The sequence below is a fragment of the Gopherus flavomarginatus genome, chromosome 1, assembly GCF_025201925.1.
Source record: "Gopherus flavomarginatus isolate rGopFla2 chromosome 1, rGopFla2.mat.asm, whole genome shotgun sequence".
NCBI classification, from domain to species: Eukaryota; Metazoa; Chordata; order Testudines; family Testudinidae; genus Gopherus; species Gopherus flavomarginatus.
Window position 1 is genome coordinate 93388381 of NC_066617.1, and position 52662 is coordinate 93441042.

Below are 52662 nucleotides of genomic sequence, written 5' to 3' on the forward strand. Positions count from 1 at the left end.
AAGAAAGTCCCTGCTTGCAGCTTCCTGAACAGGCCAGTGTTCCGAAAGATGCATGCGTCATGCAACTTTCCAGACCAGCCTGTGTTAATCTCCATGAAATGCATACGGTGATCCACAAACACCTGGAGAACCATTGAGAAACACCCCTTCCAATTAATGTACTCAGTGGCTAGATGGTCTGGTGCCAGAATTGGAATATGCGTCCCATCTATCGCCACTCCGCAGTTAGGGAAACCCATTTGTGCCAAGCAACCCACAATGCCACGCACGTTGCCCAGAATCTCAGTCTTTCGAAGCAGGATGCAATTAATGGCCCTGCACATTTCTGTCAATATGAGTCCAACGGTTGATTTCCCACTCCGCACTGGTTAGTGACCGACCGGTAGCAGTCTAGAGTAGCCGGCTTCCACAGTGCAATCACCATGTGCTTCTCCAATGACAAGGCAACTCTCATTCTTGTGTCCTTGCACCTCAGGGCTGGGGCGAGTTCATCACACAGTCCCATGAATATGGCTTTCTTCGTCTGAAAATTCTGCAGTCACTGCTCAAGATCCCAGATGTACATGACAATGTGATCCCACAATTCAGTGCCTGTTTCCCAAGCCCCAAAGCGGTGTTCCACTGTGGTCAGCACCTTTGTGAATGCCACAAGCAATCTCGGGTCATAGCTATTATGTGTGGTGAGATCAATGTTGAACTCCACTGCCACGCGTGACATGTTAGTCAGAGCGAGCAGCAGACTGGTCAACAGTGCGGGATCCATTCTTCCAAACTGAAGAGGCAGAGCATGCAGTACACAAAGGGTTGAAAGATGGTGCTAAATGCGGAAGGAAGTACAGGCATTGCTGGGATGTGAAGCAATGCATCACAGGGCATCAGGACTGGACCCAGGATGTCCAGCGACCCCCTTCTCCTTCCCACAACTCTTACTGGCAGAAGAGAAAGAGGTGCTCTGTGGGATAGCTGCCAAGATTGCACTCCTCTGAATACCACTGCAAGTGCCGCAAGTATGAAGACACTATTGCACAGGCAGCGGACAGCGTGAACACACAACAGCAGTTTCCCTTCAGTGCTCTCTGAGTGGCGCTGTAACTGCCAGTGCTGTGACTCTGCCAGTGTAGACATGCCCTGAGCAACAATAGAGAATAGGAGGTTTAGTAATCGCTAACCTTCTGTGTAACGCTGCTCACTTGCAAGTCTGTCCTCCCCTAAACTGAGCCTGTGGGGGTAGGAATGTAGTTGCCCAACCTAAAAATAGACCAGCCTTGTATGATGATTAAGTGTGACTGAGTACAGCCAGTGTTTAACCCAGAGGAAAATCACCAAACTCTTTTCCATTTCCAGCCTAATATAGATTTTAGATACTGTACTTGGAGGTTTTTCCATTTGCAAGGCAACAGAGACCTAATTTTAAACACACAAGTAATTGTTAGAGGTGGTTATTTCTTACTTGAAATCTTTGAAGTGTCAATTGAGAAGGATACTAAAGCGTGAGTATAACTTCAAGCCACATCTCCATGGGACTGCTCCCATGTTTAACATTACACACCTGCTTATGTACAGCTCCTAGATCTGGGCCTCAGTTTGCTTAAACACCTATGGCCAGAGTGATTCCCTTCCTCACACTAGTCCTCTACTCCGCTAGTAGCCCCACTAACTTCAAGGGAACTATTCATTGTGTAAGATTCTATTCAGTGCAACTGCATCACAGCCTGGCCCTAAATTATAGAGCTGTATTTACACACAACTGTCTGTGTCAGACATCACTTACCTTTGGACCTAATTGACGAATGTTTATGTTGGTAATGAGAAATGCCATGTCTAGTTGGCTGTTTTGCAAAGACAGTGTACTCCCCTGGTTCTGTGTATTGAACTTCTGCTTTTGTTCTTTCCTTTGGTTGTCTTTTAAGTAAAGTCAATCACAGCCACCTAAGGGACTGCGAATGTTCTTATTCAGAGACTGATGATTCACTCAGCTATGTACCGATACAATAAATGTTGTAATTGTAGAGCTAAACTTTGGCTCTAAGAGCCAGCAGTGCACTGAGGAAAAGGTGGGTTTAAGTATCTGTAGTGCCCAAGTGCTGATAGAGGGAGGTATTAGGGGATTGATTTACAGAGATGCTGAGCACCACAGCTCCCATTAACTTCAATTAATGTTGAAGGTGGTCAGCGCCTCTGAAAATCAAGCCCTATGGCCATAATACTTTAAAAAGCACTAAGGGAGGCATATTTGATCATTACACTTGACAGCCTGATACCAAAGCTTACAGATTGTCTTCTATACCAAACAGACCCTGCTCCCCAGCGGAAGCTCGAGGGCCGGATTAAAACAGTTGGAGGGCCAGAAGTGGAAGTAAGAAGTTGCCCCCAATACACTTCGAGAATTTATTGTATGGGCAGGTCATGAAACAGTGTTGCTCTAAATCTTTACAGACTTGGGCCTGGTCTACACTTGGGGATGGGGGTCCATGTAAGATATGCAACTTCAGCTACAGGAATAGCATAGCTGAAGTCAGTGTATCTTATTTCGACTTACCTCCCATCCTCACAGCATGGGATCGACGGCTGCAGCTCCCCCTGTTGACTCTGCTACCGCCGCTTGCCCTGGTGGAGTTCCGGAGTCGACGGGAGCACGTTCAGGGATTGATATATCACATCTAGATGAGATGTGATATATCAATCCCTGATAAATTGATCGCTACCCACTGATCCAGCGGGTAGTCTGGACCTACCTTGGCCACTGATTCTGCAATGTGTTATGTGTGGGCAGAGCCCCGCAGAGACGTGTTGAATTCAGTGGGACTCTGCATGGACATGGGACTCTACCATTGTGCAGTTTCCTGCTCATTATTGATCTTTCTTCCCACTTAATCAGTCACAGAGACCTTTAATTATTTGTTTTTCCAGATAAGAGCCAATGGTCACAAATGTTCCTCTTTTTAGAGCAATTCTGATTGGAGAATATTGGTGCTCAAGAGAATAGGGGAGTTGTCCATTTTTCAGACAGGGTATTTATATAGAAATTGAATATTTTGTTTGCAAATACAGTGAAAAGGTCACTATCCAACCATGTTACATACCCTCTCCCTGCTGCTTATCCTAGTCCTGAAGGGACTGTCTACAGATAAAGGTAAATGTTATTTAGAGATTATTCTTTTCTTTTATTTCCCCCCTCTCTGTTATCTAATTATTTTAGTGGGAAGCTCCTATAAGTGGACCAAGTCCACCACTGCCAGATGCAGCTACAGAACCAGTGGTGTTGTACCCTCTTACATGCCATCTGTTTTCTCTTGATCATTGACAGACTTGATCATGATCCTGTAAGACACTCTTAGCTCCCAAATGTAGACAATGGGATGCACTCCCCTACCTCAAGACCTTCTAGCTAAAATGTTTCCCTGAAAAGAGTGTTACAATATTGCCAGCTATTCTTTCAGGTTGTATCTGGGAAAGTGCTCCCATAAGAATTTCTCTGCCAGTGCAAACAGGGTTTGGCATTCAAAATTTTAAGCTCACCTGCAGTAAGACAGAGTATTCCTGATTATTTCCTGCAGTCCCTGAAGTGGCACTTGAAGGTGTAGCATCCCAGTCCAGCGTTTATGACAAATATGGAAACCCTGGCAATGCCATTGATGGGTCCCCGTCCAGTGATTACCTGAGAGGAAAATGTAGTCACATGGACTTAGATATTAATCCATGGTGGACACTGGATTTGAGAGCCATTGTTCAAGTGTTCAGAGTAAAGATCACCAATCGAGGAGACTGTTGTGATGAGCGGCTAAATGGACTGAAATCCGAATTAGGAGCTCGCCGGAGAGAGGCGGCAGAATGAATCTCAGGTAATATGCTCCGATGGTCTGAATGAAAATGCTTAAGTGCATAGAAGGAAATGTAGTGGAAGTGATCAGAACAGATCTCCAATGGTTTTGTTGTTCATAATGGTTTTAACTAAGCTATGCTCAGTTCCCATTGGCCAGCACAACTGCCTCTGCTCAAACCACTTGTGTGTTTGTGTGTGTGTGTGTGTGTGTTTAACATGTTTTAAAATGGTTTCTCTCAAGTATGATGTGAGTGTAGTTGGGGTTTTAGAAACTAAAAGCAATTTCCTCACCTCTCCTGCTAGTAATTGCATGATCAGCTTTTTGCTCTCTTAAGACCCTTGATGTGGCACTGAAAGTGAGCAGCACAAACTCCAGCATTCATGCCAAGTCCTGCATGGTACTATTGTGTGTGAGTGCACAGGTCCAAGCTAGTGGCTCCTGAACCAAGATTGGGGCTTTAATTAGACTTTCACAGTTTCTTTCTCAGAACCGCTTTCCCATGGGACATTGATTTAATGAATCTATAGCACTGATTTAAAGAAAGTTGTTGTTTAAAACGATTCAGCATCAGGTTCTGCCAGTCTTATGAGTGTTACCTGGAAACTTTCTGAGGAGTGAGATACTACACAATGTGATTAAAGGTGGCAGAATTTGGCCCTAAAGATCCTCATGCCAAACTTGTAGAATCAACCTTATCTATAGCACTACTACAGCTGACACTAGAGTAAAAAGTCTGCTTGTGTTGTTCTGCCTTAATAGTAACTCATTGCTTAACAAATAACTGAGGAAAAATAGGATGATGATTACATTTATTTGCTGAATTATGGGGCCAGTTTGTATTTTTCATCCTTTCCCCTCCTGTGATCTGAGCTCTTGTTGTTGTCAAAGTATAATAATAATGGCTATTAATCTGGTTCATTTCCAGATGTACCCAGATCGACTCCATGGGCTGTGGGGAAACACGCTCATTTGACTGTGAAGGAATGCAAGGGCAGTATGCAACTGTGACCATCCCAGGCACAGAAAAATACCTCACGTTGGTATTTTTGGTCTACCAGTAAATTCTTCTGGTAAGTAGAGCATTGCCCTGGTGGAATGCATTGGCTTGTGTTCAGCTGCATGGCTCCCTTGGCTGGAGAGAATCAGATCTACATAGAAGTGTGTACATGCACCACTGCTTTCTGATCAATGGAATTAAACATACTCAGGTGTGTGGTGTGCTGAAAAGGACACACCAGAAAATGTGAGAAAGCCTCTTCCGCTGCAGAGAGAGTTCTGATGAGGTTTGTGAGTGAAGTCTCCAATTTGACAGTGACCACTGAGATGGTAAACAAAGTGTGAGACGCCTGGGACTGTGTAAAGATTGGTATGAATGTTGTCTTACACTTTTAAAGAACAGTTTGTGTCTGTCTTTGGCTTTCTCTGGCTGTGCTCACACTAGCACTTTTGTCAGTAAAACTTATGTCACTCAGGGCTGTGAAAAAAACACACCCAGCTGGACATACGCTACACTGACAGAAGCATAGGCGCTCACTTCTGCTCGCACTGGTGGGTGCTTGACCCGCCTCTGCCTCAGGCCCTGCCCCGACTTGACCCCTACCCCGCCCCCATTCCAACCCCTTCCCCAAAGTCTCTGCCCCAACTCCACCCCCTTCCTGACCCTCTTCTGACTCCTTCCCCCCATCTCCACCCTGGCCCCGCCTCTTCACTGCCTCCTCCCGAGTGTGCCCCATTCCCACTCCTCCTCTCTTCCTCCCGGAGCTGACACCATGATGAGCGTGACAGTCCTTGCATATAGCTAAGGCCTGATTCTTGTCTATATTAAGGCCCCTTTATATTGCTCTGACAGTAATTTATGCTCACTTTCAGGGATTTTACACTGTCAACAGCATAAAGTGCCCTCGTGTACATGAGAATCAGTCCCCGTCTTGCTAGTTACCACAACTCCCCAAAGTTGTATTCTGACACAGTGTAATTTCCCAATGTAGACTAGTCCCTAGATGATGCTCCAACCCTTCCTGCTATTGCTTTCTTCTTGATCTCTCGAGGTTAGGAGCCACACAGAGTATCAAACAATTTCTTAATAGCTAGCTAAGGGACATGTTTTAATAGTGATGGAACAGACTGCTACGGCAAGTGTGGATTCTCCATCTCTTGAGGTCTTCAGATTAGGACTGGCTGCCTTTCTGGACGTTAGGCTTTAGCCAGACACAAGTTAGTGGGCTTACTACCGGGGTAACTGGGTGCAATGTAATGGTCTGTGATATACGGAAGTTCAAACTAGATGACCTAATGGTCCCTTCTGGCTTTAAACTCTATGAATAAGAAGTATTGCTGAAGAATGCTGCAGAACGCAGTGCAGTTTGGAGAAGGCAGCGCTTCAGCCTCTTCTGCCCCTCATGCTCTTACATTCCAGCCAGACACTGTGTCCTGCAGAGCTCCTAAAACAACAGCTGGACAGGATGAAGAGCTAGAGATTGGCAAGAAAATAGTCTTTTGTTGTTGTAGATCCTTAAAAAAAAAATGATACAATGCAGAGAATTATGCAGCATTGTGACTGAAAAATCAGCTTTTTGGTTTTCTGGGTGGCTACGAAGCACATGGGGTCCCTGTTTTTGTGGTAACCATGCTTATCTTGACTTTTACATTCTCAACCATACTATTGCATGAATGGTGTTCATGTTTCACTGACTTCATGTTAACAGCTACAGCATTTAAGAAAATCATTAACAGAAACACTTTTAAGTGATCAACTGATTCTCATGGCTGGAACATTTGAAAAGGTCTAAGGATATTAGGAACCTAGGACCTTTAAGCTCTTTTGAAAATCCCAGCTAACGTGCTTATTTCAGTGCGTGAGCATACAAGAGACAGGAGCTTCCATTCCACAGATACAGACTTCATGGTGCTAGTCCTCCAGGTTCAGAATCCAACCAGCTCTTACCACTCTCTGTGAATAAGATCCTGTTCATTACCAGGTGTGTTACAGTTGAGTCCATCGAGCTTGGGCAAACACTCTCATTTGACTGTCATGGAATGCAAGGGCGTTATGTAACTGTGACCATCCCAAGGCGAGCTGAGTACCTGAGTCTGTGTGAAGTGCAGGTGTTTGGTCTGCCACTGATTTTCCCTGGTGAGTACAATTACTGAATTCACACACAATAGATCTGTAGCTGTGTTTGGGGAAAATTAACCCCAAAATTCTACTGGAGCCCTGTGCAGAGGGAGTGACGAATGAGCATAAAACACTATCAATGGAGTAAGTGAGTAAAAAAATTCTGATTTAAGGCTTGTCTATATAGAGAATTCATGCCTAGTAAGATGGGGTGTAAAACTACAGCATGCTAGCTGTCATGCACTAAAACTTCCATAGTGCACTTTGATCTGCTCCCTTTGCACAGATGTAAATGACTACACAGGGTGCCAGGCAGCGGACAGTCAGAACCATTGTCTTTTCATAGAAAAGTAGGGTCAAGGCCAAAGCACTGAAAGGGGATGTCTACATCCAAAAGAGGTTCATTGGGAGATCTCTCATGGATACTGGAACTGATTGACCTTAGGGGGCCTGCTCTCCACCATATCTTTGATATGCTTCACTAGGTCTTTTGGTGCTGTTATTGTCCATCTTGGCCTTCTGCCTTCCTTTCCAGCCTATTCATCAAGCATCACTAGCAGCTGCGTTAACGGAGTCCTTATGCCCAACAGTGCCAGCCAGGGACAAATAATTTCAGCCAGATGGAAAACACCAGACTGAGATGAGGGAGGGGAGGATAACAGTGGGATGAAATGCAGCACCAGACTCTGGGCTCTGGGTCATTTGACTTTCACATACATGGCTATGGCTAAATGAGCGATGATACATTGCTGCAGAATTATTTAGTTCTAGGCAAAAGTTAGACAAGCACCATATACTTCAGAAGCAAGGTGTTTGGTGCAACATAACGAAAAACATACCAGTAATGTTAAGGCATGATGTGGCACAACAAAGCCCCATGCCAAGGGCACAATGTTCAATATCCAATAGAAAACATTTATCCTGGTGGTGGTGGAGATGATCACCAACAAAAATCTTCAAAGTGCTGTACAATCAACAAAGTCTACAGACAGATCCCCTCCTTTTGTGTTAGATGTCAATCACGAAATCAGCGTCTGGGTCCAGTGCCCTGGAACCTTCACAGGAAAGACTTGTATGTAATGCAGTGCTAGGGTGACCAGACGTCCTGATAAAATCAGGACTGTCCCAATTTTTAGGCGTTTGTCCCACGTCCCAATCGATGTTTGGTCGGGACGCAATTTGTCCCGATATTTCAGATTCCTGTTTTTGTTTTATTTTTTGTTTTGTTTTGTTCCACTGGTGGGACTCCACTTTTGTTTTGTTTTGGTTTGGTTTTTTCCCCTCTGCCGGCGGGACTCCAGGACTCCGTGCTTTTTTTTTTTGCTGTGCTGTGGGACTCCACTCCCCCCATTGCCCCCCCCCCAAGTGGGACTCCGAGACGCCGTTTTTTTTCTTTCTTTTTTTTTTCCCACTCAGACTCCAGGACTCTGTTGTTGTTTTTTTCTCTGTCGGCAGGACTCCAGGACGCCACGCTTTTTTTTTTTTTTTTTTTTTTTTGCTGTGCTGACGGGACTCTGCTTTTTTTTGCTCTGCCGGCGGGACTCCTCCGCCCACATGTGTCCCGATATTTTCTTCATCCCATCTGGTCACCCTATGCAGTGCTGAGCCAAAGGAAAGCTTGGATAAGGGAGTGGTTCTGAGAAACCAAATAGTAACTACATGTCCAGGGGCAAAATTTTGGATTCAGACATCTTTTTTCTTTTGAAAAGTGCCCCAGTACATAAGAACAAACACATTTTTGCTTCCCTTCTGCTACGTGACCAGCTCTGGTAATGATTTGGGGTTTTTAACTATGTTGCAGGTGAAACACTCCGAGCACCAAAGACAACAGGAGGTAAAATGCTACAATTTGATATGGTTGATGGAATATAGCTAGACAGACTGGAGTCTATGTTCATGTGGCACAGGCTTGCAGAGCGACTATTCAGCATGTGCTTTATAGAACCTAGAACAGTGGTTTTCAAACTGCGGGTCACGACTCAGTACTGGATCGCGGAATGTAAGGCACTGAGTCACAGCAGCTCTGGTCAGCACTGCCAACTGGGCCGTTAAAACTCCCACAGGTGGTGCTGCCCGGCTCAGGCAGGCTAGTCCCTACCTGTTCTGACACTACGTTGTGCTCCAGAAGTGGCCAGCAGCAGGTCCAGCTCCTAGGCGGGGAGGAGGGGAGGGGGCACAGGGCTCCACGCACGGCCCCTACCCTGAGCACTGGTTCCGCACTCGCTTTGGACTGTTCCTGGCCAATGGGAGCTGTGGGGGAGGCAGTGCCTGCAGGTGAGAGCTGCGAGGAGCCAGATCTGTTGCTGGCCGCTTCTGGGGCACAGAGCGGTCCATGGTGCCAGGACAGGCAAGAAGCCTGCCTTAGCATTCCCCCTACGCCGCTGACCGGCAGATGCCCAAGTTAAGCCCGTGCCCCAGCCTCACACCCCAGTTCCCTGCCCCAGACATGAGCCCCCCCCAAACCTGGAGCCCCTTCCTGCACTCCAAACCCCTCATCCCCGGCCCCACCCCAGAGCCTGCACCCTCAGCCCAGAGCCCCTCCCACACCCCGAACCCCACATTCCTGGCCCTCACCCCCATACTCCAACCCTCTGCCCCAGCCCTGAGCCTCTCCCATACCCCAAATCCCTCATCCCCAGCTCCATTGGGTTGCGGGCATCAACAATTTTCTTCAACTGGGTCGCCAGAAAAAAAGTTTGAAAACCACTGACTTAGAACACATGCTTTATAGTCCCAACCTGTAATACAGAAAGCACAAATATACCATGTGTTATTCTACACATATATGGAAAAATGCCTAGCCCAGTGGCCTATAAATAATGCTGCTAACCTATAGCAGGTAACAATAATATTTTGCATTCATACAGTGCATTTCATCCAAGGATTTCAAAGTATTTTGCCAAGGTGGGTGTTATATATATAGAAAGGAAACCTGAAGAACACAGAAATTAAACAATTTGACCAGACTATCCGAGCAAGTCAGTGGCAAGCCTCCAACTTTCCCGACTCTTAATCACTGTAAGCACTAAACAGTTTCTGCCTAGTTGTTCAGCTCCTGCCTATATGCAGAGCATGCCGAAACTGCAACTGCAAATCTCCATCACATTGCTAATAACACCTATAGTGAGCACTGATAAACCGTACCTGTGAAAGGGGAAGAAGCCTTTTGGGAACTGAGCAAATAAATCTTCTCAGAATATACAACAGGAGAAGTCTCTTCATTAGTTCACAAGGTGTTGGGGTGTATACAGGTTACCAGGACTGCACAGGTAGCATAGGCTGCTACTTGGGAGAAGTGCCTCCTCTTCACCCTGGCTGAAATCCTAGCCCTATTGAAGTCCATGTCAAACTTCCCATTCACTTCAGTAGAGTCAGAATTTCACCCTGTGTTCCTAGCCAGGTTGAAGAGTTTGCTTTCTAGCTTGTATGGCCAAAGAGAGACTGCCAAAATTCATTAGTAAGGCTTCGTTTTAGTCACGGGTATTATTAGTAAAAGTCATGGATAGGTCACAGGCAGTAAACAAAAAATCATGGCCCGTGAACTGTCCAGGACTTGTATCATATATCCCTGACTAAATCTTGGGGGAGGGGGAAGCGTGGGGGTGCTGCGGGTGCTCACAGGAGGGGGAGCCCAAGGGGCACCACAGGTGATGTGGGGGCAGCCGGTGGATGCCATGTGTACTTGGGGAGAGGGGCGGTCCGGGGGCACAACAGCTGCTCGGAGGGGGAGAAGTCTGGAACCACTGCTGGTGCTGGCGGGGTCCCCGCTGATGCTGGAGGGGGATTGGTGGGGCTGGCAGGCTCCCTACCCAGCTCCTTGCAGCTCCCCGGAAGCAGCAACGTGTCCCTCCCTCAGCTCCTAGCTCCGCGTGCTGCCACATCCCAAGCATCGGCTCCGCAGCTCCCATTGGCTGGAAACTGTCGCCAATGGGAGCTGCGGGGCAGACAGCCCATGGAGCTAGGAGCTGAGGGAGGGACATGTCATTGCATCCGGGGAACTCTCCAAGGTAAGCGCCACCCACAGCCGTCACTCCCTCCTGCGCCTGAACCCCCAGGCCTGAGCCCCCTCCTACACCAAAACTCCTACTGCTGCTGGGGAGGAGGGTGGCCCAAGACTGCCCCAGCAATAGTCAATGCAGCTGGCCCAGGCGGCCCCCTGGCCAGTCACATCACCCGGCTGCTGCAGAAGTCACAGAGGTCCCAGAAAGTCACGGAGCCATGACCTCCATGACAAACTCACAGCCTTACCCATTAGTAAACCAACCAGGCAGGGCAGATAGCATCGGATTATGCTGCCCAGCCCATCAGAGAGTGTTTACATGGTGATCCTGGCGCCAGGGATGGGGAGGAGGAGCGGACAGGTTGGCCACCCCCACCCAGATTTGCTGCTTGGCTTGTACTGAGCATGCTCACACAGACTGAGCATGCTCAGTAACACTGCTGAAGCTGGGTGCCCTCACTCCACCCCCGCACTATTGGCAGGCATGGGTCACCTCAAGAGTCTGTGACAGGAGCTAGGATAGTCTGGGACAATTCACAATGTTTGATAAGATTTTTCAGACCTCATTTAAGCTCAGCCATATGAAATACAATATAGGTGGTACTTGCAGACTGGAATGCAGCAGCACATCTTAGTCTCCAGCTTTCCCTTTACTAACACTTCATAGAGGTTTTGAGTTATCTTTTCATCTCTACCTGCCTGCAGCACACACGAATAGCATCTATCCACAGTACACCCTAATATCACGTCACAGGGAGAGTGCACACGTGTATAGTGCTGCCTATAGCAAGCATGCCAATAACATATTGTGACAGGCCCTGATTCAGGAAAGTGCTGAAGCACATGCTTAAGGCCATCCCTATTCAGGAGAGCACTTAAAAATGTGCTTTAAGTTAAGTCCTGTCCTGGAAAAGGGAGGCTTTCCTGAACTGAGGCCATAGCAAGCGAGTCAATATCCCCTATAGTGAGCAACTATAAAGTGAGTTGGGTGAAATCCTGGTCCCATTGCAGTCAATCTTAAAACTCCCATTGATTTCAATGGGGCAGGATGTCACTGCTTGAGAAGAGGCGAGGAAAAGAGTTGCCAGTCCTCCACAGTGTTCTACAGATCACTGATTCTATTAGCAGGGCAGCCAGCCAGCCAGTTTACAGTAAAAGATGTAGGTAAATTGAGCGAGATTAACCCGTGCTACGTAGAGCCTCGTGGAGGTATCTGACATCCCAGAAGCCAGGCATGTCCAGTCTGTGCTGAGAAGTGGCTTAGCTTGGCTTGAGAGTAACCATGTGGCATGGCATTTGCCCGCTGTCCCTCAGTATTAGAGACTGCATAAATAAGGATCAGGAGATAGCTGAAGCAGGCCTCTGCCTTATGACTGTGATAGGCTAGATCTTGACTGATTTAATCTACTTTATTTTGCAGCTGTGCATGTGGGGATATTTCTTTCAATAAAATGTGTAGATCTTTGGCTGTTTCCTTATTTTGCCATTAAAGAGTTGCATTTTGTATCTCTTGGCACTAACTCTTATGTGTTCTTGGGCTGATTACCTTGATGAAGCTACTAGTCTCCCTGGTACTCCACCTGTAGTAATTTCACAACCGTCTTTCTTTCCAGTCCCAAATGTAGCACCACATGGTATTGCCTCCCAGTTTCACATATATATGTACTCCTATAAGGCTCAGAATGCTAACAATGGCTCTTTATCTGCCAATGCTTTGATGGGACAGTGTACCCACACACGTAAAGACTGGTCACCCTGGTGGAGGCTGGATTTGAAATCAGAGCATAAAATCTTCTCTGTTGCACTAACAAACCGAGGTGACTGTTGCAAGAATCAGATAAACAGTGCTGAGATCTGGATTGGGAACTCTAATGAACGAGGTGGAATAAACAATCCAAGGTATCCCTCCTAATCTTGAGCTGTCCTTGCATGAACATACCAAAGTCAAACTCACGATGGGCCAAAGAAATATGGAATGAATTAGAAGCTGTTTCTTTTTCCCTTACTAAAGACTAGTTATGGCTAGAGCGACAGCTCTGGAGAACGACATTTTAGCCACAGAATGCATGCAGTGGCTATAAGTATATTGCCTATACCATTTGCTACCATCTTAATGTGGAGAGACCATTAAAGAAGTAAGAAGGAGTTTTGGTCTCCATGCCTCGTTCAGTTCTTGGTCTTTTCTAGGACTCTCAACCACTCTATCAATTAGTGCCAGTTGTTGTGATGGTTTTTATGATGAGGATGCCCATCCACTAGGAACTGGATTGAGGTCACTAACTCATTCTGGACTCATTCACAACTCCGGAGTGAAGGTTGCAAGATGTTTTTCATTCTATGGCCTGTCTTCCCACCCACTTTAACTTACAGAAAAAATGTAGTTTTCAGATTGTTTTCTGCTTAGTCCCAGCCCAAAGGGAAAAATTTGAAGCAAATAGAACTAGCAATTTCTTTTCGTGATGAGAATGAAAAAAGGAGCATATGTCTGTCTTTTGTGCAACTCTAACTCAAAATGTAACATCTTTTAAAAATTCAAATTGGTCATGGATTTAGTTATCCACGTATAGTGCAACAGCACATTATCTTTTAATCAGGGTGCTATTCTTTTCAGATGTGGGACACTTTTCCACATGGATTATGAGGAAACCCTCTCATTTGACTGTGAAGGAATGCAAGGGCGGTATGTGACAGTGACCATTCCCGGGACAGCTGTATACCTCAGTCTGTGTGAAGTGCAGGTCTTTGGTCTGTCCGTAAGTCCTTTAAGAGAGTACTCTGCTGAAAATTATAGTGTTGATGTAAGGATAGAGATGCAAAAACCAATAAGATTTATCAATCAGAAGTAAAGTCAACCAGATGTAAAGATTTATCGATCAGATGTAAAGCTTCCCTCAGGCTAATGTCTTCCCTACACTGAAGGTTTGCCTCCATCCCAGCCATCACTAGCCACCAACTAGGTAGCAGCACCAGTGCAAACCCATAGGCCTGGTCCACACTGGGGGGAAGAGGGGGAATCGATCTAAGATATGCAACTTCAGCTATGAGAATAGTGTAGCTGAAGTCGACATATCTTAGATCAACTTAGATTGACTTACTTCGCATCCTCATGGCAAGGATAGACGGCCGCAGCTCCCCCGTTGACTCCGCTTCCACCTCTCGCCCTGGTGGAGTTCCGGAGTGGACGGGAAGTGCATTTGGGGATCAATGTATCGTGTCTAGATGAGACATGATACATTGATCCCTGATAGATCGATCACTACCTGCCAATCCAGCAAGTAGTGTAGACATACCCACAGTGTAGACAAGCTCAACTGCAATTTGCATGAGTGCCACTTTTCTCTCCTTGCAAGCAGTTTGCCTTGCCTATGCTTGGCATTTGGACGGATGCAGTTATATTGTTGTCCACCCACCAGTGGCCGGAGTTGAGGAAGATTCTTTTTATTTGTAGGCAAGGCCTGCAGCCAATGTAATTCTCCCACAGCTGAGAGGCGAACTTCTTGAATGATTAGCCTTAGTTTCTGTTGTGTAATTTAAATCTTAATGAGGACTCACTGTTTAATTACCAAAATCCAGTCTTCTGGATTCTTTTCACGTCCGTTCACACACACGCTGATGCAATGATTTCTGACAAAGTCCCAAGGATGATTAAACTGAAAGAGTACAGAATACAGGGATGGAGAAGCAAATAATCAGACTTGTGTTATCCTACTTATTTCTGTGCCAGAAGGAAGATTAGAATGCAGTTTCCTTTAGAGACAAACTTAGCGTCATAGCACTATCTTAATATAAATAATAATCATCATAATCAGAACTGCTTATTTAACTCTATTCAGACAGTATTTGTCTTTTTTTAACCCAGTGGTAACTTGAAATTACATTTTTAAGACCGTGATTGATAGCCTTCTGTAGACCTTGTTCCAGCAAAGCACTTTGGCATGTATATAAATTTAAGTACTTGATTACTTCCTATCAAAATTGATAGAACTGCTCACATGCTTGATATTTTGCATGTTTTTAAGCGCTTTGCTGGGTCAGAGCTTTAATTAATGCCCCTGTGAAAGGATGATTTTGCAGGTGGTGGAGATTATAATTTTTATGGGATTGAAAACCTGCTTCTGAAGCTAAAGATGAAAAGGTAAACTGTTAGTTGCTTCAAAAATGGACTTTTGCAAGATGGTGATGCTTAACCTGCATTGGGAAGAAATGATTCTTAGGGTCTGAAATGACAAGAGAGTAATTAAATTTACCATTTACAAACAAAGGGATGAAAACACCTTTTGGACCACAGGAGTTACAAAAGAGAAAGTGATGTCTAATCTCAATAGACTGGAGCTGGCCCACATACAAGTAGGAAGGTAGTTGAAGGTAACTTGTGTACCTCCAAATAATAGAAGGTAACAACAATACTGTACCTCTCATATTTCTCAGGCTACCTGAGCACTGAGGCTGACTGGCTGATGTCACTTCCCAAAACTAGCCCTGAAAAGAAGCCAGTAAAACAGAAAGGTAGGTCTGGTTAATTCAAACACACACTCAAAACTTAGGCTATATGAAGATCAATTCCTAATTTAATGAAGAATATTAGAAGATGCTGCAATTCTGCATATGTAGGAAAAGGCGGGTAATAGTTGTGGATGGTGTTTACTGTAGGCCCAGGATGAGACAAAGAATTGTAACTCTAGAAATTCTAGTTCAGGGGTAGGCAACCTATGGCATGCATGCCAAAGGCAGCATGCAAGCTGATTTTCAGTGGCACTCACACTGCCCAGGTCCTGGCCACCAGTCCAGGGGGCACTGCATTTTAATTTAATTTTAAATGAAGCTTCTTTAAAATTTTAAAAACCTTATTTACTTTACATACAACAATAATTTAGTTATATATTATAGACTTATAGAAAGAGACCTTCTAAAAACTTTAAAATGTATTACTGGCGCACGAAACCTTAAATTAGAGTGAATGAATGCTCAGCACAGCATTTCTGAAAGATTGCCGACCCATTCTAGTTAAACACTTCATTGTGCAGAACTAGTTAGCAACAATGTGAAATAAATCCCTGTTTTATTACTTGAAATATACTTTGCAAATTTAAGTCTCTTTACTTAGCTGGTGGACGGTCCCTTAGACTGAAGATGCTCTTTGCAGTTTAATTAATAGCAGCCATATGAACTGGTTGGTCCTGGAAACTGGGACCTTTGAGAGGCTGGTGAGGCCAAAGATTTTAGCATATCTTCCCAGGAAATCGCTTTGCACCAGGGGATGGTTCCACTGGCTCTTGCCTGGAGCAGAGTACAAAGCAGATTTGTATTCGTGGATAAATGAAAAACATAACCTTAGTGGGTAATTTTCATGTTCTTATGCTGCCTCCAAACCACTGCTTCATCTGTATCATTACTTGGAGCATAGAATTCTCTCTCCTCAACATTAGTTATAACCTAGTGGCAGCAAGTTAGCACAGGTTGATCACTGTTCTCCACAGTTCTGATTCTTTATAATCTATAAAGTAATTAAGATAAAACTACATAGATTTACAGGTTTGTTCTAATTTCTAGTGGTTTAAATTATGCACTAAGGAAAAAACAGCAGATAGATCAAAATCAGGAGTAGGAAATACAGTATGTAAACACTTACTACAGGAGCATATATGTGATATACACACACTCTTTCTCTCTCCCTCTGTAGTATGAATAGATTATCAGTCTCCAAGATCACCCAAAGTCCTCTTTGTCCACTGTTTACACAGATGACTGGAGCCACCCTATTGATCACCCTTCCTTTCCCAAGCTTTGTCAGGAAGTTGTGCAGATCTGCATCTCCATTTCCCCTTTCCTATGGGTTTATAAGGCAGGCCAAATTATTTGCCCATATGTATTCTTCACCCATCCCCAGGGAAACACAGCATCTTCTCTGTCTAATGAGTAATGAATAAGATTCAGATCAAAGTTAGGCAGGATGACTCCGTGATGTCACCCAAGATTCCACACTACATATCTATTGTTTCAAATTCTCTGTAGTAATAGCAGATACCTGGGGACAAATTCTGATTTCAGTCACATTTGGCTCCAGGGATTAGGCTGGCTGGCTTCAGGTCACTTTCAGTGAGAACCTCACGTTTGTTATTACCCTAGTGTTCATGTGACAGACAAGATCACTGCAGATCCCCTAAGTTCACTTTAATACCATTCCTCCTATGAAGCTTATGCATCTTCTCCACATACACAGTGCTAAAGCACACAGAGAGGGAACGTTCTTCTACACTCCATGCGATCATGGTCGCTTTTATACAGGAAAGAGAATAATGAGAATGAACACACAGAAGAGAACAATGAAAGGTGTTAGAACTCTGGAGAAAAGAGAAGGTGGGAAAGCAGCAGATAGAGATTTTAAAAGGAGAGAGAAGAAAAACTGGGCGATGGAAAGGAAAAAAGTAACAAAAGACAGAAATGTGTGTTTTTATTAAACAAAGAAGGTGTTTGAAGTATTGCCGATGCTCTTGATTTATGCTGCTTTCAGTAGAGTCCAAAAGGAGTGTAAAGACAATGGCTCTGCCCTCCTGGGAATACCTCTAGCACAGGGGCTTCCCTGGGTGGTTCTAGCCACTTAACCTTCCCCCAAGGATCCTCCCTATCCCCCATAAATGCTCTGTGCCACCACCTCTCACAGTCCCTAGTGTAGAAGGCATCCTGTGGGAAGGGGACATGGCCGAAGCACAGATTCACTGTGGCTAGTCTCAGGTACAACAGTGGCCCCTAAGGACTGTGGTGGGCAGCCACGCATAAATTATTAGGGCATCTCTGAGGTTATTTTAATTTATGCCAGGAGCCAGGTAGATCCCCACAAAAGCACCAGATTGTGGGGAGTCACATATGTGGAATAAAGCCACCTTGCTCCTATTCCCACCCCATGCCTGTATGGAGCAGAGCCTCCTTCAAATAGTAATGACACTTCACACTTTATATAGTACTTACATCTGAGGGTCTCAGAGCAGTTTAAAAGCATTAGGTGTTGCTACCTCTCGTGCCCCCTTGAGGTATGCAAGTAGTTTTATTCTCCTTTTACAGCTGGGGGGAAATGAGGTGGAGAAAGGATAAATAATGTATCCATGTTCAAAGGAGGAGTCAGTATGAGACAGAAAATAAAACCTAGGGCTCCTGATCTCAGCCTCTTAACCTACCCTCCAACTTTCTCTTCTCAGTCTTAATTATGTTGTTTGCAACAGTAGTGCTATACTCATATTATTACTTATTTACTCCCTATTGTAACATGCCACCCCTGGATGAGTGGTCAGCAGCGAACCCAAGACCTCTACACCTAAAAGCATGAGCTTCTATTGACTATCTCCTCGAGAAATAGATCGAGCCAGAGCCCTGCAAATCTGAGGATATTCGGTTTTATACCTGGGGACCATGTTTGCAGATCATGGATCAGATGCAGATGTTGTATCTGGACAGGGCTCTAAGGAGAGCCATAAGAGAGTGTGGGTTACACTACAACAATTTTAAAGGTCTAGTTTTGGGCCCAACCTCTGTGACAGCGTCCCTTTAAATTATGTCAAGTTTAAGATATATCAGTGATCATTTGTATCCTGCACTAGCTGTAGCAAAAACCTCTGGTTTTCTTCCTCTTTATCATTTTCTGTACTTTTTTTTAAAGCTTCCACCACAGACTCCCCTTTGCCCTCAAAGGGGAGAAAAGGCTCATGTAAGTAGTTATCCTTTTCTCCGTTTCTCAGTGGCAGGGGTTATTATTATTATCTTGTACCATTGAGCCTTGTAGCTCTAGTGACAGACCAGAATCCCACTGAGCTAGGTGCTGTACAAACACAGAACAAAAAGATGGTCTCTGCCCCTTAAGAGTTTACAATCTAAGTATAAGACAAGAGACAGCCACTGGACCATCCTTCCTCCTGATATTAGTGTATGCCTTTTCAAATGGGTGATCTCATCAAATCCCAGCCACCTCAGAACACCTCAAGGTTCGTCCATCACTTATTACTACTAAGCATGATCACACAGCCTTCCCCAGGGTAACACACCATTTGGCAATACTTGTTCAAATCACCCTATCATGCAGCACAAAAGCTGTGAAGGAGAATGAATGAAATCCCATACTGAAAATTAAATCCTTTTCTCTTCAGCTAGTATCACAGGCTTGGTTTGAAAGATGGACACATGTTTATGGAAGGTTCTTCATTACTTCTGGACATGTTGTCTTACTCACATTCTGTCTTCTTTCCTGATCTTATTCTGATCAAACCCATTCATTCCTCAAAGAGGGTCAGGTGATGGAAGAACTGGAGTTGCTGTGGGATAGGTGTGATTATAACTAGCTACGATTTCTGTCCTAGGTCTCCTTGGAAAAGGCTTTATTTTCCGAGAAGAAACAGACACTAGCTATGTAGTCCTGTCTCCAGCACAACCCTTGAGTCTTGGAGCATTCACACTTTGCATGAAGGTGGCCTCAGAGTTACCGCCCAAATGGGAAATCATTCTTTTCTCCTACCGCACTAAGTATTATGACGAATTCAATGTGTGGCAAGAGTTTAATGGCACCTTTAGTTTGTACCTGAGTGGTCCTGGGGTGCACTTCACCCTCCCCAAACTCAACACCTTTGGGAGTCACGTGTGTGACCTGGGAATCCAAATCTGGTCTCACAGCCTTTTGGGTAAATGGTAAAAGGAGCTTAAGAAAAGTGCTGAGACCAGGGCATAGGATCCAACCACAGGGCATTGTCATGCTGGGGCAAGATCCGGACATATTCTGGGGCAGCTTTGAGAAGGCCCAAAGCTTTGTGGGAGAAATAAGTGACCTTTATATGTGGGACCGTGTCTTATCACCCTCCATTATCCAGAATGTTTACCTGGATCACTCATTTCCCAAGGGAAATATTTTTGACTGGAAATCATTATCATATAAGTGTACAGGAAATGTGATTGTGCCATCCAAACCGTAATTGGAATGTAATGTGAATGAAAGGGCTTCTGACATTCTAATGTTTCATTTCTCCTATGTGTGCACAAGAAATAAAATAGAACAAGGAATAGAGTGGAAAACTCTAGAAAGGTGTGGGTGTTTTTTTACAAGATAGACATTAGAGATGGCAAAGCCCTTATATACAGCTTAATCCCATGTTCACACGTTAATGCCAATCTTGTCTCTGCACTATGCAGATTTGTGGTGCAAAGATTTGCAAGGACTTTTATAGGTAAAAGTTTAGCTCTAGCTAACTGGATGGTTGTGCAAAAGGTCATGCGGTGGGAATAGCTGGGCTGTCAATCATATCCCAGTGACCAGCTCTATTAGCTGAATTCCCAGTGCCTACATGTGACCTTGTATTTGGGGCAGCCCATCACTACAGTGAGGCTAACAACCTCATGAATCTATGATCCCTGGCACTGGCACACAACTAGGTAATCCAGATGTGGGAGATCCTGCTTGATGGGGCTCCCTGCACCAGAGGTGTGCTGCTTGGTCCCATCCCATGTCACTTTCCCGTATAGCCATGACCTTTTGCCTCGCTGCTTGCTGCAAGAGAAAAATACCAAACGACTAGCCCTCAACTTGTCAGACCCTAGCTTAACTGAGTGATCTGCAGCTCCTCCAAGGACTGCTTGACAGAGAATAAAAAGTGATGGAAAACTCCTGTGAAATCCCTTGAATAGCTAAACTGATCAGTCCTCCCAGGAAGGCATAATACATGCATTCATGGTGGGGGAAGGGGAACCCTCCACGTTACACTAAATTGTGGTAGGGAAGACCTTAGCAAAAATATCCTTCCTGGCTCTGGGAAGCAGTCAGTTAGTCCTAAGGGTTCTGTGCTTATCTCTGACAGATTGCTGCCTATGACTCCCACCTGGCCACCAAAAGTAGTGAGGGAGTGTTACAGCCAGGTTCATGCAAAAGACAATAATCTGTCATCCTTTCTGCCTCTTTTATAGTGGGGAGTGGGGTAGGCTGCTGGTTATGTAAGGTACTGGCCAATCAACCTCCCTCTGCTACTTGCCCTGTGTTTTACCGCTGGGCCTCTATGGCTTTGTCTACACTAGGGAAAGAGAGGTGTGTGGTGGTGGAGGGGTCAATCCAGTTAGCTCAACTGAAAACGCCACTTAGCACCAACATAGACACAGTTAAAACTGGTCGCTCAAATGATTGAAAAAGCATCTTTTTTTCCTAGACAAGGCCATAAGGAGTTGTGAAAACAGCCATTTTTTCCATGCTCACAGTCCCACGGGGAGGAATGCTGCAGACAAGATCAAACACAAATCAGCTGAAATTGCTTCACTGTCCATTGGGATGATGGTGATACTAGAGCTGTAATCATCCTCCATGGTTTATGGAAAATAGTCTCCTGTAGGCTAGAAGGCCCTGTCTTCACAGGCAAAGATAATGTGTTGCCAGTCATGCTTGTTCAATCACGTCGGCTCACCACAGCTGAAAACCCTGATAACTCTTATTAAAAGGCAGGTTAACACATCTCAAGCTGTGATAACGTGTTAAAAACTACAACTTGCCCTGGCTAGACACATAAAACTTTTGTCAGTGTAATAATGCCAGTTAGAGGTGTGGATTTTATGACATTTTGACATTAGCAAAAGCCCTTGCGCCGATGCAGTTATACCTGCAAAAAGTTATTTAACCAGCATAGTTTATTTTGTTCGATGAACTGATATAAGTCATATTGGCAAAAGTCCTCTTTTGCCGGTATAAACTACACCTATGCTAGGCAGGTTATACCTGTATAGTTATACCAGCAAACTTTTGTACTGTAGACTAGACCTGGGTTTTGAAAAGGTATTGGCTAGCATGTTTTAAACAACTCAACCATTTTCCTAATGCAGTCGTACAAGAATTTTAGAGGGTTTTTAGTTGTGTTTCGCTAATTCAATTGAGCAAATACAATGGAAAAACACACCTCTTTTGGCCTGTCAAAGCTCCAGAAGTTGGTGACGTATTTGAAGCCCCAACACAACATTCCATTCACAGCTGCATTTGTGCACATTCTCTTCCCCACCAAAACAGTTTTGGCACTTACCTGGCATTTTTCATCTTCAAAGCATGTGACAAATACTAATTAATGAATCTTCACAACACCTGGGTGATGTTGATAAATATTCTTATCATTTTACAGAGGAGGCACATGAGTCCAAGAGGATACTTGACTTGTCCCCGGCAACAGAATTAACACTCAGACATTCTTAGTTCCTAGCCCTGTGCTCACAGCAGTACACCAGGCCTCATCAAGTGTTAAGCTCTGCAAGAGAGGTTGCAAACCAAATGCACGGGGCTGGTCAAAACTTGCTAATCAAAAGAATTTTTTTCCCGTTTTGAGATTTTTTAAAAGTCAAATGTTTCCATTGGTGGGGGCTGGAATACAATGAGCTGTACAAATGAAACATGCTGGGGTTCATTTAATCACAGATATCTAGGTCAGTACTTCCAGTATATTTATCCTTAACAGCATATTGTTATATGCATGGTAATAGTCCAGAGGAGACCTGTGCCCCCCTCCCCACCCCGATTTGCTGCTTGGCTTGTACTGAGCATGCTTACATTGACTGAGCATGCTTAGTAACACTGCTGAAGCCACTGCTCTCACTCCCCCCCGCCCCCCACACACACACACTATAGGCAGGGGTCGCCTGCTTGTTCTGTCTTCACTATCTCCTCAGCCACATCCATCCTCCCATCTTCAGTGCCATGCAAACCTTCAGACCAACAAACACATCCTCAGCTCTGCTTATTTATAACACTTCTGGTGAGAGACCACCTGACTACTAACTGAAAGGACATCCTGTGTGCATAGGTAGATAGCTGGCTATTACAAGAGGATTTTAAGCTTATACTTGGGGTTGGTCAGTGACACTGTCAATAATACAAAGAATACCACTGAGGCTACCGTCTCTTGGAATATGCTCTGCTCTTTGCCAATGTTGTTTGTGTAAAGGCAGGCCAGAGTGTGTGTTAGGACTAGAGCTGGGTGACTAATTCATCATGACTAATTATCCAGCAAATGTACCCCTTCTTTCTGGGCACAAATTATTTGAACGTCCTATACCATGCTAGGCACCTAAAAAAGGGAAATATAAATACAGTCCCTACCTTGAGGAGTGTAGAGCTTCAATTCAATATGATGCGACAGGTAAGGACTGTAAACAGAACTAAGTCGGGTTAAGGGATAAACCTCTTTTAGCTCAGTCACTACAAACCTCTGCATGATCCTGTCTACACTCAAGAGTCAGCACTGGTGCAGCTACACCAATTGCTCGCCACCAATGACAGCTTCCCTGGTGTAGGCCAGTGATTCTTTCACGTCGCGTGTGTGCTGCAGCCAGTCAGGGACAAGGACAGAGGTGGGCAAACTACAGCCCACAGACCACACCCGGCCCACAGGGCCATCCTGTCTGGCCCCTGAGCTCCCAGCCGGCCCCAGCCCTTCCTCTACTGTCCCCCCTCCCCTGCAGCCTCAGCTCACCATGCCAGCAGCACGGTGGTGACGCTGGCTCCAGCCGGGCGGCGTGGTTCAGGGGCAGATTTACAAGGGAACACAGGCTGCCCTGGTTTGGGGCCCCCCAACAACACGGGGCCCTAGGGCCGGGCGCTCGGGCAGCTCAGCACCGACGCACCCCCCACGGGGGGGAGGGGCTGCACTGCAGGGCCAGGGGAGCAGGCAGGCAGTGTGGGTGGCAGGAGTGTGGAGGCCGGAGGACTCATGAGGAGCACCGGGCAGCTGTACAGCCAGCCAGAGAGAAGTGACGCTTTGAAGGAGAAACCGCCACTTCTTTCTGTCTGCACAGCTGTCCCTGCTCCTCCTGAGTCCTCCGCCCATGTTCACAGGGCTACATTCCAAAAGGGGCTGGGGGAGGGTTCCGGGAGGGGGCGGTCAGAGGAAGTGGGGGTTGCATAGCGATGGGATCCTGGGGAGAAGTTAGGGGCAGGGGATCCCAGGAGAGAGCGGTCAAGGGGACGAGTGGGGGGGCTGGATGGGTCAGGGGTTCTGAAGGGGGCAGTCGGGGTGGGAAGTGGGAGGGGGCGTATAGGGGGCGGGGGGAAGGCTGTTTGGGGAGGCACAGCCTTCCCTACCCAGCTCTCCATACCGTTTCGCAACCCCGATGTGGCCCTCAGGCCAAAAAGTTTGCTCACCCCTGGACTAGGATCTCCATCAGAGTTCAGTTTTCAAAAGTACACTATGCTTAGCAAATAAACTGATTGGTTGAAAGTGTATTTTATTTATTCCTTATTTGTTACACGCACATGAGGGTTCACTCATCCAGCAAGCTGACTGGCTAGCACTCATCCCAGTCGGTGTAGTACTGGATAAAGTCACTAGCTATTTAAAGGGGAGGAAGGGCAGTGATTCCCCTAGGAGGATGCATGCTCTCATTCGGAGCCAGGAATAGTCTGATTTTTTTTTTCCTGCACTTCAGGAAAAGCGAACACACAATGTTCATTTGACGGGATCATTTCCTGAACATGATGTGAGCTGCGCTGTCTCCAGATCACTTTCCAGTGTGTCACATCCTTCTGGACGAGGGGAGCAGGAAATGGCAAACTCCCACTATGAGGCAAAGCATTCCCACTGCAGCAATTGGTTCGTGGGAACTATAAATTGGGTTCATCCAGAAACAGCATAAAATTTGTCCGTGGCAAGATTGGCTGGAAACGAAAGGTAAGTTGGAAAAATTATTCCTCGGGACCCCTTCAGCACCAATGATTAGGAAAGAGTATTCTGTCCAGAAATATTTTTGGTCTGTTTCAGGCACTTTTCTATTATTAATTATATTATTATTACTACTATTTAAATATTTAAATACATAGGGAACTTTTTTCTGAAAACCGGGGGAGGGAGAGAGCAGCTGGAGATTCTGTTCTCCCTGTAAATTGGGAGAGACAACAGGAAAGCCTGGAATGGAGGGGGATATATTTAAAATTATTATTTTACTAGTAGTGTCTGTGAGACTGCAGTTCTCTTTTTAGGAAAATGTTCATTTTCTCAGCAAGAAAATCAGTAGCACAAATGATTAAGGGGCTACCAGAATTGATTTCTTATATATTATTATCATGTCAGATTATGTTCTGCACAAATGTTTGGCTCAGTGCTTGTCATCTGTACCAGTTTAGGGGACAGGAATGGTGATTGAGAATAGTGTTAATGTGTTGATTCGGTTACCTGTGTCTTCTAGAGATGGGGTGGGTTAGGATCCCTGCCACAGAAATCTTTCACTCTCTGGCACTCTAGTGGCTGCCTGTCTTTCAACATGAAGTTGTATCAGATAGGAAACAACCTCTAAGGGTCTGTCTCCGTATTTCTCAGATGCGGTCACCATGGCTGCATGTGATCACCAGAGGTTTTTCTTGTGGCCACAGCCTCCTGGTGTGCCTGGATGGACAGCCTTGGTTGCTGGGGCTTCTAGAATGAGTTGGGCAGCTGGAGAATTCCCCACCTTCCCAGGGGCAGTGGGGCTCAGGATTTGGGCTTCAGCCCAGGCGTGGCAGGGAAGGCAGGCTCTGGCCACAAGGCTTCGGGCTCCAGCCACAGGGCTTTAGGCTCCGGCCCCTCGCTGCCTCCCCTGGGCAACACCTCCCCCCCCCAACCTCCGCATCGCCCCTGTACCCTGCTGCCTCCCCCGATCCACCAGCCAGGGCTTAATTTGTCCCCAGACTTCTTGGTGCTGAGTAAGTCTACTGTGACAAGTGATACTTGTATGTTTGTTAATACCACTTGTCACAGCAGACTTGCTAGTTAGCAATAAATAAATTACAACGATATGGACGTGTATATGTGCATATTTATTTGTTTTTCCTAATGCAAATTAAGTATTTTAGGGAAAAGTGCGAGAGCAGCAAGAGTTGGGGGCCACACTCTGAGGCCACCAAATAATTTGTCCCAAGAACCCCTTGCACTGTAGGTGTGAGGTGTGACTGCAGGTCGTGTAGACATACCCAAGCAAGCTTTATTCTAGCTAGCGCAAGTACCAATAGCAGTAAAGGCATGGCAGCATGGACTTCAGCGCAGACTATCTGCCCAAGTAATACCCAGGATCATGGGCAGATTTGTACAGCTACACATGCTGCAATCACATCACTGGCTGCAGTGTACACATATTTGTAGCTCCTTTGCAAAACTGCTCTAGCTAGGGAGGCAGTGGGGCCCCTGCACTGGGGTTCAAGAGACTTGGTTCTATTCCCAGCTCTGCTGCTATGTGACCTTGGGAAAGTCATTTCATTCTGTGCCTCAGTTTACCTATCTGTAAAATGGGGATAATGATACTTTGCAAAGTGATTTGAAATCAACTACGAAAAATGCTTTACAAAGAGCTAGGCATTATCATTAGATTGTTTCTCTGTTCCCTTAAGCTAAGTACAGGACACCAGTAGCACAGTAATGATCACACAATGCCTGAAAAGAGAACATAGAAATGTAAGGCTAGAAGGGATCTCGAGGGGTCACCAAGTCCAATCCCCCACACTGAGTCAGGACCAAGTAATCCTAGACTATCCCTGAAAGGTATTTGTCCAGCCTGTTCTTAAAAACCTCCAATTATAGGGATTCCACAACCTCCCTTGGAAGCCTATTACAGAACTATCCTTATAATCAGAAATATTTTCCCAATATGTACCCTCAATCACCCTTGCTGCAGAATAAGTCCATTAGGTCTTGTCCTACTTCCAGTGCACCTGGAAAATAATCAATTACCATCCTCTTTATTACAGTCCTTAACATATTTGAAGAATGTCATGTGGGACTGTATCAAAAGCTCTACTAAAATCAAGATATATCATGTCTACAGCTTCCTCCCATCCACTAGGCCAGTAACTCTGTCAAAGTAGGAAACTAAACTGGTTTTGCCTGAGTTGTTCTTGACAAATCCATGTTGGCTATTACTTATCACCTTATTATCCTCTAGGGCAGTGGTCCCCAACCTTTTCGTCTGGCGGGCACCAGACGAAGGACTGTGGCGGCGGTAAAGCATCCGCCGAAATGCTGCCGAATTTCTGCGGCATTTCAGCAGCGATGCCTCTTGATGACGTCACTTGTCGGCGGCAAGTGGCATCTTCGAGAGGCATCGCTGTCGAATTTCTGTAGCGTTTCAGCGGTGATGCCTCTCGATGACGTCACTTGCTGTCAGCAAGTGACGTCATCGAGAGGCGTCACCACTGAAACGCCGCAGAAATTCGGCAGCATTTTGGCGGATGCTCCACCGCCAGCCAGGTTGTGGGTGCATTTAGATGCCCCTGCGGGCACCATGGCACCTGCGGGCACCACGTTGGGGACCCCTGCTCTAGGGGCTTACAAATTGATTGTTTAATCATTTATTTTACTATCTTCCCATTCAAATTCACCCTAGAAATATGGTTCTCAACATTTTTCATACAGTGACAATAGAAAAATGTTTCAGGATCTCACTCACAACTAACCTTAAAGAAAAAGATAATGGATGCGTGACTCTCCTGAAATATGTTTGCAACTCCCCATGGGGAACCTGATCTCCACTGAGAATCCATGTCCCTGGGATTATCCTTCTAGGCTTCCCTTCATCAGTCTCTGTATTCACCACCTTTAAACAGAAAGAACCCAGGATAAATCCCATAGGATCTCCACGAAGGAACAGGTGCCTGGGATTCACCTCCTTGGTACTTGCACTACCTTGAAACAACAGACAGAGCCTTGAACCAATCCTAAAACACACACTCCTAAGACTGACTGACTGAGTAAAGCCCATCTGTTTGTATTTCCTGACAGGGCCATGGAGAGAGATGCTATAACCTTTCCTCCAGCACTGGACCCTACACGCCACTTCCAAATGCTGCTGCTGAATCAGAGAAGTAAGCTGCATGGCCAGATCAGGAAGCTTCGCGAGATTGCACGAAACATCAACAAGCTGCGCAGGCGATCCCTGATTGCAAACATCACTGGGAGTTCCCTGAGTGCAGTAGGAGCAATCACAGCCATCGTAGGGCTCTCCTTGAGCCCTGCCACTTTAGGGGCATCTCTCCTGGCTTCTGCCGTGGGCCTGGGCGTAGCCTCTGCCGGAGGGGCTGTCAATGTCACCTCCGATCTCTCCTTAGTGCTCTCTAACTCCAGGGAACTGAGAAGGGTGCAGGAGATTGCAGTGAACTGTCAGAACCAGATGAGGGAAATCCTGAGCTGCCTAGAATTCCTCCACCGTGGACAGGGCCCAATGGACCCCCTGTTGCTTCAGTCAGAGAAAAATGCTTCCATCTCACTGTACAATTCCATCTGCTTCATGGTATTCTACGGTTCGCGCAACTTTCTTGTGCCGGAGTACACGAGGGAGGTCACAAAGGTGAGCCAAGCTGTGCTAAAGGCAAAAATCCAGAAACTGGCTGAAAACCTTGAGTCCTGCATCAGAGCAATGGATGAAGTCTGTGAACTCTTAGAATCCAGAGCAGAACTTTCCTCCAACACAAGAAACCCCAGCTCAAGTGCCAGGATCACCATCAAACCCCAGGGATCATCCAGCTGAAACAGTCAAAACCAAAAGTGTGGGGTTAGAGATGCCATATTAGTCATTATTTTTATTACTGCTGTTATTTTTACAAGCATTCGTGGCACCCATCCTCATAGCTGAGAACAAGTTACAAGGTTCTGATTTAAATATGACAGCAAGCATGTCTCTAAAAGGGAGCTGATGCTTTTACCTCCCTGCAGTACTGAACTAAAATTTGAGGTTATGATGGAGATCTAGCCTGTAGAGTAAATGACAAGAACGACTCCAGAGCCTACATTTAGTGGAAGACCAGTAGGGTAAATGATGGATTAAAGGCTAATCTGCCCACATTTCCTTGGCTCCCATTTGGTGCTGCTCCATGATGGCAGAGAGGAATGGGTCTGGAGTTAGATCAAAAGGCTCCTTGCCCGGTCTTGCTCCCTGGTTGTAAATAACCTGTGAATTCTTCTTCTCATAGAGGTAAAAGGAGTGAGATTTATTGATATATCTAGCACTCACAAATTTCCTACTAAAGTAGCCAGAGATGTGACAAACTATATCCACTAGATGGCAGTACAGCACACATAATATCTCAGCAGGCACTATGCACCAAAAAGTATTCTTTCCCTTTTAAAGAGATATTTTCTTTTCCACGTGCTGTCGGACAAAGTGGAAATTGTGATTTTTTTCCTATTTATTTATATAGAGTTATTTTAAGCCTTTAGAATTGTATTTAAAGAAGAAAAAATGTTTAAGAATGTTAAAAAAATGGCTTCCAACCCAGAGGGAAGCATTCCACAGGGCAAATATCTGATGGACAGTCTCCTATTGACTCACCAGCCAGCACAACACCCTATCAAAAAGGAAGAGAATTGTCTGAATTCAAATAGGCACAAAACATGTAGATTGCAGGAAACCAAGTACAGCTCTCGGGATGGGAGGGGAAAAAAGTGGAAATGGGGAACAAATCCCTGAACAGGAGGGCTTGCCTCTTGACATATGTAGAGGAGGGTGACAGTTCCTCATGCAAAAAGGATGTTCCAGTTGTAAGATGTGGCAGGGGATTTGATAGCTAGAGATGTCAATAGTTAGGCGTCTTCGGGTATCAGTGTGAAAGTGGCAGGTCTCATGAGACAGCAATACACTGTTAGCGAGTGCTGTGGAGGATTCTGCGGTTGGGATATATATTGGTACTCATGAAAGAGAGTGATGTAGAAGAGATAGGTGGTCCAGTGGTTAGGGCACTAGCCTAGCACTTAGGAGACCCTGCTCTGCCCCAGACTTCTTGTGTGACGTTGGGCAAGTCACTTGGCCCCTCTGTGCCTCTGTTCCCCATCTGCAAAATGGGGATAATAGCATTTCCTTATCCCCCAGGCATATTGGGAACTCAATACTTTGCATATTGTGAAGTGCTTACACATTGTGGGGGAAGGGGGGCATATAAGTAGCTAAGACAGATGTAGGAGAGAGGACTTGGAAGCTAGCTTTAGATTAGTAGGAAAAAGGCTTAGGTCTAGGTACATTTTCAGTCCCACATGCAGAACAAGCTATACACGAGGAACTTCAGAATCTCAGTGCAGGGATGAAAAAATGACCAAAAGAGGAGGATTTAAATGTATGAAGCAGAGGAAACTCTTGGTGGGGGAAAAGCCAAGCCAGAGTAGCAAAGTTTGAAGTCTTGTTCTTCTTTTATGCCCCTCCCATGTTCTTGGAACATGTGGTTTTATGTACTTTAAAAAACCAAAAGCAGTTGTCACTGAGAGCATCTCACATCCGAGAATGATTGCCACGCATGAGTAATGACTCTGATGTGACGCTGATTCAATGAAATGAATCTGAAGCTATTTTGTGTCTGTGTATATGTATTTCTCTATGTGTGTGATCTCTGATATTCTACAACATCCATACCCCAGTGCTGGGTCCCTGCTGCCTTTCTGGCTACCAGACGCTGTAAATAAAGACCCAGTACTAGCAGTGTTGTGTATATTTGGTGTGGGAGGAGTGATGGGCGGGTGTATTGTATGCATATGTGATCTCAAACATCAGTCCCGCATATCCATACCATATAAGTATTGGGTGTACAAGTCTGTGCACATCTCCACTTGTGTGAGTACGAGTGCTGTTTGCGCATGTCTCTGAGTGCATGAAAATGGCCCTGTGGATTGCATGTGAGCGAAAGTGTTTTATCTTGGTGTGAGTACAGACGTATTGCGTGATCTCTAAAAACGTTGCTCTAGCAACGCAATACCCCACAACTAACTCCTGGCCAGCTAAGGACAGCCCTGGATCCACAGCAACATGCAATTCAGCCCAGAGAGCACAGGAAGATCAGCTAGAAGAGACCAGCCAGTCTGGTCACAGCTTCTCCCTTTCTTTTCAATATTCATCATGAGTAGGCTGCGAGTTTGTCACAGAGGTCATGGAAGTCGTGGATTCCGTGACTTTCCATGACCTCTGTGACTTCTGCAGCAGCCGGTGCACCTCGCTCTGGGGTTGCCCGAGCATCTCAGGCAACCCCTGGGCCAGTTGCACTGGCCACTGCTGGGGCAGTCTCGGGTCACCGCCACCCTCACCCCCAACAGCAGCTGGAGGAGTTTGGGTGTGGGAGAGGGCTCAGGGCTGTGGGGTGGGGCACGGGAGGAGGTGAGGGCTTCGGGCAGTGTTTACCTTGTGGGGGTGGCCTCCCTGGAAGTGGCAACATGTTTCTCCCATGCGCTGCCTCCTCCTGCAGGCATCGCCCCCACATCTCCCACTGGCTGCAGTTCCCGGCCAATGGGAGCTGCGGAACTGGCAGCACACAGATCTACAAGCTTAGGGAGGGACATGTTGCAACTTCCAAGAAGTCAAGCAGGGAGCCTGCCAGTCCTGCCAATTCTTTCCCCACCGTTCCCCAGCATAAGTGGGGATACTGGGTTGCTCCCACCCAAGCACCCACATTGCCCCCCAGACCACTCCCCCAGCACTTGCTGAGCCCCCTGGACTGCCCCCCCCAGGCACCCACAGCACTCCCAGGCCGCTCCCCCCCAAACACCCATGCCCCCCCCCCCCACGAGCACCCATGGCACTCCCAAGGTTTAGTCAGGAGAATATAGTACAAGTCACGGGCCGTGAATTTTTGTTTACTGTCTGTTACCTGTCCATGACTGTTCCTAAAATACCTGTGACTAAAACTTAGTCTTAATCATGAGTGGTGTTTGTTTTATGGTAAATAAATCATTGAAAGACTGACTCTGTTTTCCAATTCATTTCATTATTTGGGTGGCAATAATAATATAAATTGCTTCTTTTCCTGCCCTCCACTCCCCTTTCTCAACTTCCCAGGAACATCCTTTCAATTAGCTGCCTAGAAGCTGAGATCCAGTCAAAGGGTTCACTTCCACATTCAGCCAGCCAGGCAGAAACTTCTGTCTTAATTCAATCTTTACCCAGGCAAAATTCCCATTGACTTTAGGATTTGGTTTCTTCCAGTCCTGGTGTGCACATTCAGATACACAGGACTGTCCTAACAAGGTCTCAAAATCATACCCAACCCTAGATGGGTTTTACTAATCATGCGAGGGAAGATCCAAGTACTGAGTGGGACCCCCATCAGCAAAAAATATCTAATACTAAATACTAATATTTTTACATTTAGTTTAGTCCCTTTCACCCTCAGTAATCCCAAAGTGCTTTACAAACAACTTTACCTACAGTATCCATAAACATGGAAAGTGGCAGGTGTTTAACTACACATCAACTTACCCAACACGTTAGGACAGGAAGTAGACTTTTATCAAAAGAAGTCTTAGAGCATAAGAACAGCCATACTGAGTCAGACCAAAGGCCCATCTAGCCCAGTATCTTGTCTTCTGACAGTGGCCAATGCCAGGTGCTCCAGAGGGAATGAACAAAACAGGTAATCATCAAGTGATCCATCCCCTCATCTTCAGGCAAACTAGAATTACGTAATCTGGAATTTGGCCAAGACATCAGACCTAACATTCCTACTCCAGGGACACTCTTAATAGCCACTAATGATCTGGTCCTTGGTTTCACATTTCTTCCAAAAGATAACACCTGCAGCAGTAGAAGGCAGCATAAGGGCAGTGACTTCACTCAATCAGAAGGAAGAGTGACTTCCTATTGTATCACCAACTCCATTTCCTGCACCACCGTAGCTTTTCCTTTGAGTCTCCCATCTAAGTACTGACAGGCCTAAAACGACTTAGTTCTAACATATGATAAGATCACAGCCTAAGGTGATCTGGCTGCTGGCCAACTTTTCAAGAGTCTAGTCTAGAGCCCCCTCCAGTATTTTCTGCCCCTGAACATTGTGGGAAGTGGTAGTTCCATTCTGGATGGTGTCCTGGGTATTGTTTCAGGCTTCCTCTCCTTTCCCTGTCACACAACATTTATTTGGATTTCCCCTCACTTTCCTCATTGTCCTAGGAATACAGGAAACAGCACATTTGGAATCCATTGACAGATGCTCAATTATGTCACCATTTCCTCAATTCCACCCAACCAGGTTTTCTAGATTGAGAGAGTGCTCATCAGAAAGACGCTCACAAGTTCCACTGAAATCAGAATCACTGTACTAGTCTAACACAAATTCTGTGACAGTTTAGCATCCTTTCTTCTAAGTCAGGTCAATGATATTCAGCACCCCTAAGTTGGCTGTGCACTTTTGTGTGTGCACACATGCATTACAAACATGGGGCTGCAGGAGTAGATACAATTGATACCTGTCCGGGCTCCTGCTACCACAGATCCGTCTCCTCTTCTACTACCCCATGTGACCTCACATAACCAGAGGTCATATGGCTGAAACTTTAAAAATAACTTCAATCTGCCAGACAGCCACATTAGCTTCACTCCTTCTTATGCCATTAGGGGGTATTTATAGGAACATTGCTGCCTGAAATCAATAGTAAACATCAGTGGATTCTCAATCTTTTGCATAGTACAGAGCACAACTTAACAGAAAGGTTGTTGCATTGAACAGCTCCCTTCTCATTCATAATTGCATGGACCCATCCTCCCAGCTGTTCTCTCTCTGGCACATCAAAAATAGTTTATTTTGAAAAATAATATTAGAAAGACTATAAGGTAATCTTACAAGGGTTGGCTGAAAACAATAATCTGTTTTTGACAGAAAAATTAGTGTTTGATTAAACAAAAATTATCTAAAAAAGTTGATTTTTCATTGAAAAATTAACCACCCCAAAATAAAAATATTTCACTCAAAACCTGAAATATTTTGATTTAGAAATGCTGACATGGTGCTTTATGGTAGTTGTTGTTCAGTTGCTTCATATACCCATTCTCCTCTATGAGGCAAGCTCTCCAGCTGGACTACATCTCATAATGGATCATAGCCAGGGATTCCCATGAAAAACCACCAAACCTCTCATAGATAGGAGACCATGTTGCATCATGGGAGACGTTATCTGATCAGGAAGTCCAGCCAATAGAAGAGAATAGGAGCTTAACACACCTGAACTACAACTCCCATGAGGCAGCAAGATTTCCAACTTGAATATTTTGGTTTTCAAATTTCTGGGGGAAAATAAAAGCTTTGAATGAAAAACTTGGGGGGGGGGAGTTATTTGTTAAAATTTTCCACAGAAACAGAAGATTTCAACCAGCTCTAAAGTTTAACTCTCTAGGTGCGATTTAACACATGGAAACAAGGAAAAGAAGCATCTCCACAAAGTCTGCCAGTTTTCCGCAGATCACGAGATAGCGCTCAGCTGAACACCAGTGCTCCACTGCCTGGCCTTGGAGAGCTGCTAATATAGACATTTTTGTTCTGAGAAATCTGAAGCTTTTATGCAATTGTGACCCAAGAAACTCTTAATGCCAACTGGCAAGGGGGTTTACTGGACTGTCCTGATTATGGTGTTTATATTCTGGTTCACCAAAGAATGTCATGTGAGGTCTTAAATGAAAGCTGGAGTCATACTGGTTATTAATAGCATTGTGAAATGTATGTACAGACACTATGTAAGGAGTTATGTTTATATAAAGAAAACATGTTTTAAAGTCTGTATTAAGGCACAGTTAACAGACAGGTTTTCCGTCAAACAAATGATGTTTATTCACCTGTCTTTGTTGAGGTGTAAATTAAGCTTTGTAAGGTAACACAATGGGCATCATTTACAAAGTCAATAAAGAAATGTGAAATCGACAGGGCAGCAGCATACAGGAAAGACAAACCCCAGGGAGTTGCACTGTTTCTGAATACAGACAATTACTTTTGGGGATAGAAGTAGAAGGCAAAGACACCCCCTTATCCTGCACCTAGGAGAAAGTGAGTATGATCTCACTAAACACAGTTTTCATTAATACAGGTTTTAGAGAAGCAGCCATGTTAGTCTGTATCCGCAAAAAGAACAGGAGTACTTGTGGCACCTTAGAGACTAACAAATTTATTTCAGCATGAGCTTTCGTGAGCTACAGCTCACTTCTTCTATGCATCCGAACAAGTGAGCTGTAGCTCACAAAAGCTCATGCTTAAATAAATTTGTTAGTCTCTAAGGTGCCACAAGTACTCATGTTCTTTTTTCATTAATATAAACATGGAAAGCTTTTTTTTACCACTATATTTATATGGAATATTGTCATAGATTCTAATATATTCAATAGAGATGCCATGAATGAGGATTTTATTTCTCCCTTTATGCCAATAAATGAGTTGTGAATGTTTTATTTTCCTTTGCTGCATATAGTCTATTTCATTTGAGAATAATTATTTTAAACTGATTGTTTGGCAGGCTTCCTGTTTCTGCCGTACCTACAAAAATGTTGCTCTTAGTTTTTGCCTCCTGAGATAGCTGCTCTTCACATTCTGTATTAGCCTGCCTTATACTCTGACATTTGACTTACCTGATTTTATGCTCCTAAAAAGATTTGACTTCCAATTTCTAAAGGAAGCCTTTTTTGCCACTAACTGCTTCTATTACTCTGTTGTTTAGCCACTGCGGCATTTTTTGGTCCTTTTTTTTTTTAATTATTTGGGATATACATTTAATTTAAGCGTCTATTACAGTTGTCCTCAGCACCTCCCTGGTATTTCCCTCTTCTCCCTGTTATCTCTCCTCCTTTCACCCCAGCCCATCACCAAAGCATAGCAAGCTCCTCCTGCTCTGGAGGGAAGGGTGATGAGTCCCAGATTTGCTCTTCGCCTCTGGCCTTCTGACTCCACCATGGATCAGTGAGGATGGTGGAACTTGCCAAGCACAATCCACTGATAGCACCAAAATGAGACGCCGCTGAGCTCTCCGCTTCCTTTCTCACCCGCTTTATGGGCAACTTGATATTGATCATCGGGTGACACTTGCACAAACCTCCCTTGCCCCGGCCGGGAGTAACGCCCTTCCCAGAGCTCTGAGCTACTGCCCCAGCCGGTGGCAAAAAGCAGCCAGCAGGAGTGAGCGCAGTGGGCGCAGAGCGGACCAGGCCGGCCAGGTCTCACCTTGATGCAGACACTGGAGATCAACTCTGCCTGGGGGAACAGACCTGACACATTCAGCGCCCGCCCCCCATGTGGCCTGGCCCCCGGCGGGAGCTCCCTGTAGCGCCCCCACACACAAACCCTCCCGCCACGCGCGCGCACCCAGCACGCGCGCACCACACTAGCTCCCAGGGCCCCTCCCGCCGCCCGCGCGCACCCAGCACGCGCGCACCACACTAGCTCCCAGGGCTCCTCCCGCCGCCCGCGCGCACCCAGCACGCGCGCACCACACTAGCTCCCAGGGCCCCTCCCGCCGCCGTATTCTCATCACACGCACCTCTCAAGAACCAGGAAAGAACGCGGCTCACGTGCCCCGCCCCATTGCGCCCTGGGTTGCGTCCTCTGATTGGCTGGAGACCTGCCGCGCTGGGACAACGAGTCGCACAATACTCTGCGTCCGATTGGCCGGGCCTCGTGACAGACCTGCCCCGCCCCGTCGCCATAATATGAGATGTGACGTCATTGGAAAGCGATGCTTCTCGGGAAACCACGTGTCCCGGCGCTCCCCGCGGTGGGGGTCAAAGGTGAAGCGTAAGATGGCGGCGGCGGACGCGGAGCAGGGGCCGTTGGAGGCGGAGGCGGAAGAGCCGCGAAGCTTCAAGGACCTGGTGAGACAAGCGGAGAACGAGCCCCCCTCCCCCTTCTCCCCTGGGCCTGGTGTCTCCTGTCCGGGTCCGCCCTGCTCTGGGCCCCGCGCGGTGTCCGTCCCCCGCCCTCGTCACGCTGGCGCGCCCGGCTCCCTGCGGGGCACGCGGGGGGGGGGGGGCGGTTAACCTGGGTCTTGTGTATCTGGCTCAGTTCCCCGCTCTGCTAGCGGCTCCCTCGGTCTCCATTGCGCACCTGTGCAGTGGGAAGGACCGCGCGGCCCGCCTCGCCCTGCCGCTGAAGACTGTGCGGGGCTCAGGTACGAGGGTGGTGTCGGGGCCAAGCACCGTAGCGAGCGCTCCCGTTCCGCCTGCCTGGGACCTGAGGTGATGCCACCCTGTGCCCTTCCTCGCCTGCTGAGTCTTGCTGCTTATTGCTTAATCTTTGAGAGTTGAAAGTAGATCTGGTGCCAGCACTTGCTGTGGGCCCAGAACACGCAGCCCTCCAGGTGTGCTGTGCTGGTACTATTTGCCTCTCTGCATCAGGGGTATCCTGGAAGGGAGTGGGGGGTATTAACTGGCAAACTGTCCAGCTTTCATTTGGGCCCTCAGTTACTCTTGATATGAGAGCTTAAGAGATGCTATTAACATAAAATATGGTTATTAAAAAAATTAAAGTAGCTGAAGATGCTATACCTGTCCTAGCCCTCTACCCCCAGGTAAATTTTCTCTTTTAAAATCACATTATTCTGTTCTTAAATGCCTTTCTCTGCCCCATTTCTATATGAAAAAACCAACTAAGTAACGGGGAAGACATGAGGAAATGCAACTGGTTGTATACAAAGTGCTGTGGAATGCATGACTTGGAAAAAAGAAATCCCCTTCCCCGTACCCCCATGCGTGCCCCCCCCCCCCCGGTGGTCTTAGTCATAATGATATTAGCAGGTACTTGTAGTAATAGGAGGTAACATTTTAAGACAGATTTTCCTTTTTTTTTTAATTGAGGGATTTCCTTAAAAGTGATCCCCATAGTTTGTGGGTGCAGTATTGAGTGTCCATGGGTTGACTGGGAGGGACTTAACTACGTCAGCTGCATTTGATTAGCTAGCCTGGTAGTTCTTGGCCATTTCTTGATGTTTGTCCCCTTTTTTCTTTCACTCTCAGGGAGTAACAGATGTGTTGTGTGAAACTTGTGACCAGTTGGGATGGAAGACACCAACTAAAATTCAAGTTGAGGCTATTCCTATGGCTCTCCAAGGTGAGCAAAGTCTGCTTTTCTGTTTCTGAGAACAGGTGTGGGAAGAAGGGTGTAGACTTCACATGGGTGAATCTTGTAAAGGTCTCTACTTCTTGAGGTGATTGAAGACAGTGCTTCACTTTCCACAGGAGCATGAATGTTAACTCCAGTATCCTGTCCAGATTCTAGTTCAGATCTGACAATTGGTCACCCTAAACCTCCCCTGCGATTTTAGATGAATACAGTATTCCTCACTACCTGTATTGCTGTTTAGTTTTGAAGTGCACTATAAAGATATAGCATTGGGTAAACATGCTGTTTAATGGGGCTGGATGAAACATTCACAGCATATAATTCAACAAATTTTATTTTTCTTCTTTGTAAAATATTACTGTATATCATGATCTTCTCAAAACTATTTTCCAGTTAATGCCAGTAAATAAATCTTGCTCTGTAGCAACTTCATTAACAGTTCATAGTGAATATTTGAAATTTCAGCTGTCTTGATTAGTCACATAGATGCTAGGTATGTAAATATTGTTTAAAAAAAAGTAGTCAGTTAAATGATTAAAATTATATCGTTTAACAGATTAACCAAGGTCCCTCGAGCCATACTGGGGTCCGTCTGGCCAGCTTGGTGCAGGCTGTGGATTAACAGTTATGGTCAGATAACATTTTACATCTCTAATAGATGCATGGTAGACTTCTGCTATCTGCCTGAAAGAAGGTGTATCTTAGCATCAGGTCTCCAGAGTGAATAATTGCTCATTCAAAATGGCTTTCTGGGAACATCCTGTAATTGCTGATTTCAGGTACATTTTTAGCTAACATTCCTGTCACTAAACTCAGTCACTAGAATATTCATAAAATGAACACTATTGGGATAAGAAGACAATTCAATAACATGTTTTAAAAGGTGAGTTATTTTTTCAGTGTTTGCTTGTTCTATTACTTATTGGCAGGTACATTTGAATAAAAGCCACATAGGTATTAGTACTTCTAAAATTAGTTACACTTTAGAAACTTTCCTGGTTGAAGTCAAGGATTGGGGTTCTTTTAAGATGTGCCTGTGCCTCAGAACAGACGGCGTCTTGGCAAAAGCAAAGTTGGTACTGCTACTGGATCTGTCTGCAGCAAGGTTCCTAAGCCCTGAAACATGTCTAAAACTTGACCAGATTTCCTTATCAGTCATGAAGTGACAAAGATAATTTTTTTTGGACATATTTAATCATTTGAGGGCAATGGTGTATAAAATGGTTGGATTTAGTGAAATGTAAAGTGAGAGATTGCGACCTGAAGTTCTAAGACAAACTATATGCTGCTTGGAACCTAGTGGAAAGATAAAAGGGACTGTGGGATTCAAGTTAACAGTTACATAGGAATAAAACCATGTTTAAATGCTGCAAAGATCTATGGAGGCTCCCTGTTCGGGTGTTGTGTCCTTGCACCTGTTGTTTTCTCACTCCTGTGAGTACTTGCTGGTACAGGTCTCTCAGATCTCATTATGGGTTTCTCTTTTTTCTTATGATGCTGGGAGGGCATCTCTCTAGGCTCTAGTATAACAGGGTTTGCCTCCACCTCTCCTCTTTTAGGCCGGGATATCATCGGGCTAGCAGAGACAGGCTCTGGAAAAACAGGGGCTTTTGCTTTGCCCATCCTGCAGACACTGCTGGAAACACCCCAACGCCTCTTTGCTCTTGTCCTCACCCCAACCCGAGAGCTCGCCTTCCAGATCTCAGAGCAGTTTGAAGCCCTTGGATCCTCCATTGGTGTCCAAAGTGGTGAGTAGCCTTCTAATGGGCCTCAGAATTGTACAGTTCAGATGTTACTATGTGAAAATTTGAGGGAGTAGGAGAAAGCTGTTAAACTGTAAGAAAGGGAATAGAGACTATGGAATGAGGGGAGATAGAGGAATAAAGCATGGGACTGGGAAAGGATCATTGGTGAGGGGTAGTATTTATGGTGGTGGTATATAACCTTTTAGTGTGAAAAAGAGCACGTAGCAGTCTGTCGTCTCTGAGGTGTACATCCAGGCAGCGGACGTTTCCCAAGAGGGAAGTGAGGAGGATCACCCATAACCACGTGTTAAATTGTCAGCCATAAATTTGAGTCACCACCCCAATGAACTGAATAGAGGAGTTCACACCTATCAGGCTTTCTTTGCAGACTCCCTGCAGCAGTTCCATATTCAAATTAATGTTTTAAGGTTTAGTTTGCAACCATAAGGGCTAGGAACTCACAATGAATTCACAGATTTTGCAGCTAAACTTAGTAGCAAGGGGTGGATTTTGCAGCTAGCTTTGTGACTGTGGAAAACATAGGGCCATGACAGTAAATGAGCTGAGGACTTGAAATCTGGATTAGGATATCTGGGGGAAGACAGTTACTGGTCAGGGATGCCAAAATGTAGTTAAAGAGAATTTTTATTAAGATAAGTGGCTTTAAATTCCTATACATAAATTGTGGGTGGATTTGAGAGGGGACAGGAATAGGTAGATTGTTGATTATAGTTTTGGCTTGTACTGGTTCTGTTCCAGGGGGACTCACTCTGCCTCTTTTTTTCCCACAGCGGTTATTGTGGGTGGAATTGACATGATGGCACAGGCTCTGACCTTAGCCAAGAAGCCGCATGTTATAATTGGTAAGAAATCAGCATGTAGAGTGATGCTTGTCATAAGATCACACGCCTCCTAAGGAATGTGAAATGGTGGTGTTGCTTGTTAGAAGTTCCTATATGTGTCTGGAGGGAGCAATAAGTGTAACCTGAGTATGTTCCTCTTGGCTTTGAAGAAGGGACAGTGGATGCAATGCAAGCTCATCTCAAAATGGTCCAGCCACATTGCCTTGGGACTGGTCTCCTATTTTCCCCCAAGAACTCAAACACCATGGTCTAGAGCTCTTCTCAGGATGCCTCTGATGTGGCCCACTTTTCCCCTTGGAAAGCTTGGTCTGGTGGTCTCATTTTAAGACAGCTCTGGTGCACAGGAGCTCTTCCATCCAGGGAAAATCAGTCTGCTTTGGCTTTTTACCAATCATCTTCAGTTCCCAGCACAGCTCCATACTGCTGTGACTGCCTTTACAATCTTAGGCAAAAGAAGCCAACTCTATAGCAGAGTCCCTCCCTCCTCACTTGCAGTGCCTCTTCCCTCCTCACATGGACTGCATTCTGAGACATTTTTCCCATTACTGTCACCTTTACCTTTGTTTTTGATTCTGTTGGTAGCAACACCGGGCCGTCTGATTGACCATCTGGAGAACACAAAAGGTTTCAACTTGCGAGCTCTTAAGTACCTGGTTATGGATGAAGCTGACCGGATCCTCAACATGGATTTTGAGACAGAGGTGAGGCCTACGATACCCGCCGTAAAGGAAAAGTCCTATAGAATTTAACAGATGAAATCAATGCAGTCTTAAAGAAACCATTCTAAATGTCTATAAGACTTAATAGAACAGCAGTTCTCAAACTGTGGGTCAGGTCCCAAAGTGGGTCGCCACCCCATTTTAATGGAGTTGCCAAGGCTGGCATTAAACTTGCTGGGGCCTGGGGCTGAAGTTGAAGCCTGGGGAAGTGGGGCTCAGGTTAAAGGCCCCCTGCCCAGACTGATGCCCTTGGGCTTCAGCTTTGCCTTCCTGCCCCCTTGGGGTGGCAGGGCTTGGGCAGACTCAAGCTTTGATCCCTCCCTCCTGGGGTTGTGTAGTAGTTTTGGTTGTCAGAAGGGGGCCGCAGTGCTATGAAGTTTGAGAAGCGCTGTAATAGAAAATGTTGCTGTAGCTTTATTAAACTATCCCACAAAACTTAATAGTAAATTATATGTAACTTTTAACATCCCATAGAATTCTCTTAAATTCTACACAGTGGTTTAAACACTTTAGAAATGAGCTAATCTCTGTTAAATTCTGTTGGATTCTTCCCTAAATGTTTGTGGTGGTGGTCCTCATTAGGTGGACATGCTGATGTACATACTCCTGCAGATATACTGCGTGTAGACTTTTGGGGTCCATGGTGACTGTCTAGGTGTGTCAGCCCACAATGCAGCTTCATTTTATATGGTTCTTTTAAAAGAAGAGAGGGATTTATTGCAATGGCCACTCCTCCTATATCAGACAGATTAGCATATGGGCCTGTATTCATGTATTCTCTGCATCCTCTGCTTGGAACACTTAATTGAAGGGGTGCATGTCTTGACTTCTACTGTGCCTCAATAGCAGGTTTTGCCTCCTCCCTCTTTTACAGGTGGATAAGATCCTAAAAGTGATTCCCCGTGACAGGAAGACATTCCTCTTTTCTGCCACCATGACCAAGAAGGTGAGAGCATAACTTTTCTCAGATCAGCCTGTGTGTTTTGAAAGTGGGAGAAGGGGTCATGGATTATCTGATAAATGTTTCTACACCCCTTTCCTCCTCCCTAAGACTACATCTACACTATGAGTTAGGGATGTGATTCCCCTGCTTGTGTAAGCATGCTCGTGCTATCTCTCATTGAGCTAGCACCAGTATAAGAGTGGCGTAGCCGTGGAAGCATGGGTGGTGAAGGCATGGCTTAACCTGGCTGTGTACAAATTTGTCTGAAACTGGTGGGTACATGCTTGGCATGACCCAGCCATGCCTCCACTACCAGTGCTACCATGGCTACACTGCCATTCATGCTCACACTATCTTGAGAGCTAGCACCTGCACACAAGTAGGGGAATCATTCTCCTAGTTTGTAGTGTAGACTGAGCCTTAGAGCTGTGTTGCTGGAGGATTAGCATCTTGCTAATACTGACTTATTTTGATTCCTCATTCAGGTGCAAAAGCTCCAGCGTGCTGCACTGAAGAACCCTGTTAAATGTGCTGTTTCCTCCAAATATCAGACAGTTGAAAAACTGCAGCAGCATTATATTTTCATCCCCTCCAGATTCAAGGTAATGACTCTTTTCTCTCCCCATCCTCAAAGCCATTCTTGCTCCTCCTTCATAGTTACACTCCTGCTCTTTCTGACCTTCTCTGGCTTATGGTTGAAGTGGTCCTTTGCTCTCATGTAGTCTGTACCACTACTGTGTGTGTTGATCCTTGCAGGACAGTTACCTGGTTTATATCCTGAATGAACTGGCTGGGAACTCCTTCATGATATTCTGCAGTACCTGCAACAACACTCAAAGGACAGCTCTCCTGCTCCGCAACTTGGGTTTCACTGCCATATCCCTCCATGGACAGATGAGTCAGGTAGTAGCCTATCCCACTCCTTGCTGTGTAGGTGTATATGAGATGAGGATGTGCCACTGTGTCGTGACCATAACGTGTGTAGGGCTGGCTCCCTAGAGCTTAATTTAACATTAATGCAGCCACCAAATTCCAGTGTACCAGTATCGGATCTCCCGATCCTTCTGTATACAAAAGGATAACAATAGTTTAACAAGAATAGGATCAGTCCTTTGCTATTTGATTCCTTAACTTTTGAGTTATAAACTTGTTTCTTTATTTTTCTTTCTGCTATCACAGAATAAGCGACTGGGATCCCTGAACAAGTTCAAGGCAAAGTCCCGTTCCATTCTGCTGGCTACAGATGTTGCAAGCAGAGGTCTGGACGTCCCACATGTGGATGTGGTGATAAATTTTGATATTCCCACACATTCCAAGGTGAGATACTCACCTTGATAACCAGGGGTTCCTATCCACTGATGCTTAAGATTGATCACCGAAGCTCAGTACGGAAGACTCTCTTCTTTCTCCTCTGCTGACTGGAGCTCTTAGCTCACTCTTCTAGATGAAGCTGTAGCATTTCTTTTCTATGGTGACGTTTTTACTTGGTCTTGCTTTTTGGGTACGTTGGTGTATACTGCAGAACAGGGGCGTGATAATTAGGGATTGCTTTCTCTGTGCATGTGGGGAGGGCCAGGGGGATAAATTCCAGCTTCTGTTGTGTCATGCTAAAGGGAAAATATCCATTTTAATCTTGGGAAATAGTCCAATTTATGATGATTCCAGTTTCTGTATGTTGTGGACTTTTTTGTTTGTTTTTTAAAAAGTCAGTCAGTGTTAGGGTTTTTCTGTTCTGTGTTCATAACAATTTTCTTTGCAAGGGAGAAACTGATTAGACTAGAGTGCTGTGAAATTATACAAATTTATCAAACTGAAATAGACACTTTACTAAATCTGAAGAGTAATCTTTGGACATCTCTCTATGTAAGGCATAGCATTATCAGATGTGACTTTTCAAGTTGATGGCATCACTTGTTAAGACTAACTTATAGCTCAATACCTGCTGTTAGGTAAACAATATTCAGTATTCTAGAAATTAAAATGGACTATTGTTTCATGTAATACTTATGGTGTACTAGACTCTGCAAACAAATAAGAGGGACATAGTCCCTGTTCTTGAAGATCTTAAATTATGAAAAGACTACGGGTAGATTAGGAGTAAGAAACCTACTAGGTCATCTAGTCCAGGATTTCTCAAAAGTGGACCACATCTTAATAGTTAGTTGTGGACACCTCCCCGTGCAATTCACTGTCTCAGACCTCTTCCCTTCTTATTTTTTGCAATCATATAACAAGCCAATGGCAAGTATAGAAGAGTGGCTAAAGTATTTTTATCTGCCTTACTGTGGTTTAGGAAATGAATTAGTGCCATACAACCAGCAAGTGCTCCTCAGATCAGCTGGGAGACTTCAGATCTAGTTCGTCTTGCCCACTCAAGGCTGCTTCCCACTGTATGTTCTCCAGAGTTTTTGTCTAGTATTAAATGACCCTTGCAATGGAACTTCCATGTCCCGTAGACTATTCCACAGTCCAACAGGGTGTACCCAAAAATGTCTTGATATTTCACCTTATTTATATCATGGTTTAATTTTGTCCTGCAGATTTTGCAGTGCAGTTGACTGTCAGAAAAGGAAAAAATTAGGAGAGGCACTGTTTTATATGCCTATATCATAGTTCAGAGATGGTTTAATGCCAGAGAACAAACTAGAAAGCTGCTTTCGCCATCCCCTCAATTCTCAGGGAGCTACACATGCTACTCCTTTGAGCATAAATCCTGACCATTGTTTCTCCCCTCCCTCATGCTTCTGTTTTGTCCTAGGGAAATGAATAGTCCTCCCTGCATAGCCATTTACCTGCTGCTTGTTGGGGCCTCGGTATACTTGGGCACAAAGCGCATTTCCAGGGACTGTTTTCAGTTCAGTATTTAGCAGAGCACATCCTGTTGCTGATGGAGATATTTGTTTTTAGGATTACATTCACCGTGTGGGGAGGACAGCTCGAGCTGGACGGTCTGGCAAATCCATCACCTTTGTGACTCAGTAAGTACCATCAGGGTGTGCCTGCCTCTTCCAGCTGCTTCAGAGTAGGACACACCTGTCCTCCTGCTCCATGAGTACGGAACATCTTTTTTGCCCTGAGGAGCAGGCAGAATTCAGTGTGGTGAGCTCTGATAGGAGCTACATATGGCTGGCTGTCTCGGGGTGGAGGCTGTGGCTAAAGAGAACCAAAGTATTCCTGGGAAGACTGATCTGTATGGGCTTTCATTTTTCCAGGTATGATGTGGAACTGTTCCAGCGCATTGAGCATCTCATTGGCAAGAAGCTGCCTGTATTCCCCACACAGGAGGAGGAGGTCATGATGCTAACAGAGCGTGTGGCTGAAGCCCAGAGATTTGCTCGTATGGTATGTTTCACTTTGTCCCTTGCCTCTCTCCGTTGCCCTGAATTTCTCTCTGAATGTGGAGAGCTCTAGCAATCGCTCACCTTGTATGGCGGTGGGGGGGTTGTTTGTTTTTTTTTCAGGAGTTGCGGGAGCAGGGAGAGAAAAAGAAGCGATCCCGGGATGAGGCCAATGATGATGACACAGAGGGAGCTACAGGTGTCAGGAACAAGGTGGCTGGTGGGAAAATGAAGAAAAGGAAAGCCCGTTAGCCAGATACTTAAATGTCTGTCCCCTTTGAGTTTACATGGGCTGGGGCGGTACCTACCACAAAGTATTTCCATCAAACCTGAAGCCTCCAGAACTACACTTATAAATGGCAGGCCAGCTGGAAAGAAATTTTCCATCATGTCTGCGTCTCCAGCACCGTCTAAAGTCATAGGGTGAACCTGCACCCTAGTAGTATGCTAGAACCCGTCCTCCTACTGAGGGTTAGTATCTGTTCTAATGCTGGGCTGTAAGAGGGAGTCATCTCCTGCAGCTGGACTGTCCCCTGGACCTGGAAGCAACAGTCTCCTGGCAAAGCCCATTTTTATAGGGATTAAATGGGAAATGTTGGCCTATGGACACTTTTTTCCCCCCAATCATGCTGCAGCCTATCATCACTCACCATCCAAACCTCAGCGAGTGTCTCTTTTTATAAGACAATTGGAAGGAAGAAGAAAACTGAGAAGCACCTTAAATTTTCCAGGGTATGCATGTGATGCTTCAGGATAGGATTCTCGCCTTAAACAGAGACACTCATGCTGGGGCAAAAACTCCAAATATATTTTGCTCAGCCACAAATCAATTTGCCTTTCTGTGTATTCTAACTTATTGTGCCATTTCTGCTAACTTTCAAAGTTATCTGTTTTAAGGGGTTTCCCTCCCCTGTAGGTCAACATCTTCTCCACCCACACCCTTACTGTGAAGTCAGCTCAGCATATGCTGTCACCATGCTTTCTGTGGCAGCTATCTGATGTCCCAGACATTGCAGTGACTTCATATAGTCTACTCCTGCTGGAGTACAAATGCCAAGAAAATAGAGAGGCATGAGCAGACTGATGTACTGCTTTCTATGCTCCTGTAGTACCTGAGAGCCAACACTAGGGGGCAGTTTTACACAGTCAAGCAGCAAAGCCTTTTATGCTGGAAGAACAGTAATTGATTATCAGATGTTCTATTTCTGGCTCTTCCTCTTTATCCCAATAATGCTTCCTTTGTGTATTGCTGCTGAGCTTAGTAGAATATAAGAAGCATGAGAACCTCTTTGTAAAAAGTGGAAGAGAGAATTCAACTTCCTTTTCAGTACACCAGCAGTAAACCAGTGCTAATATGAGCTGAAAGGGTGCTCTTCAGTTACTTTCAAAAACATACCACCTCCTCAGGCAACTGAATAATTCTGCTGTCTGGGTGGCTTACAAAGTGTCTGTTAGAGCTGGTCAGAAACAAGAATTTCCCTTCCCCAGAAATGCAGATATTTGGAGGAGGGGGTTCTGAATGGGAAGGAAAAAATCTGAATTTTGAAATTTAAAAATTCTGAAAAACTGATTCAGAGCCAGTTTGTTGATGTTAAAACATTAAATATTAAATACAATATGTAAAAGTCAGGAATAGTTACAGTTAAAGTGTTATCAAAAGCAAGTGTTCTAACTTCCTTGTGAAAGATCATCAAGATCAAACACATTCCTGCAGAATTTCAGTTTACAATGTACAGTTTAAATAGCATTTTCTAACAATACTGTTGACGAGCTCTGTTGCCTATAACACAAACATACACCTAAGATGATGGTCATCTGATGCAAAATATTTATCATTAACCTTGACTGCCTTACCAGTTATTTATCCTGGTCATTTGCAGTAGCAACTTACTGATTCCAAACAGCTTCAAATGGATGTGCACCACCAAATTCTTGAGTCCATTCCCTCCCAAAAGAGTAGAATGCTATCACTTGATTGAAGCCTGTGTAAGGGTGACAGCTTGTAACTCATCAGGGCTAGACACAGGAGCATTGTTATTATAAAGGAGTGTTACACACTTTTTTAATGGGACTTCAAGCACTTGTTTCTGTCTCAAGAGCAGCTCACAATACTGGACTTTGTGATCTTAGGTACAAATGTACCTAAAACTATCAAGTACTTATTTAAAGACTTTCTGGTGCTCAGATACTACAGTGATACAGTTAATCTTCACAGCACCTCTGTGAGGTAGGGAATTGCTGTTATCCCCATTGAAGCACAGACTAAGGGCTTGTCTACAGGAGTAATTAGCCCCCAGGAACCTGGATGTGATTCTTCCCCCCATCAGTCTGCTACAGTCTCTTTGTGGGTATCCTGCTGGCAGGTAACAGCTCCTTACAGCGCTTTGATCTGGTAGTTCTTTTTGGGTATGGCTACACTTGAAATTTCCAGCGCTTTGAAGTGTGAGTGGGGTCAGAGCGCCAGCCCTGGGAGAGCTTTCCCACCGCTGCACGTAAACCACATCCCTTATGGGTGTAGCTTGCAGCGCTGGGAGCTGGGCTCCCAGCGCTGTGGCACTGATTACACTGAGGCTTTACAGCGCTGTATCTTGCCGCGCTCAGGGGGGTGTTTTTTCACACCCCTGAGCGCGAAAGTTGCAGCGCTGTAAAGTGCCAGTGTAGCCAAGCCCTTTTGAGAAAGCACATTAACAAGCGTCTGCAAGGTGCAAAAGAACAGTCACATAGCTTGCTGCCATCCATTTGTTTTTGATGACAGACCCTGAGTGGTGATTTGCACCAAGTTTCATAGGAAGTGTGTGGTGGAACAGGGAAACCAACCCATACTAGTATTGTAATCACTAGGTGCTCCTTCACTTTTAAAAACTTTAAACCAGTGGTTCTCAACCCGTGGGCTGCATGCAGGCTAGTTAGCACACAGCGCTGTGCTAAAAAACAATTCAAAATTTGCTGCGCCAGCCTGGCAGGGCCAACTGGGGGGAGACAGTGGCAGGCAGCCCTGCTGGAGTGCTCCTGCCAGCAGTGGGTCTGAGTGCTTCAGGGGCCAGAGTGTGGCAGAGTGGGTCTTGGGGGGGGAAGGGCTCTGGGCATTGAGGGGATATGGGGTGCCGGTCAGCATAGGTGAGAGAACTATGGGAATGGGATGTGCTGGTGCACCCCCAGGTTTTACATGGGTATCCACTCCTGCCCCTGCACCAGGGTCCTTGGTGCCTGGCAGGGCTTGGGTCCTGTGCCCAGTGTAACAGAGCTCTGCTCCTGGCCCTGCTCTATGGATGAGTCTCTGGGCAAGTGCGTCTGAGGGGAATTGTAGCAGGGGGGGCGCTGTGGTTCTCAACCTGCGGCCCATGTAACACATTGCTACACAATGATAAATAGGTTGAGAACTGCTTTAACTTTTTCTCCCTAAGCCCTACACAGTTAAACTAATGGTAATAGACCCTGGCTTTACAGCTGGAGGGATAGATTTAAAAAAAATAAAAAACAGCTTTTAAAATTGTCCTTAAAATCTACATTCTCCCCGTGCCTGCAGTGATCTCTAACCCAGCTGTCTGTAGGATCCAATAGCAGCTCACAGACGCAAACGCTGTGAAAGCATCTCAGTCCCCCAGCACTACTAAGTGATGCCCCTTTCCCACCCACTCTGAGCAGCATGTAGCTTTCCAGTGAGCAAGGGGAGTAAAACTGAAAATAAACACAATAAAGAGAAAGGGGGGAATGAAAAAGAGGAGGAAATGGGAGAGAGAGCCTGTTTATCCACCAACGAGTAAGGGAGCTTTTAACAAAGACTGGGAATTGCTGTCATAAGGTGTTCCACAACTATAAGAGTGAGAGTTCCACCTTGGCTTAGGATCTCACAAGCTAAGCAGGGGTGGCAGGTTTGGAGAAATTTTGGTGGTGCCCAGAACCTGCCCCTGCCCAAACTCTGCCCCCCACCTGCCCACGGCTCTGGGAGGGAGTTTGGGTGGGGGAGGAGGTCTGGGATGCAGGCCCTAGGCTGGGATAGGGGTGCAGGGTGCAAGCTCAGGGATGGGATGGGGTGCGGAGGTGTGGGGTGTGGCTGCAGATGATGGGTTTAGGGTGTGGAAGGGGCTCAGGGCTTGGGCAGAGGGTTGGGGTGTAGGGGGTGAGGGCTCTGTCTGGGGCTGGGAATCAGGTGTTTGGAGAGGCTCAGCGCTCAGGCAGGGCGTTGGGGTGCAGGGGGATGAGGGCTCTGGCTGGGACTGGGGATAAGGTGTTTGGCTGCTGGAGGGGCTCAGCAGAGGATTGGGGTATAGGGGGATGAGGGCTCTGGCTGACATGAGGGATAAGGTGTTTGGGGTGCTGGAGGGGCTCAGGGTTCTGGCAGAGGGTTGAGGGTGTCATGGGGGGTGAAAGCTCTGACTGGGGGTGTGGGCTCTGGGGTGGGGCAGGGCTTGGGATGAGTTTGGCGTGCAGGCAGGCTGCTCTGGGAGAGGGGCCAGGGAGGAGGATTCCCCCCAGCCCTTTCCCTGCTGGCAGCAGCAAGCTCTGGGGGACGAGGAGCCCCCCTTTCCTGCCCCCACCCCCAGCAGCACACAGTCACTGCATGTGCTCCCAGGGCCCCTCTCAGGTCCAGGAATCTCCCTCGCCTCCCCCGTTGGGGGTGCTGCGTACGCCGCCTCCCCTGCTGTTGCTCCTGACTGTAGCTTCACTGGGGGGTGAGGGGTGGGGCTGCCTACTTGCCCAGCATGGGGCAGGAGTGGTGACTGCGGGCGAGGGGGGACGGGACACCTGTGCTGCTGGAAAGGGGAAGGGTCTGAGGGGAAAGGGCAGGCTCAGAGTCAGCCTGCCATGGCAGTGGAGATGGGGGGCACTAGGACCTTGAGGCAGCAGTTGCTGCAAGTAGGCAACATGGAGCTGCAGGAAGAGACAATGTGTCAGGTTTCAGAGTAGCAGCCATGCTCCAGAGCCAGGAAGGCAAGAGGGGGACAGGGGAGGCACGAGGAGGACACCCGGCCCCAAATATTGGTGGAACTGAGCCCCTGGGCTCTAAATATTGCTGGTGCCTTAGCACCACGTGGCTATGGAACTCGCTGCCCGTGCCCTGCTGGTCAGTATGTGATGGTATGTCTGTACAGCAATTAAGCACCCGTGATAGAAGCTTGTCAGCTAACTCAGGCTCATGGGGATCGGGCTGCAGGTCTGTAAAATTGCAGTGTAGATGTTGGGGCACGGGCTGGAGCCCAGGCTATGGGATCTTCTCCCCTCACGGGGTCCCAAAGCCCAGGCTACAGCCCTAGTCTGAAAGTCTGCACCACAATTTTACAGCCTTGGAGCTTCGTCCCTGTGACCCGGAGTCAGCTGACATAGGCCAGCTGGGGTGTTTAATTGCTGTGTAGATATACCCTCAAAGGCCTCCAAGGAAAATCCTTATATAGCTGAGAGTGGTGTCAAGAACTCAGTGTGTGGCAAGCTTTTGCCTGAGCAGGGCCACCCAGAGGATTCAGGGGGCCTGGGGCAAAGCAATTTGGGGGACCGCTTCTATAGTGTTGCAACTTTTTTTTATGGAATACTATATTCTCATGGGGGCCCCTGCTGGGGCAAATTGCCCCACTTGACCCCCCCGGCAGCCCTGTGTCCGAGTCAGTACTGAAGAAGCATTCCAGTATGATTTAAGGGGTACTATGCTGTTGGAGTAGGGGGCTGCCTTTTGATAAAACTTAAACCGCAACTCAAGGAGCACTGTGGGGTAAAAGGTGAGCCAGAACACGAGCCTCTTCCTTCCAGTGGACATTGGCTCCTATTCCACAGCGGAGGATTGCAAATCTCAGATTCTGTCTTGCATGTGCACTAGGGATCCAAGATCATCCGTTTCCTAGAAACTTAATTATAGGGAGAATGTGAGAAGAGGAACACTCAAATTCCAAAGAAAGCGAAACCACTCCTTATGAAGGAATACAGGGCGTTCTTCATGAGGGAGGAGTGGTCCTGAGAGGTATTGACGTCCTTGCCCCCACCCCGGGCTGGAATGACAAGAGCTATAAAATTCCTAGCACTAGAAAACCAAAGTGCTTTCCCCACCCACATTCCTGCCTGTGCCTCACCTACTCAAGCGATGTGTGTTAATTTCAGCTAAAAATATCACAATATGTTTGAATACCAGGAAAGAGTTTCTTGGTATGATTGTGCCAAGAGCGGGTGCTTACGTTACCGAAACGAGGGAGTGGGAAAGCATAGGGTCCTAATACTCATTCCTTCCAGGAGGGTAGCATGCTAATTTCACCTAGGCTATTAGCAATGCCTGTATCTGACATCACAGGATAGGAGCAGGAGACACCTTTCTGTGGGGAGGGTAGCTTATGTCAGCCTAACCATGGAAATGTTGAAAACACTTAAATTTCACTCCCACCCATGGGCAGCGAGTATAATAGGCCACAGGAGGTTCTGCCTCCGGCATGGCCGCCAGACCTCCGGTTGCAGGGTTTGGCGGCAAAGTTTGTGTGTTTATTATGCCCCATGCAGGCTGAGGAGGCACATACTGCCTTGGCAGCCGCCCCAGAACATGCATGGGGCATATCAAAAGTGTCTTCTGCAGACGCTTTTCCCCTGGGTGGTGGATGGTTTGAGTCCACGGAGGGGAGGCACAGCGCAGCTTCGGCCAGCCCAGCCAGGGTTCCTCCAGGCTTGCAGGGAGGCTCAGGGCTTCGGCCTGTCTGGCTGGGGCTCCTCTGCTTAGGAGAGGGGAAGCCTCAGGGGCTCCTTTAACCGAAGAGGGGGATGCTCTGGGCTGCAGCTGGACCAGGGCTCCTCTGGGCAAGGAGAGGGTTGTGGCTTTGGCCACGGGGGTGGGGGAGAGGCACAGGGGGTCTTGGGACTCCAACTGTGGGGATGGTGTGGGCAGAAGGGGCAGAGCTGGGGACTAGCCGCAGAGGGGGGCTCCACCCGATGCCCATGCTGCAACCGATGTCACTGCCCTGCTACACCAACTTAACTCCACCTCCATGGGCGGCGTAGAGTCAAAGTCAATGTCATTAGATTGATGCAGTGTCAGTGTAGATATTGCGTTGCTTATGTCGACTGTTAGCTTTCAGGAGGCTCACACTGACAGGACAATCAATACAAGCGCTTCTGGTGAGGACATGCACCATTTACACAAGGAGCAAAGTGTAGACACACTCAAGCTATGTAGTTACTGTGGCAGCTCTATGGTGATGTAATTTAGGTTGACTTAATTTTGTAGTGTAGACGTGCTCTCAGTCCTTGGTAGAGATTGCTAATAAGGCAGTCCTGAAGTACTAATTTTGAGACAGCATTAGACTCCATCAGCTTATTTAAGTTAGGTTGTAAATTGTCCAGTGTGATC

At 46.1% G+C, this 52662-nt stretch overlaps 2 protein-coding genes across 3 annotated transcripts; both read left to right on the plus strand.

Annotated features, from left to right (window-relative positions):
• The first annotated feature begins 24453 nt into the window (after positions 1-24453).
• Positions 24454-30361, plus strand: APOLD1 (apolipoprotein L domain containing 1). The gene is made up of 2 exons (XM_050954905.1): positions 24454-24603; positions 27679-30361. The coding sequence occupies exon 2, from the start codon at positions 27683-27685 to the stop codon at positions 28421-28423; it is 741 nt and encodes a 246-aa protein (XP_050810862.1). The 5' UTR covers positions 24454-24603; positions 27679-27682; the 3' UTR covers positions 28424-30361.
• Positions 30362-36377: 6016 nt separating this feature from the next.
• On the plus strand, positions 36378-46170 carry DDX47 (DEAD-box helicase 47). 2 transcript variants are annotated; one of them, XM_050954372.1, is made up of 12 exons: positions 36378-36490; positions 37631-37724; positions 39296-39484; positions 40273-40344; positions 40927-41045; positions 41938-42009; positions 42492-42608; positions 42763-42909; positions 43186-43323; positions 44914-44984; positions 45219-45348; positions 45468-46170. In XM_050954372.1, the coding sequence occupies exons 1-12, from the start codon at positions 36419-36421 to the stop codon at positions 45594-45596; spliced, it is 1350 nt and encodes a 449-aa protein (XP_050810329.1). In that variant the 5' UTR covers positions 36378-36418; the 3' UTR covers positions 45597-46170. The 2 variants fall into 2 exon arrangements, with proteins under 2 accessions (XP_050810329.1, XP_050810337.1); XM_050954380.1 differs by having other exon boundaries at positions 36396-36490; positions 39367-39484.
• The last annotated feature ends 6492 nt before the right edge of the window (positions 46171-52662 follow it).

Bases quoted from the DNA above. Each gene is read 5' to 3' on its own strand.
- DDX47 (XM_050954372.1), top strand. From the start codon at position 36,419: ATGGCGGCGGCGGACGCGGAGCAGGGGCCGTTGGAGGCGGAGGCGGAA. The intron at 36,491-37,630 runs GTGAGACAAGCG...TTTCACTCTCAG, and splicing joins CGCGAAGCTTCAAGGACCTG to GGAGTAACAGATGTGTTGTG. The intron at 41,046-41,937 runs GTGAGGCCTACG...CCTCTTTTACAG, and splicing joins ACATGGATTTTGAGACAGAG to GTGGATAAGATCCTAAAAGT.
- APOLD1 (XM_050954905.1), top strand. From the start codon at position 27,683: ATGGAGAGAGATGCTATAACCTTTCCTCCAGCACTGGACCCTACACGC.